At 51.4% G+C, this 63,216-nt stretch overlaps 1 protein-coding gene across 6 annotated transcripts; it reads left to right on the plus strand.

The window, feature by feature from the left end:
* The first annotated feature begins 16,394 nt into the window (after positions 1 to 16,394).
* Positions 16,395 to 55,266, plus strand: Csnk1e (casein kinase 1 epsilon). Of its 6 annotated transcripts, none has more exons than XM_038342292.2 (12): positions 16,395 to 16,477; positions 33,950 to 34,033; positions 42,951 to 43,061; positions 43,242 to 43,390; positions 46,581 to 46,809; positions 47,408 to 47,578; positions 48,146 to 48,294; positions 51,368 to 51,428; positions 52,131 to 52,323; positions 52,416 to 52,555; positions 53,232 to 53,295; positions 54,083 to 55,266. In XM_038342292.2, the coding sequence occupies exons 2-11, from the start codon at positions 33,958 to 33,960 to the stop codon at positions 53,246 to 53,248; spliced, it is 1,296 nt and encodes a 431-aa protein (XP_038198220.1). In that variant the 5' UTR covers positions 16,395 to 16,477; positions 33,950 to 33,957; the 3' UTR covers positions 53,249 to 53,295; positions 54,083 to 55,266. The 6 variants fall into 6 exon arrangements, with proteins under 6 accessions (XP_038198220.1, XP_038198219.1, XP_038198224.1 ...); XM_038342291.1 differs by lacking the exon at positions 16,395 to 16,477 and adding an exon at positions 30,753 to 30,884; XM_038342293.1 differs by lacking the exon at positions 16,395 to 16,477 and adding an exon at positions 31,792 to 32,266.
* Positions 55,267 to 63,216: the final 7,950 nt, after the last annotated feature.

The following is a 63,216-nucleotide window of genomic DNA, read 5'->3' on the forward strand; positions in this document are numbered from 1 at the left end:
GCTGGCCTTGAACTCACAGAGATCCTCCTGCCTCTGCCTCCCAAGTGCTGGGATTAAAGGCGTGCGCCACCATCGCCCAGCTTGCCCAGGTTTTTGTATGTGTCTAGGATCTGAACTCCGGTCTTTTGCTTGCCACTGCCACCTCCTAGCTTAAAAATTTTTATTGTATTATTGATGGATATGGGGTGGGTAATGTGCACGTGAGTGCGTGCCCACAGAGGCCAGAGGGGGGCATCAGGTCCCTGGAGCTGGACTTCCAGGTAGTTGTGAGCCACTTGACATGGGAGCTGGAGACTGAACCTTGGTCCTTTGGAAGAGACGTGTGCTCTTAAGCACTGAGTGGTCTCTCTCTAGCCCCTGTTTTGTTTTGTCCGTGTTTTGTATTTCTGCATGTTTATCTTCCAATAAAATGCTATATTTCCATATTTGCATGCATCACATCTGTAGATAAACTCAAATGAGGACTGGCAGAGGGAGGCCCAAGAGTGTGCAGTGCTTCATCCTAGAGAGTGTGGCTAGGGGAGAAACGGGAAGAGAAGGGAGTCAATTCCCCCCCCCCCCCCAGCTATTTCTTACGTAAGTGTGGATGACTTGGCAATTTTAGGCCTAATTAAATCAAGTAGAGCAAAACAAATTCAATGACATTGTCTGGGGGCAGGAAAGGCAGCTCAGTGGTAGAGTGCTGGCCTCACGTGTGTGAGGCCTTCGGTCTGAACTCCAGCTCTCTAAAACAAGCACACAAACCAAGAGTAAAATGGGGCACTGAGAAGGCCCAGTCAGTCAAGTCCCTGCCAGGCAAGCAAAAGACCGGAGTTCAGATCCTAGACACATACAAAAACCTGGGCAAGCTGGGCGATGGTGGCGCACGCCTTTAATCCCAGCATTTGGGAGGCAGAGGCAGGTGGATCTCTGTGAGTTCGAGGCCAGCCTGGTCTACAAGAGCTAGTTCCAGGAGAGGTTTCAAAGCTACAGAGAAACCCTCTCTCAAAAAACCAAAAAATATTGTATACATAATAAATAAATAAATATTTAAAAAAACTGGGAGAGCCTGTAACCCCCAAAATTGGGCATAGAATGGAAGCAGTTAGATTCCTGAAGCTCAGATAGAGACCCTGGCTAAACAAACACATCAAAATAAAGCAGGGGAGCGACTGAGGGAAAAACAACTGGGTTGACTTTCATTTGCTTTCACATATCACATGCACACACATGAGTGCACACATGCGTGCTTGCACACACACACACACACATACTGCACACCCACACATTAAAAAAATGGAGCCAAATGTGGTAGCCCACACCTTTAATCCCAGCACTTGGGAAGCAAAGGCAGGGGGATCTCTGTGAGTTCAATGTGAATGAAAGCATGTGCTACCAAGCCTGAGAACCCGAGTTTGGTCCCCAGGACCCACACGATTGAAGGAAAGAACTGACCCCCCAAGTCTTCTGACTTTTGACCCCCTCTCCCATGCACTGTGACACATGCATGCCCCCTCAAAACTAAATAAGTAGATAAAAAAGAAAAGTAGAACGTAGAAGTGTTGTCAGAGAGCCCCCTCTCTGGAGATGGATCAGGTGACCTTGTCAAGCCGAGTTACTGAATCTTCAAAATGAGTCTAATGGGCTCTGGTTTCATGGGTCCCTGATACTGTGGGTGAGTGAGGTGTGTAAACACAGAAAAGTGGGAAGAGCGTCTGGACAGCTCAGAGGAGGGTTGAAGACACTGGGGACAGAGAGGCTTCAGAGGAGGTGACATCCCTGCTGGGTCTCAGGTGACCAGGAGAATATGGGATGAAGATGACATATTTGGCTGGGATACAGAGGGTGAGGGGAGTTTGTTCAGGTCAGCCAGGTCGTGGGGAAAAGAGAGGAGGAAACTCTTCCTTCGGGTGACATAAGCGGGGATGAAGGAGAACACAGGCTTTATTTGGAACGAGGGGAGTCATGCAAATATATGCAAAATCATGCAAATGAACCGGGTTGAGTGGCCAGGAAGAAGACCCAGCTGGTGATTTTGTTCCTCAAGTGTAGTCCAGGGCCACCTGTGACAGCATCACCTGGGGGAGCTCCTCCTAGTTGCCTGCCACCCCCAGACCTGCTGGGGCTGCAGCCCGTGTTTAGGGAGTTCTCCAGGTGAGAGTTTATTTCTGCATCCATTTATTAAACACACACATGGAAATTCATTATAATTAGAACACATTAGGCTCTACACACATTACAATATATAATATAAACATTCAAACAGAAAAGTAAGCCTTCCTCCCCTGCATTCTCCTCCTCCGGCCCCAGAGGCAACAACCAGTACTGGTTCCAGAAGGTGTGTCCTTCTGGAAGCTCTGCAGGCTCCCACGTAATCCAGCCTCAGGTTTTTCAAATCCACTGCTTCTTGAGAGTCTTAGCGTGATGCCTGATGTCTCTCTGAAGCCAACCCGTTACCCCTTTCTGTCTTTGGCCACTCATGCAGACGTTCCCAGGGGTTTGCAGAATGCCAGCACTTTTGCTGAGCGCGAGGGAAAGCCACAGTCCTGTCGCCAGGGAGTCCTGGTCACTGGGGAGCCAAGCGTTTGCACAGGCAGTGCTTTCCGGTGGTTAGAACCCTGCAGCCGGGAGGCCTGGGCTCAGCAGGACTCTCTCTGTGGCGGTGGGGTTGTTTCAATGAGATGTGCCCGGGGTCTCCAGCATTTGATTCTTGGTGGAGATGTAGGAGGTGTGGCCATGTCAGAGGAAGCCTGTCACACTGGCATTGAGAGTTTAAAGACAGCTGCCATTCCCACTTTGCGCTATGCTTGTTTTTGCAGTTCAAGGTGTTAGCTCTTGAGCTGGGCAGTGGTAAGCACACGCCTTTAATCCCAGCTCCCGTGGCAGAGGCAAGCAAGTCTCTGTGAGTTTGAAGCCAGCCTGGTCTACATAGTGAACTCCAGAACAGCCAGGGCTATATACAGAGAGACCCTTTCTGATAAAACATAAATAAATAAATAAATAAATAAATAAATAAATAAATAAATAAATAAATAAATGTAAATAAAATAAAAACCCTGCCTTCAAAAAAGAGTCTAGCCAGGTGGTGGTGATGCATGAGGAGGGGGAGGGGGAATGCAGATCTCCAGAGCATCCAACCCAAGGATTGGGAGTGTGGCTCAAAAGGTTAATATAGTATAAACAAATTTAGATATAACTCTTCCAATCTCTCCAAAGAAAAACTGTTTGCTTGCTTGCTTGTTTGCTTTGTTTTTGTGAGACTGGGTTTCTCTGTATAGCCCTGTCTGACTTGGAACTTACTCTGCAGACCAGGCTGACCTCAAACTCAGAGATCCGCCTGCCTCTGCCTCCTGAATGCTGGGATTAAATGCATGAGCCATCACTCTCTGGCTGAGAGAGATTTTTTTTTAGATTAATTTATTTATTATGTATAGTGTTCTGCCTGCATGTATATCTGCATGACAGAAGGGGGCGCCAGATCTCATTACAGATGGCTGTGAGCCACCATGTGGTTGCTGGGAATTGAACTCAGGACCTCTAGAAGATCAGCCAATGTTCTTGACCTCTGAGCCATCTTTCCAGCCCGAGAGAGTTATTTTCTATCATTGTAGAATTGAGTCTCCAAGAGGCGAGGCTGTAAGGTAAAAGAAAAGAATCAGCCAAAGAAACCCACCCTGGTACTGAGACCCGAGCCAGTGAAAGAAATGCTTTAGCTCTGAATCCAGAACCAAAGAAACATGCCCTGACTCTGAAACCAGTACCAAGGAAGCACACTTTGTCCCTAGAATCAGAGTCAGTTAAAGAAATATTTCCTGGCCCCAAAACTAGAGCCCCCCCCCCCAAAAAAACCTTTAAAAGGTCAGTAAAAGAAACACAGCTTAGCTCTGAAATCAGCCAACCATCTCTGCCCCTGACCAACTAAACTAACCAATTCCTCTTCTCCCTGGAAAAAAAAATTTACCCCTAAGAAGCCCTATATAAGCCCTGTGCCTGTTCAGGTTGTGGCTGTTCTTCCACACTGGCAGAGGCAGCCGCTCTCCTGGATTCTTCCCTCCCAATAAGTCTCTTGAATAAGGTTTGGGTGAAGACCTTCTTTCCCGGAGCAGAGATGGGGCAGAGAGGGACAGCAACACTTTCGCTAAGGAAGCCTTCCCATAGCAGAGCGGAGTTGCTACATTCTAGCGCACCAGAGCCAACTTGTAACAACTTCGCAAGGGACAGGTTCCCTGCCAGAGCAGAGCTGTTACATTGGGGAAACCTTTCCCTAGAGCAGGGCTGTAAGCTGCTACACTTACTGTGACCTGTAATTCCCTGGCTCACTCCTGCCAGGACACTCTTCTACCAGAGCTGTAACACTCAGTATTTTCTGGCTCAGGACTGCCAGGATCCCTTTACATCTGAACTATGACACTTCCAGAGGCGACTCCAAGAAGACCAGTGGAGTTGTCTCTGGGACTCTGAATCTGCCCTGACCTCTCCTTAGGCTTCTGTCACAGAGCCCAGCCCCCCAGCAGCAATGCCACAGGGCAGAGGTTGGGAGGGTGAAGCTCACCAGGCCTCAGCACTGTGGCCTGGCCTAACTTGCTCGTTCCTAGGTCTCCAGTTAATGGAGCATGGCAGAAATTGGGATTGTGAGGACTTCAGTCCCCAAGAGACCTGCACTTCTCATCCCTCCTCCCCAGGGCTAGTCCCACAGTCCCGAATGACCTCTTCGAGTCATCTTTTCTTGGTCCCACTGATAGCCCCCGAGTGCTGCAGCTTCTCCAAGCGAGAGCCCCTGCCCTCCGTCTTCCCTATTGCGCTGGCTGGTGCACTTCCCAGCATACCAACTGTAAAAGGAAAACTGGCATCGCTTGGACAACTTCATTCCTGTAGCACTCACCCAGAACGGGCAAGTCTATCCATCACCTGCGTGTCCTACGACTTTTCTTTCCGCAAAAAGAGGAAACGATGGATGTTTCTCCATCATGTAATGGCTCAGAATACACCTGCTAAAATGAACTTGTGCGCTCTCAGGCTAAGACCGAATGGCATCGCGTCCTGCCTGTACTGCCCAAGGTGACCACACGGGGGCAGCAGCCGAGCGCAGGCTGAACGCTCCAGCCGGGCTGGGCCATAAAGGGGCAAAGAGAACGGGGCCAATGAACATCTTGGAACTAAGATCTTTGAGTAGTCTCATGCCAAGAGCCTCAGTTTCCCCATGTATCAAACGAACTAAGCTGTGTGGACGGGTATTTTAGATGTCAATCCCCGAGGATTTGTCCCTATTCACAAAGCCTGGCATGTCCAGAGGGAGAGGAGGAGCTGGGGACAGGATCTTCACAACGAAAGGCTCAGGTCTGGGCCCAAAGAAAACCCAAAACTGAGTCCTGAAAGGGGCAGGGAATCGCCAGCTCTTACCCCTAACATGAGGACAGGCTAGGGCTGACCCTGACTGACAGTGGTCGCTTCATGCCTCCCTCAAGGTCTGAGGACTTAGCATCCTTTACTGGTCATTGTCGATTCTCAGTCCACTCTCTACAGTCCCGGGTGCTCACAGGAAGGGCCGCTGGGGCGGGGAGGGAGGGGGGAGCTCTGGATTCATTCGCACCACCCTACACCGCTGCTGAGGCCTCCTTCTGGTCCAACATCTCAGCTACGGCCTTCACCAGCGCGGTTTGCGCTCTGTTTGCTGTCAGGAGGGACAAAGCTAGGATGGAGTCCGGTAGCCCCTGCGACCCAGCCATCCCAGAACCACAGCGCAGTAGCCATCACAGGCAGAGGAATATCCCGAGGTTCAGAGAGAAAGAGAGGCGGAACTTGACCCTCCCTGACTCCGGGTCTGTCTGCAAAGGGCTGTCGCCTTCACATTTGCACAGGAAAGGAAAGCAAGGGGAAATATTCTCCGAGCCCTGACCTGAAAGACTAACCTCCCAGAGTACTTCAGCTCCACCCACTGAGGGGTGGGGCCGTTTTGCATTCTCTTTACAGTTGAGGCTTAACCACCACTTAGAAAGACTGAGCCTGTCTCTGCTTAGCTTTGGGTATCACCTTGTGCAGGGGCCCCACAAATTGCTTTCTTGTGTGGTCCCCTAGCCCAGAGGATGTCGAGGAGACTGAGCTTATCAAAGGTGACCTAGAGAACACACTGTTCCATACCTCAGTTTCCCTAGCCCTCCCCAGTGGCCCAGGAAGCATAGATGGTTACAGAGCTGGGGCAGCTGGGGCTTCAGGGCAGCCTGTCTGTGAGCAACTTCCTCTGCTGTGTTACCACACCAAGCCCTTCTGTCGCAGGAACCCAGGGCCAGCAGTGGGAGGAGGCTGCAAGCATCCCAGGGCCCCTGGGGTTGAGAAGAGAAAAGTAAAAGCAGGGACAGCCGGGGTGTCTAGGGTGGAGGAGGGGCAGAGATGAGCTGGTGCCTTCAAGGCAAAGACTGGGAACTTCCTCTCCCACCACCCACATCCAACTCAGCTGGGGCCCAGTCTTGTCAAAGAGTGAGAAAGACATGATACTGGCCTCCAGAGGTCACCCTGGCCAAGGAGGATGTCAGCTCCCGAGACGGTGCCAATGAGAGCCTGAGATTCCTCCTGCCCTTGTCATGACCAGCAGGAGCATCAGTACCAACACCTCCACCACCATCACCTCCACCACCATCACCATCACCACCACCATCACCGCCTCCACCATCACCATCATCATCATCATCATCGGCATCACCACCATCATCATTACGAACTGCAAAACAATGGAAAGAATTTCCAACTGTGAGCACAGAGCCGAGGGACACAAAGTTGGTGAATAACTGAGGCCTCAGCCAGAGTTGGTGTCTTAACTGGAAGCCAATGAGGCCTAGAGCTTGTTTGAATACCTGGTCTTACTCCCAGAGGAGGTACCTGTCCCAGAGTATAAGAAATGAACAGGTTGGAGCTGGTTGTATAGCTCAGTAGTAGACAGCTTGCTTAGCATATGCAAGGGCCTGGGTGGGAATCCTAACACAGCCTCACCACCCTTCAAAAAGGTCTGAGATTGTGTGAGGGAGCTGGAGTGGAGAAGTTTCTAGAGACAGAGAGAGGAAGGGAGGGTTGGGGAGGCTGAGAAGGGTGTGAGGAGCTGGTGTTTTACGGGTGCAGTTTCAGTTTAAGGTGATGGAAAGTTCCAGAGACAGATGGTGGTGACGTTTACAGAGCAGTGTGAGTGTGTATGACATCACTAGACCTTAGAAATAGCAAGCTTCACATGGTGTCTGCGTCTCTGCTGTTTTAATAGTTACTTTCATTTAAGAAACTAAAGAAGTAAACAGAAAGCTGTATGTGGTGGCACACACCAGAGACTCTGAGCACTTAGGAGGTGGAGGCAGGAGGATCGGAGTTCAAGGCCAACCTGGGCTAAGAGACCCTGTCTCTCTCTCTCTCTCTCTCTCTCTCTCTCTCTCTCTCTCTCTCTCTCTCTCTCTCGCACGCACGCACGCACACACACACACACACACACACAAGGTTGAACTATGTGTGGTAGCACACGCCTTTAATCACAGCACTGGGAGACAGTGGTAGGTGGATCTTCATGAGTCCCAGGCTAGCCCCATGCATTAGTCTACATAGATTGTTCCAGGTCAGCCATTGCTATTCACAGTGAGATACTGTGGAAAATACACACAACATACAGCAGTTCCCTAAAACCGTGGACAGGGAGAGAGGTTGTCTCCAAAAGGCAATGGCAAGTAATGTGGACATGGAATATGGCAGATGGCAGGGTGAGGGGACAGGGCTGGTGACACAGCAGGACAGCCAACATGCTGCCACATCCTTCCCAGTCCCCTTGCCTGGCACCCAGAGCCCCCACACTGAGTCCCACTGGACAAGACCTTACAGACTGGCAGCACCCCATACACTACTGAATGCAGGAAGTTGGGGTGTCATCCTGTCTGTCTCCCCACAGAGCTGCTATGCACACTTCTAGGGTGAGGCTGCCTGACCCTGAACTAAGGGCTCCTGCACCTGCCTCAAGAATAGGCCCAGCTGAGTGGTGGTGGTGGCGCATGCCTGGTAATCCCAGCACTCAGGAGGCATCTCTGTGAGTTAGAGGACAGCCTGGTCTACAAAGTGAGTTCCAGGACTGCCAGGGCTACACAGAGAAACCTTGAATTTTCGAAGTAGAAGAGGAAGAGGAAGAGAAAGAAGAAGAAGAAAAAGAAGAAGAGGAGGAAGAGGAGGAAGAGGAGGAGGAGGAGAAGGAGGAGGAGGAGGAGGAGGAGGAGGAAAAGTGACTTACCCAGGATCCCCTGCTGCAGTCTAGATAGACCCTTGTTCCCACCACCAGACCCTCTGTCCTCTGGGATTAACTTCAAGCCTTTCAGGTTGACCTTTTTCTTTTCTTTTATTATTTATTTGTTTTTTATTTTTCAAGACAGAATTTCTCTGTAACTTTGGAACCTATCCTAGAACTCACTCTGTTGCCCAGACTGGCCTAAAAACTCACAAAGATTCACCTGCCTCTGCCTTCCGAGTGCTGGGATTAAAGCCGTGTGCCACCACTGCCTGGCTTCACCTTGCTTTTTTCTAAGAACACGTGAACACGGGTGCTTTCCAGCCCAAATTCCAGATCCTACCCAGCACGCATTGAATGCACAGCCAGGATTAGGGGAGTCCAGCGTCCTCTGTTCAGGCCCTATCCCACATTTACTGTGTGACCTCAGGTAAGTGTCTCTCCTTCTCTGGGCTTTGGCTACAACCTTCTAGAAAATGATGTGACCTACTGGGTAGTCATTCCCATAGGATGTGCTTTGTTAGCTGGAGAGGATGAGGACGTCACCCTGATCCAAAGCCTGTGGGTGGGGCATTCGAGGGGACAGGGCCAAGGTAGTCATCCCTGCAGCAGTTGGCTGAGCACACACTCACTCAGCACTTACCCAGCCTGCCCCAGCTGCTGGAATGTCAGGGCATGGCCAGAGCTATGACATCACCGTCTTCATTGCTGTTCTATCATCCCTAAGAAGTTCAAAGCACTTCCTTGTTTGGAGAGAGCCTCCATCTGGGGATGCACTGACTTATCTCTGGTAGAACGGGTGGGCTGTGTAGACCTCAGACTTCTAGACTCTGCTCTTGCCTTTCCCAGGTGGGAGGGAGGAGGGGGCTCCCCGCCCGGATGCCTTCACTGGGCCTTACTTCTGGGCGACCCTCGAGCTGGGATTCTTACCCCCAACTTACAGGTGGGAAAACCGAGGCCTGGATCCCTCATGGGGAGGACATGGTTCACTCCCAGCCCGCCTTGCAGCCTGTGCTTCCCTCCACCTCTCCAAGCCAGAAGTGAATCAAGGACAGAAGAGGTGAGGGGCAGACAGTTGGGTGAGGCGAAGGGACGGCTGTGGCTGTCAGAAGGTCCCTGCCGTTACTGTAAACCAAGCTCATGGGATTGCCAGAAAAAACCTTGTAAAAGAACCAAGCCCTATCCAAGGTCCAAAGCCCAGCTATGTGATCCCAGAGTCTCAATTCTTCCCAATAAACCTGCAGGGAGCCCCCTCTCTGTTCCCAAGTCATTTATCTCCGTGCTGGACAGGCAGTACTGTTTGTGCATTCACTCAGAGTTGCTGACATCCCTCTCCCCAAAAATAGAGTCAAAAGTCTCAGCACTCGGGAGGCAGAGGCAGGCAGATCTCAGTGAGTTCAAGGTCAGCCAGGTCTACAAAGTGAGTTCAAGGTCAGCCAAGACTGTTACACAGGGAAACCCTGTCTTGAAAAACATAAACAAACAAACAAATCCATCCTGATAATTTCACTAAAACTAGAACAAAAAACAAAAAGCAGTTCATTACATTTCCTGGTAAATCCTGGCCCATTCAGAAAACCAGAACACGCTGGCTTCATCTGTGTAAACTCCAGATCACTGGTGAGCCGGGGCGCCATCCCAGCCCTGGGCAGCATGAATTAGACTGACAATGGCCTACTTTGGGCGAATGACCAGAAAATCTAGACTGAACTTCTGCTCGTCCTGCCCATGTCTGGGATTTATTGGGAGCCATCAGCCAGCGTGTGCTCCTGGCTCTAGAAGGCTCCCATGCTACCCCAGTGGGTGAACTGACTTGGCCATACGCGTGGCGTCTGTTTTCTTCAGTCTGAATTTCTCTCCTTCCATCACATGGGTCTGGATGTTAGATTCAGGTCATCAGACTTAGTAGTGAGGCTCCTTTACCTGCTGAGACATCTCACTGGCTCCTAATCTTTATTCTTTAAACCAGTTCCCAACAGGGAGACATTGTTGGGCTCCTACAGTGAGGCTGTGCTCAATGCCTGACACAAACTGATTCCTTGAATCTCTTTCACACTCTTGCGGCTTCCTTTACACCGTGATAGTCCTTTCAAAATGAGGAAACTGAGGCCCAGAACATGAGGGGGCCCTGTCTTTGATGAATCATTTGGTAATTCATGACAGAAGATTGTGTTTGGTTCAACTCCTGGTGAGTACAGACATGGAGGGGGGCATCAGAGATGGAAGATAGCAATCATGAAAGTCTTCCCAGAGGAAAGAGCCCCACAGCTGGGCTTCCAAGTTTGTGTAGAAGTTTGACAGATGGAGTAAAGGCAGAGGAATTGGTCTGCCACCTGAGTAAGGCTTGAGGTGTGATTTGAGCTGTGGCCAAGGATAATTTACCACAAATGTCTGCCCTTGGGCAGGAGGAAGCAGGAGAGACAGGCCCGTGGCATGCTTGGGGTGGGTGGACATTGTTAGGGAGTGAGGAGTGCACAGGTCCCTCATGAGGCCTCAGAGGATGAGGGCAAAGTCTGGGTCTCCTCCCAGGTGTGGGTCCTATCCTGAGAAGTGATGGGCACCAAGCCGGGAGGTGGTGGCACACACCTTTAATCCCAGCACTCGGGAGGCAGAGGCAAGCAGATCTCTGTGAGCTCAAGACCAACTTTATCTACAAGAGCTAGTTCCAGGAGAGGCTCCAAAGCTACAGCATAACCCTGTCTGAAAAAACAAAAACAGGGGCTGGAGAGATGGCTCAGTGGTTAAGAGCACTGACTGCTCTTCCTGAGGACCCAGGTTTAATTCCCAGCACCCACATGGCAGCTCACAACTGTCTGAAAATCCAGTTCCAGGGGACACCTTCACACCAATGCACATAAAATAAAAGTTAAATAAATCATAAAAAAATTAAAAAAACAAAAACAAAAAACAAAGAAATGGCCAGGCACCTTTAATCCCAGCACTGGGGAGGCAGAGGCAGGCGGATCTCTGAGTTCGAGGCTAGCCTGGTCTAGAAGAGCTAGTTCCAGGACAGGCTCTAGAAACTACAGGGAAACCCTGTCTCGAAAAACCAAAAAAAAAAAAAAAAAAAAAAAAAAAAAAACCCAAAGAAATGATGGGCACCAAATAACCACACCCAGGACAGTGCTCAGGAGGCTGAGACAGAAGAACCAGGAGTTCCAGCCCAGCCTGTGCTCTTGTCTAAAACCAAACCAAAACAAGAAACGTTGGAAATAGAACTGGGAGGGTCGGTCAGTAGCTCTAGCTCAGAAAGAGGAAAGGTCCTGGGCCAGAACCTCAACCTGGGCCCTTTTCCCAAAAGAACCCGCAACTCCAGTTGGAAGCACCATCAAAATCTCTGCATGAGTCCAGAAGAAAACAAATGGGGAAAAATTATGCTTTCTTTAATATGTAAAGAATTCCTAGAAAAAATAAGAAAAACAAGCCAGCCATGTAATATAGATATGAATAAGACTAGCAGCCACTGGCTAGTCATAAAAAAAGATGAAAATTTGCCCATCAAAATCCCAGCAAAATTCTTCAAAGACCTCAAAAGAATGGTACTCAACTTCATTTGGGAAAGCAAAAAACAAAGGACAGCCAAAACAATCCTGGGCGATAAAAGAACTTCTGGAGGCATCACAATCCCTGACTTCAAACTCTACTACAGAGCTACAGTACTGAAAACAGCCTGGTACTGGCATAAGAACAGACAGGAGGACCATTGGAACCGAATAGAAGACCCGGATATCAATCCATACGTCTTCGAACACCTGATCTTTGATAAAGAAGCAAAAAATATCAAATGGAAAAAAGAAAGCATATTTAACAAGTGGTGCTGGTATAACTGGATATAAACATGTAGAAAAATGAAAATAGACCCTTATCTATCACCATGCACAAAACTCAAGTCCAAATGGATCAAAGACCTCAACATAGAGCCAGCCACACTGAATTTTTTAGAAGAGAAAGTGGGAAGTACACTTAAATGCATTGGCACAGGGAACCACTTTCTAAATGGAACCCCGGCAGCACAGACACTGAGAGAAATAATTAATAAATGGGAACTCCTAAAACTGAAAAGCTTCTGTAAAGCAAAGGACATGGTCAACAAGACAAAAACGACAGCCTACAGAATGGGAAAAGATATTCACTAACTCCACATCAGACAGAGGTCTGATCTCCAAAATATACAAAGAACTCAAGAAATTGGACACCAAAAGATCATATAATCCAATAAAAAAAAATGGAGTACAGACCTAAACAGAGAACTCTCAACAGAGGAATCTAAAATGGCTGAAAGAGACTTGAGGAAATGTTCAACATCCTTAGTCATCAGAGAAATGCAAAGCAAAACAACTCTGAGATTCCATCTTACACCTGTAAGAATGGCCAAGATCACAAACACTGATGACAACTTATGCTGGAGAGGTTGTGGGGAAAAGGGAACACTTCTGTATTGCTGGTGGGAATGCAAGCTGGTAAAATCCTTTTGGATGTCAGTGTGGCGTTTCCTCAGAAAATTAGGAAACAACCTTCCTCAAGACCCAGTAATACCACTTTTGGGTAGATATCCAAAGGATGCTCAATCGTGCTACAAGGACATGTGCTCAACTATGTTCATAGCAGCTTTGTTTGTCATAGCCAGAACGTGGATACAACCTAACTGCCCCTTGATAGAAGAATGGATAAGAAAAATGTGGTACATTTACACAACGGAGTACTACACAGCAGAAGAAAATAATGACAGCTTGAATTTTGCAGGAAAATGGATGGAGCTAGAAAACATCATTTTGAGTGAGGTAACCCAGATACAGAAAGACAATTATCACATGTACTCACTCATAGGTGGTTTTTAAACATAAAGCAAAGAAAGCCAGCCTACAAACCACAGTCCCAGAGAACTTAGACAACAATGAGGACACTAAGAGAGACTTACATAGATCTAATCTACATGGGAAGTAGAAAGTATAAAAAGACAAGATCTCCTCAGTAAAATGGGAGCATGGGGAGGAGTCCTTGGGGGAGGACTGAATGGGGGAGGGGAGAGGGAGGGGAGCAGAGAAAATGTAGAGCTCAATAAATATCATGTAAAAAAAGAAAAAGAAGGACTGGGGCTGGTGACTATGTGGGGGGTGGGCAGGGGGAGGTGGGGGAGATGAGGGATGAGTTTGGGGTGATGCCCAACCTTTCTATAGATTTAGTAAGTTATCTCTGGCAAAACATGGTAACTTCCTGCAGAAGAATGGGAAGGAGAAACTGGTGGGAATCAGGGAGGACGGGATATTGTTTATTTACTTTCAAATTTGAAATTTATTATAATTATTTTCTTCAGCTGATTGGGTGCTTTGCTTGTATGGATGTCTGCACACATGCATGCAGGGCCCATGGAGGCCAGAAGACGGTATCAAATCCCCTGGGACTAGAGGTTGTGAGCCATCGTGTGGTTGCTGGGAATCAAACCTGGGTCCCCTGCAAGAGTGGCTAGTGCTTTTAAAGTGCTGAGTCATCTCTCCAGCCCTGAAGGGCACTTTGTAGTGGTAGTGGTGGTGGTATATGCATATGTATGCGTGTGCTGTGTGTGTGTGTGTGGTGTGTGTGTGTGACGTGTATGGTGTGTGTGTGGTAAGTATGGTGTGTGTGTGTGGTATGTGTGGTATGTGTGCGTGGCATGTATGGTGTGTGTGGTGTGTATGGTATGTATGGTATCTGTGCGTATATGGTATGTATGTGTAGTGTGTGTGTGGTGTATGTGGTGTGTGCAGTGTGTGCGGTGTGTATGGTATGTATAGTGTGTGTATATAACATGTGTGGTGTGTATGGTGTGTGTCATGTGTGTATGCATGTGTAATGTGTGCAGTATGTGTGGTGTGTGTAGGGCACGTGTGGTATGTATAGCGTGTAATGTGTGTATGGTATGTGGTATGTATGTGTAGTGTGTATGGTGTGTGTGGTGTATGAGGTATGTGTGTATGGCATGTATGTGGTGTGTATGGTGTGTGTGGTATGTACGGTGTGTGTGGCGTGTGTGTGGCGTGTGTGTGGTGTGTATGGCGTGTGTGTGGTGTGTATGGTGTGTGTGTGTACATGTACACTGAAGAGAGATCAGAGGAGTGTGAACGTGGAGTATGAAATGCTGGGGCGTGCTGCTGGCTGTTCTGGTTTTAGCGAAGCAGCTTCTTGTGGAAAATAGTCACTGAAGTGCATCTGTTTCCTTTCTTCACTTTATTTTTTTTGAGATAGGATGACCCCAAACTCAATCCTCCTGCCTCAGCCCTCCAAATGTTGAACTTAACTACCACACAGAGCCTGTCAGTGAAAGCTACTAAAGGATCTGGGATTAGAGTTCCCTATTGGCACGTCAGCCCACGTCAGCCCACGCCTGCCCCCAGCCTGATCCCACTGCAGCAGCTGTCACCCAGGGCCCCTCGAGCTGGGACTGTCCCTGACACACAAGGAGGGTCCCTGAGTGGCCTTGCTGGTCTGGAGACTTCCCAGAAGTCAGTTTAAGATTCCTTGTTGGAGCCGGGCGGTGGTGGCGCACGCCTTTAATCCCAGCACTCGGGAGGCAGAGGCAGGCGGATCTCTGAGTTCGAGGCCAGCCTGGTCTACAAGAGCTAGTTCCAGGACAGGCTCTAGAAACTACAGGGAAACCTTGTCTCGAAAAAACAAACAAACAAAAACAAACAAACAAACAAACAAAAAAGATTCCTTGTTGGTCTTGGGACAGAGTAGCCCTTCTCTGACCCTTTCTAGTCATGTGACCGGAGAATCGGCCTCTCAGACCTTCATTTCTTCCTCCTAACGTAGGAACTATAACTCTTCCTCTCTGGGCCGTGCAAGGGCTGTTTGTTGAGAAGTATGCACAGCTAATGGGAACGTTTTAGGAAGTAAAGGCTGGAAGTTGGCTTGGTGGGAGAGGGCTTTACAAAGCCCTCTGCTCAAGAAGGAAGGCCACCCAGTGAAATGAGCCCATTAGCGGTTGAAGAAAAGTCTCAACAAGCCTCATGGTGCCCCCACCCATAGAGGGCACAGCAAACATTTTCTTCCCAGGGCACAAACTTGTGTTTGTTTTCGACTGTGACTGTATCCGCATCCTGCTTTTCATTCTCTAAATATTCTTTTTTTTTTTTTCTTTTTTTTTGGTTTTTCGAGACAGGGTTTCTCTGCAGCTTTTTTTTTTTTTTTTTTTTTTTTTTTTTTTAAGAGCCTGTCCTGGAACTAGCTCTTGTAGACCAGGCTGGCCTTGAACTCACAGAGATCCGCCTGCCTCTGCCTCCCGAGTGCTGGGATTAAAGGCGTGCGCCACCACCGCCCGGCTTAAATATTCTAACATTTCCTCATATTATTGTAAACTGTTTGCAAACATAGCCTTTGCTGCTTGCGTAATACTCCACTGTGTATGTGTGCTACTCAGCAAGCCCCCACTTGGTTGGTCATTTAGATTAGTTCCAGTTTTTTAACCAGTATAAAGAACCCCACAAGCCGGGCGGTGGTGGCGCACGCCTTTAATCCCATCACTCAGGAGGCAGAGGCAGGTGGATCTCTGAGAGTTCGAGGCCAGCCTGGTCTACAAGAGCTAGTTCCAGGACAGTCTCCAAAGCCACAGAGAAACCCTGTCTCGAAAAATAAAAAAAAAAGAACCCCACAATACAAGTATTCCAGATGATTTTGTTAGGACAGATTTCCAAAAACAGACTTGCTAGTCCAAGGCAAACATTAAAACAACAACAACAACAACTTTGGGGGTAGCTCGTAAATTTCCAAAGACAGTTCTTGTATGGGCTATCTCAACCAAAAGACCTTTACCCAACTAATCCACAGGGTTCCATGATCCCGGATCCCTTAGCAGGGGGAGGTGGGCTGGGGAACAGTCGGTGGGCGGTATGGGGAGTTGGTAAAAAGAAGAAAACATTTTGGAAATCAGATGCCTGCTCCCAGTCCCGGTTCCTCCTCACCCCAGCTAGCTTCAACCTGGAGTCCTGACGGCTCTGAATTAACAAGAGAGTGGGTGGGGGAAGGAGGCAGGGCAGATGGCCCGGAGCCCAGGCACGCAGGGCGTGAGTGTCGACAGAAGTGTCCAGCACCTCACCCAACAAGCACGAGAACCACGAACCCCCAGGGCTGGGAAGCCGGGGCGGGGCTTGGAGGTGACGTCACGCCCCGCCTCCTGCGACTCCCTCCTCCAGGGCTCTGGGCTCGCTGGAGTCCTCACCTGGAGTGACAGGTGTGCGTGTCTTCGAGCCGCGGAGGCTGACCTCCCTGCGTCTGCGTCAGGTAAGCCAGCCCCACCGGAGAAGCTCAGAGGCCCGGCATGGCAAAGCATGGGAAGAGCTGGGTGCGGGTGACTGGAGGTACCGTGCTCCCAAACTCCTTCCCTTTCTCATAGACCTACTTACCTGGACTTGAAAATGAACGTAGGCCTTGGGGGGATTTGAAGCTCGGGAAGTTGAGCCGGAAGGAGCCAGTCTCAAATACTTCACAAATGCATTATTATTGTTTTATATGACGCTGTCCTTAGAAAGAAGTGTGCACGGAGTGACCATTCGTTAAACGGAGAAAACTAGGGACGAAGTCCTCGGTGCTACTGACACAAACTGTACCACCGTGGGATTTACTTTTTTTTTTTTTAATGTGCTCAGGGATATTGGCGTCGTTCTCTAGTACTGCATTTAGTTTCTCTGTCTTGCTTTTCTCTGAACATCGTAGGAGCATCTTCTGGCGTCGCTATTAGTCATGCCCATGTGTGTAATCACACTTTTTAATGGCTGCATAGTGTTACAAGTGAGAGATGGGCAGTGGCGGGGCGCCATTCTGAACCCCAGAGGAAGGAAGTGAGGGGAGATGGAGGTGGTGTAGAAAATCGCTTTTGGGGTGCAGAGGTCAGGAGCCCTTCGCCCTGCAGGGGGATCTTGGAAAAGAGTCTCTTGCCCTGAGGAATTAAGACAGCAAACTACTTTCCTAGGCGTGTGAGGCTCGATGGACTAATATATGCAGAACAGAACTGGGGCTGTTTGTCTGGGGCCTGAACCAAGGGAGGTGCTGAGGAGAGGGAGGACTACCAGAATGGGGAGGGGGTTCTCGGGGCTGGAACAAATGAGCAGGCTCCAGGAGGGACAGTGCTGGTTGGCGCTGTGGAGTGGACCCAGTGTTCCCAGGAGGCAGGGTCAGTGAGCACCAGCCATGTAGTCAGCCTCTTGGTAGGAGGCTAAGGAAGAAGTTCAGAGTGGAAGGAAAGGAAGTAGAGGAGGCAAGAGGGCTTTGTGATCAACTCCGGAGCGGCTGAGGCTAGGTCTCATTCAAGATTCACGTGGGCAGGACGGTACAGGCTTGTGGTCCCATCCCCAGGCAAGTAGAGGTAGGAGGATCAGAAGTTCAAGGTCATCCTCTGTTGTGGTGCGGGCTGTGTAAGCCTGGTCTTTAAAATATCCACGGGGTGTTCTGGAAGGGGCTAAACTCCCTGAGTGCTAGCCTAGTTGAATGTAGTTCTAGGTTTGTTCCCTAGCACCAAGCCAACTGTGTGTAGTAGCACACACCTCTAATCCGAGCACTCCGCCTTGGAGACGGAACTGGATTAGAAATTCAAGGTCATCCTCAGCCTCTGTTAAGTTTGGACCCAGCCTGAGCTACTTGAGATTCTATCTTAAACCCCACCCACCCCCACCCAGGGCTGGAAACCCCACCTACCCCCACCCAGGGCTGGAGAGACGGCTCAGCAGTTAAGAACACTGGCTGCTCTTTCAGAGGACCTGGGATCAATTCCCAGTACCCAAATGGCATCTAACAACTATCTGTAACTCCAGTGCGCTAGGGTATCTGACACCCTCAAACAGATATACACCATGCAGGCAAAACACCAATACATAATAAATCTTTTTTTTTTTTTTTTTTTTTTTTTTTTTTTTTTTTTTTGAGATAGGGTTTTTCTGTAGCTTTGGAGCCTGTGCTGGAATTTGCTCTTGTAGTTCAGGCTGGCCTCGAACTTACAGAGATCCACCTACCTCTGCCTCCCGAGTGCTAAGGTTAATTCCAGGTGGATTTCTGAGTTTGAAACCAGCCTTGTTTACAAAGTGATTCCAGGTCAGTCAGCACTACACAGAGAAACCCTGTCTAGAGAAGAACCAAACATAAATAAATAAACAAATAAAATTCCATATGGGGAGGGGGCGCTAGTGAGATGACCCAAAAGGTAAAAGACTTACTGCTAAGCCTGCAGACCTAAGTGTGGTTCCCAGAATCTACATGGTAGGAGGGGAGATCATTGACCTCTGACCTTCACACAGGCTGCTGAGGAGCATGCACAGGGGACCTCAGAGCTCAACTGGGATAAGAGGTGGGTGGATCAAGAGTGAGTCATCACTGCCCTGGGACCAGCCAAGGCTAACTTAGAGAAAACAGGAGTCTCGCCGGGCAATGGTGGCGCACGCCTTTAATCCCATCACTCGGGAGGCAGAGGCAGGCGGATCTCTGTGAGTTCGAGGCCAGCCTGGTCTACAAGAGCTAGTTCCAGGACAGTCTCTAAAGCCACAGAGAAACCCTGTCTCGAAAAACCAAAAAAAAGAAAAAAAAAAAAGAAAACAGGAGTCTCTGCTGAGTGTCCACTTCCTGCTCTGTGAAGTGGGCCCGATGGCTCACATTCGCTACTTGTCCGTGCATGGGAAGCCAGGCCTTCTGCTTTGAGAGGCCCAGTCAACTTGTGGTCATGCACCCCACCCTGCTTCTCACCTTCTGAGTGGAGGTGGACACAGGGGGGGCTGTGGGTATGTGGGTTAGGGAGGGCTTCACATCCCTCGGGTGGATGCCAGCCCTGTAGCTCCCCTCTGGGGCTCCGAGCTTTCCTGTGTTCTGCTCCTTCTGTTCCCAGCAGATGAGAAGCATACCCTAGGCCTGGGGTAACCTCTAAACTTCAGCAGTCTGCAGTTAGGGTTCACTTTCCCAAACCTGGCCTGATGCCGCAGGGTGCTAGGTAACCAGGCCCCTTACACCTGGGGGACCTACAGGGAGGGGGTGCCCTGCCATGGAGAGTGAAAGCAGCCACCCCCCCCCATTCTCAGACCACAGGTTCCATTTATAGTCACAGTTTTTAACATCTGGCATGCTGATGAGGCCCAGGACTCAGAGTCAAGTCCCTGCCGAGGGCCTGGGACCCATTCACTTCTCCACTGATCTCTGGTCAAGAACCAAGCCTCCAATCTGACTTGGAGGTTCATGTCCGTAATGCCAGCAGCCCTTGAGGTGGAGGCAGGAGGAAGATTTTGAGCTTGAGAGTTCTGTACTTCTCCTAGCTGCACTGCTTGTCCCTGGACGCAAAGGCCAACAAAACAACCGCAAAAGCCCACCGCTGCTCTTGGCGAGTCTCGTTCCTGGTGTCCTTTACAGCAATACCAAGCTGGTTTATTGTTTGAGATGTAGTCCAGGCTTGCCTTGGGCCTGCTGTAGAACTGAGGATGACATTGAATTTTCTGATCCTCTTGGGCTAGAGTACAGGCATGTGCTACCATGCCAGGTTTACGTGGTTCTGGAATTTGAACCCAGAGCTTCCCTGCATGCCCGGCAAGCACCCCACCAAATGAGCTCCATCTTGTCGGTAGTTTAATTTCGTACTGGAAATTGAACCCAGGGACTTGTGTTTGCTAAGCAGGTACCTTAGCACTGAGTACATGCCCTCAGAGCAATGCCATGAAACAGGTACACTGTCATCTTACAGATGGGGAAACTGAGGCACAGAATAGTGGACCAGCCCAGAATAGAGCCAGAATCCAATCCCAGCCCTTCTGGTATCAGCAGGCTCCTGTTTCTATTCTGATTGGCTCTTTCTTCTCAAAGGTGTCTGGCCTAATACTCAGTCAGATTTTCTTTTTGCTTTTTTGGTTTGTTTTTAGTTTTTTGTTTTTCTTTTATTTGGTTTGGTTTGGTTTCTCGAGACAGGGTTTCTCTGTGTAGTTTTGGAGCCTGTCCTGGAACTTGCTTTATAGACCAGGCTGGCCTCGAACTCACAGAGAGAGGCAAGTGCCACTACTGCCCGGCTGGGTTTTCAACTTTTAAAAAAGATTTTTTCAGTGTGTGGTGGTGGCACATACCTTTAATCTCAGCTCTAGGGAGGCAGAGGCAGGCAGATCTCTTTGAGTTCAAAGCCAGTCTGGTCTACAGAGCGGGTTCCAGGGCAGCCAGGACTGTTTATACAGAGAAATCCTTTCTCTAAAAACGAAAAATTACAGCCGGGCGGCGGTGGCGCACGCCTTTAATCCCAGCACTCGGGAGGCAGAGGCAGGCGGATCTCTGTGAGTTCGAGACCAGCCTGGTCTACAAGAGCTAGTTCCAGGACAGGCTCCAAAGCTACAGAGAAACCCTGTCTCGAAAAACCAGAAAAAAAAAAAAAAAAAAAAAAAACGAAAAATTACTATTAAGATTTTTAAAATTCTGTATGTGTAAGTGTTTTGTCTGCATGCATGTTTGTGTACCACATGCATGCCTGATACTGGCAGAGGCCAGAAGAGGGTGTCAGATCTCCTAGAACTGGAGTTAAGGTGCTATGCACTGCCTAATGTGGGTGCTGGGAGCCCAACTCCGGAACTCTACAGGAGCAAATTCTCTTGACCACTTAGCCATCTCTCATGTCCCATTTTTTTCTTTTCTTTTTTTCCAAGACAAGTTTTCTCTGTGTAGCCCTGGCTGTCCTGGAACTCTCTTTGTAGACCAGCTTGGCCCCCAACTCGGAGATCTGCCTACCTCTGCCTCCCAAGTGCTGGGATTGATGGCGTGCACCACCACTGCCCGGCTAGCCCCACAATTTTAAAAAACATTTATGTACTTGTTTGTTTGTTTACTGTGTGTGTGAGCAGGTGCATGCCACAGCATACATGTGGTGCTCAGATGACGTCTTCGCTCATCCCCCTGTGGGTTCCTGGGATGGGACTCAAGCAGTCAGACCTTTTATCTGCTGAGTCATCTCACCAGGCCGTTTCTGAGACAGGAAAGTAAGGTCAGGATGTACTCTTTAAAATCAGCCTCCCAGCATGACCGTGGAGCAGCCAGTGAAGAACCCGTGTCCTCACATAACATGTAGGCACATGTGGCCCACTCATCTAGCCCTGTAAAAGTACTTTGAGCGCTCGTTTTATATTGTTATACTTACATGTTCATAGCATGTAGGTTCTGCCATGTTAGCAAATACGTGATAAATATTATAATAGAACACTCAGGGGCTGCAGAGACAGCTTGGTTGCTGAGTGAGTTCTCAGTTCCAGCCCAGCACTTCTGTGAGAAAGCAGGGGCAGCAGCCATCTCTGCTCCCGGTGCCTGAGGGCTGCTGGTCAGCCAGTCAAGACAAACTGGAGAACTGCAGGTTCTCTGATGGACCCCGTGTAAAAATTAAGGCGGCTTCCAGCCCCCAAAAAAGGTGGTTCTCAGCAGAGACTGGCAGGAATTCAAGGCTAGCCTGGTCTACCTAGGGAGAATAGCCCAGGCTATGTAGGATCCAGTCTCAATAATCATAAGTAAAATGGAAGGCAGTAAGACTGAAGGCGATCACGGAAGACATCAACATCAGCCCTTCGTCTCCACCTGAATGCACATGCGTGTGAACCTGCATACACATGTAAATAAATAGCATCTGGAAGATCAAACCGGAAGTTGGATAAGAACACAAGCTGTAATTTTTCTTTTCTCATTTTCTTTCTATTTTGATCACTAACTCTTGCTGGGTGCAAAGGCTCAACCATGGGCACAGCTAATGTTGTCTTGCTTGTGGTCTGTCTTCCTCCCTCCCTCCCTCCCTCCCTCCCTTCCTCTCTCCCTTCCTTTCTTTCGAGACAGGGTCTCACTATGTAGCCCTGATTGGCTTGAGACCCAGAGATATTCCTGCTTCTACCTTCTGAGAGTTGGGCCTCAAGGTGTGCACCACCAAACTCAAGGGTCATACCTACCTGAGTGGTCACCAACATTCCTGGGGAGTTGGACTTGTGGTGTCTAGAAGGGCAAGGGAACTTTTCAGTGGGGACCTCAGATAGCAGGGGCAGGTTCCCACTGCCAAGTATCAAGGAAGCAGAGATGTACCAGGCTCCAAGATGGGTCTGTAGAAGCACATTGGTCTTTCATAGATTCCTGAATATGAACTCAGCTCTCTGAGCCTTGACTTTCTCCCTATTTACAGTGGGGGTTACCATCTGCCCGTAGGACTGCCATGGAGCTAAACCAAGCACATTAGAAATGCCCAAGGCACTTTGTCCATTCAGCACATGCTAACTCTGGTGCTCCCCAACCCCATCTTCACACAGGTTCAAAGATGTTCCCCTCAGAGTCGGGGGCTGTTGGACCATCTGCACCTGAGGAGAGGGTGAGGGTGGGTCACGGGTGTCAGCTGCCTGGCTTCGCAAGAGTGGGAAATGGCTGAAGTAGAGTGCTCCCTGGGGTTATTTCCCCAGACCCCTCCTCCTCCACCACTCAAATCCTACCTTCCTCCATGCCCCACCAGCTCCCTCCCACTATACTGCCAACTCCCCAGATTCTCTGTAGGTAAGGTTTTAGGGGGCAACTGCCTGTGGGAACATGTCAGAGCTGTATTTGGGCAGTGTTTTGCTTAAGCTTAAGAACAAAAGTGCCGGGCGGTGGTGGCATATGCCTTTAATTCTAGTACTCTGGTGGCAGAGACAAGTGGGTCTCTATGAGTTCAAGGCCAGCCTGATCTATTGAGTGAGTTCCAGGACAGCTAGAGCTGTTATGTAGGGAAACCCCATCTCGAGAAAAAACAAAAACAAAAATACAAAAAGCAAACGTAGCTGGGTATGGTGCTATACCTGCTATCTAGATACTCAGGAGCCCAAGGAGAGGGTCCTTGAGTCCAGGACTTCGAGACTAGGCTGGGCCCTGGTGTGTGGGGGTGGTAATAGGTCAGTGGTGGCATTAGCCTGGTGGTACCGTGGGTGTTATGGAATACCCTGGGGACAGAACAAGAGGCAACTCATGTCTGTAACGTTCTTTCTCAACAAGCCCTGTAGTTGATCTTGAAGTCTGGGTGAAGTCTCTCAGGTCCCTTAAAGGAGCATCAGGAAGTGTTTGTGGACAGGCATGTGACATGGCTAGGACACGAGTCACATGGAGTTGAGGAAGGAGGGTCATCATCTTCACTCCAGCCCTGGATAATAAGTGGTTGTGCGCCCCTGAGAAGGGACTCTTCACTTCCCAGAGCTGGAAGAGCATGTGTTTGGAGACTCTTGTCCCTCACAAACAAGGAGAAGGTTCTGAATGGCTGTTAGAGAAGCTCAGAGGGGAAGGAGGGGGCAGGGGTTGAGCTGAGGGTCTTTGGGCTCTGTGGGAGATTTTAGAGTTTCTCCTTCTTCTTCTTCTTCTTCGTTTGTTTGGTTTTTCAAGACACGGTTTCTCTGCGTAGCCCTGGCTGTCCTGGAATTCACTCTGTAGACCAGGCTGACCTATAACTCAGAGATCCTTCTGCCTCCTGAGTCCTGGGACTAAAGTCGTGTGCCACCACCACCCAGCTAAGATTTTAGAGTTTCTTGTGTTGAGTATTTGTGGCCCCACTAAGAATTGATACCCTGAAGGAGACCCACGGCTGCTGAGTAGGTAGTTGAGGTTTGCCCACCTCTGGTTCAGTAGGGCAGTCCCTGAGGGAGGAGTGAAATGCAGATTGGCCCTGGTGGGCGTGTCTTCCATCTTCACTCTCTGGCTCTCAGGGAGACTCTCTCATTGTGGGGGCATTTGTGAGCATGGGGTGGGAGGTGCCTCTAGAAACTTTTATTGCTTTTAAGTATGTGTGCATATATGTGTGCTTTATGCGCATAAGCACAGGTGCCCTTGAAGGCCAGAGGCTTCGGATCCCCTGGAACTGGAGTGAGCAGCCCCACGTGGTTGCTGGGAACCAAGCTCAGGTCTTCTAGGAGAGCTGGGCCACTCTTAACTGCTGAGCCATCTCTCCAGCCCCAGGGTTTCTATCTTGCAGTTTATGCTCAAGGACATGGAAAACAATCAGCCTGTCTTAAAAGTGTGAAGAAAATAAAGCAGGTTGTCTTTTTTGTTTTGTTTTTATTTTTCAAGATAGGGTTTCTCCAAGTAGCCTTAGCTGTCCTGGAACTCTCTGTGTAGACCAGGCTTGCCTTGAACTCACAGATATTCTCCTGCCTCTGCCTCCCGAGGGCTAAGACTAAAGGCATGTGTCACCGCTGCCAGGCACAGGCTGTCTTTAAAGGACAGAGAAGCCCACTTAAGACCATGTGGTTGGGGCTGGAGACATAGCTCAGCAGTTAAGAACACTTACTGTTCTTGCAGAGGACCTGAGTTTAGTTCCCAGCATGCACATGGTGCTTAAAAACCATCTATAGATGTATACTTACATGCAGGCAAAGCACTCATACACATAAAATAAATAAATCTTAAAAATGTCACCAGGTGGTGGTGGCGCACGCAGTTAATTCCAGCACTCAGGAGACAGAGGCTGGTGGATCTCTGAGTTTGAGGCTAGCCTGGTCTATGGAGTGAGTTTCAGGACAGCCAAGGCTACGCAGAAAAATCCTGTCTCAAAAAAAAAAAAAAAAAAAAAAAAAACATGCCTAATGGGCGCAGGACCAAATTTCCAGGTACTCAAGAGACAAAGAGGGTTGCAAATTCAAGGCCAGCCTGGGCAAACTTTTTGAGACTTTGCCTAAAACAAGAAGTCAAAAGAGGGCTAAGGATAGCTTTGCAAGGCCCTTGGTTCAACTCCACAGTAGCAGCATTAGGTGCTGTGTGGGGAAGGAAAGTTCTTGAAAGGAGGTGAAGAGCTATGGAATACGGGCAGCACTGACAAGTGTGGGGCAGGTCCTTCTAGCCAAAGGCCTTGCAGCGTGAGTGATGAAATGCAGGAGGTATGAGATGGAGCCCCCAGCACTCAGAAGCCAGACCCTGCCGCTCAGAGAGAGGATTTCATCACTAGGCGGAACAGTGAGGGAAGATTCTCAACAGCCGTCCAGCAGCTGTACTATCCAGTTGCAAAACTGGTGGCAGGACTCAGAGTCGAGTGGAGATGTAGCAGAAGAGAGGATGGCTCAGTTTTGAGGAGCAGGTGGCAAGAGGAGAGCCTTTCCCACTGAGCCCAGGCTCACATATCCTCAGAGAATTTGCTAACACAGAACCCTGGATCTGGAACACAGAGACGGTTCCCATCAGCCCCACCCAAGCCAGGGCCAGGAGACTGAGGACCTGTACAGGGTGTCACTCAGCCCCCAGAGAGAGACTTGAACTTCGCAAGATTCCACTCACAGATGGGACTCAAACTAGGCCTCTTGCAGTTCCACTTCCGGGCTCTGAAGGAGGAGCCACTGTCCCAGGGGCCTGACCTGGGTAGCTTGTGGGATTACCCAGCAGCCTGAGTTAAAAGGAAGACACACTCTCGGACTGGAAGAACACAAAAGTAGGTAGGGCCTTGAGGAACATCTGAGGAGAGGGAGCTGCAACCCCACTGAGCAGAAGGGCAGCATCCACAGGCTGGGAGGTCCCTGGAGGAAGTCTTCAAGACAAGGGTGAGCTATACACCTCAGGGGCTGGGGAGACAAGCAGGGAATGCCTGCTGGTTCCTCAGAAACTCAGAGCAAGATGGGCAACAAGTGGGTACAAGAAGGCCTGCAGCCTTCCAATCTGGTCCACCTGTGAAGAAGGGTCTGGTGATGCTCCTTCAGGGGATAGATAAAGGAGGCAGGACATGACCAGGATGTAGCTTACAGCACTAAAGGGAAACCCAGTTCAGAGTCCTGATTTAAGTCAGCCCTCCTGAGAGCAGAAAAAGTAATTACTACTCAGGACTTTTGGGCAAAGTTGTTTTTTTAGAATTTATTTGGTTGGTTGGTAGGTGTTTCTTTGTTTGAGACACAGGGGTTTCTCTGTGTAGCCCTGGCTGTCCTGGCACTCGCTTTGTAGACCAAGCTGGCCTTGAATTCACAGATCCAAAGGCCTCTGCCTCCCAAGTGCTGGGATTAAAGGCCTGTGCCACCACCACCCGGCTACTTTTGTGGATTTTTGATCCTTGTCATCCAGCACTTTACAGAAGAGGTGGGGAGGCTGTAAGGAACTTGCTTGGTAGAAGGTGGAAGATCAACATTTGAAGACAGAGTCTTCGTTTGTTGTTTTGTTTTTTTGTTTTGTTTTTATTTATTTGTTTATTTATTTATACAGTATTCTGTTTGCTTGTATGCCTGCAGGCCAAAAGAGGGCACCAGACCTCATTACAGATGGTTGTGAGCCACCATATGGTTGCTAGGAATTGAACTCAGGACCTTTCGAAGAGCAGGCAGTGCTCTTAACCGCTGAACCCTCTCTCCAGCCCATGTTGTTTTGTTTTTTTTTAAAATACACTTATTTCTGATTATGTGTGGGGCTTGAGGTGGGGGGGGGGGATAGCGTGCATATAAGTGCAGGTACCCGCGGAGGCCAGAAGAGGCACCGGACTACCTGGCTTTGGTTAGGTGATGGTAGCTGTCTGGCATGGCTTTCCACAAGTGCAATGTGAGCTCTTAACTACTGGTTCCTCTCTCCAGGCTCTTGGTTTTGTTGTAGCTGTTTGAGACAGAGTCTCTGTTGTGTAGTCCTCATTAGTCTGGAACTTTCTGTGTAGCTCAGGCTGGCTTCAAACTCACTCCAGCCTCTGCTGCTGAAGCACTAGGCAAGCATGCTTTACTGTGCCCACTCCCAGACCCCAGTCTCTTGAAGTCACAGGATCTTTGCTTTCAGCTGCCCAGCCAGGTTCCTACCTCCCTTAGACATTGGTCTGTAGGGGTAGATGCCAGTGGAGGGGAGTAAAGGGGCCTCTGGGACCCTGCAGTTCTCTAACCAGGAAACCAGAGTTTTAAAGTCTTTATTATTTAGTTTTTTTGAGACAGAGCTTCTTTGTGTAGCTCTGAACAGGACATATATGTGTGTATGTATGTATGTCCTGGAACTCTCTCTGTAGACTAGGCTGGCCTTGAACTCTGAGCTTCCCCTGCCTTTGCCTCCTGAGTACTAGAATCAGAGGCATGGGCCATCACCACCCAAATTAAAATATTTATTTTTAATTTAAAATTCTTTATGTGTATGAGGGCTGGAGAAGTGGCTCTGGTGGCCCTTAACTGCTGAGCTGTCTCCCCCATTCACTTTGGTGTTTTAAATTTACATTTATTTAGTGTGTGTGTGTGTGTGTGTGTGTGTGTGTGTGTGTGTGTGTGTCATGGCGCGATTGTGGAGGACAGACGACACTTTGCTCCTGCTACCACATGGGTCTCAGGAACCAGATGCAGGTTGCCAGGCCCGGCTGCAGGTGCCTGTCCCATTTCCACAACTCTAGAGTTGCTTTGTTACTGGACAGTTTGGAGCATGACCCATAGGAGGGTGCCAAGTCCTTCACAAGCCTGGGTGAGGAAGCTCCGGCAGGCCACTGCCTCCTCCTAGGGTGGGTGTGAGTGTTTCCTGAGTCAGAACTGACAGTGTGGTCTGTTTGCAAGGTGCTGGAACCAGGGCACAGCACTTCATGTTTGGTTAAAGAAGGGAGGGCAGAGACCTCTTCAGCGTCCGTTCAATCACCAGCTGTTTGTTCAATGCCTCCCAGGTGCCAGACACTGTTATATTCACGACATAGCAGAACCCCAAATAGCATTGATTCCCTGCTTTCGTGTACCTTAATCCTCTAAGTGGGAGACCGAGCTGAACAACAACACAGGCAGCGCCCAGAGTTTGCTGCAGCGTGAGTGTCGGTGGGCAGTGGGGTGCAGGAGAGACGGCAATCCCACGGGGTCTAGGGTCCAGGATGGACCTTTATACGTTTGGTCTTAAATTACGTTTGATGATGTGTGGGGTGGGGGTACTACTACATACATGCCACAGAGTCCATGTCAGAGGACAACCCTATGAATTCCGTTCTCTCCTATCTTAACGTGGGCTCTAAGGATCAAACTTGGAGTCCTTGGGCTTTCGGAGGGGCAAGCACTTTTAAGCCACCTCGCCAGGCCAGCAATAGAATCTTAAATTAGGAGACAGGGAAACCCTTTCTTGAAAGGACTGAGCATGGAGCCCCAGGGAAGTGCATGGGTGAGGGTAGGGCTCTCAGGAAATGGTGCCAGGCAGGCAGTTGAATGGCCAGGGCAGAGGCTCACAACAGAGGAACCAAAGTCAAGAATGCTGCAGGCAGGGACATGCAGGGGAAAGTCATTTTTAGGACTATCCTGAACACTTAGTAAGCCAGAATGTCCACAGTCAAGAATCCAGCGCCTCTGTGAGGTCCTGGTCTCATCTGCCTTGTGCTGTATAACCGGGGCTATACCTGAGCCCTGGGCCCAGCGTTCAGGAGTGCCCAGTGGTCCTGCGGGGGTGTGAGATTAAGAGACAGTGCAAATGTCCAGTTTGGAAAGGAGTGGGGAAAGCTGTTGCTCCTGAGAAACAGAACTGTGAGAAGCTGGTGTGTCCCCTGGCGAGCTGGGGCTTGTCTGCTTGCATCTGTGGGTGAGCAGAAGGTGCCAAGGGATGGCCATCAGCCTATACCGTTGGACTTGCAAGTTAAGAGGTGCGGATCTTTGAGAAGCAATGAGAGTAAACTGAAGGTAGGCTCTTGGCTGCGAGAATGAGGCAGGCTTTCTGTTGGGAGCAGACTCCCTTCCTTCCCTTTCCTCTGCCGGCTTTTGCGTCACGGCTGTCTCCCCTTAGAGCTCAGCTGCAGAGCTCTGGGGAGGACTCATAGCTTGGACTTATGGGGGTGTAGGAAGGAAGAGGATCAGGCAGTGACAACTGTGTGGGGGGCATCCTTCCGAGCGGGGCAGATCCGAGAGGGAATCTAGGAGGGTCCAGCTACCCTGTACCCCTGTACCCCTCAGCAGTTCTGGGGTGTTTGTTGGAACTACACCATAGTGGGAGGGTGTGGGCCAGGGAAAGGCTGCAGGTCCTGGAAGGAAGGGCAAGTGGCAGGATTAAGGAGGAAGCTGGGGCAGTGAAGTGCAGACAGAAGCCTTGTTCCAAAGGGCACATGATGTCCAGGAAGGGGAGGAGAGTGGCTTTAAGCAGACCTGGATGGGTTATAGTCTCCAGACAGGCTGACCTGTGCTTCTGAGTGAGCACTAAGGAGCCTCCAATTCCCTTTCTGGAAGCCCTAGAATGAATGTCTGTTGTCCTTACTGGAGAGGGTTAAATGAGCTAGGCGCCTCTCCTGGTGCTAAAGAGCAGGCCCACATTTGGAAACTGGGCCCAGGTTGGAAGGTTTGGGGGTGGTAAAGACAGGAGGATACTGGTGTGCGCTGGGTTCTGTTCAGTCTTGCCAGGGCCCCAGTGCCTGGGCTCTGACCACAGGGGCTGACTGCTGTCCAGACCAGCTGCCTCTGCTGAGGATTTGTGCTCAGAAGGGCCAAGGCTTTGAAAGAAGTCAGGAATGTGGCCTGTAATACAAAATCTGCCAAATGGGAATCAACTGAGAAAAACGACGCCAAGAAGCACCATGCAGACCCAAGTTCAACCCACCATCTGGCTGATCGTCCCTGCCTGGACAAAGGTAGTACAGAGAGCCAGTGCCCAGTTTACCACCACAGATGCCTTCTGGAGGCAGCTCCTTCTCACTCTCCTCTTGGTGTCAGCATCCCCTGGACCACCAGAAGAACATGGCCATCTCGCTGAATTGTGTGGGCCTGGGCACAGTGCTGTGTCCTGTGAAAAGATCTGGTCTGTAGGGCTCCCAGCAGTTTGGGGAGCATCTGATTAAGTCCCTCAGCCTTGGAGAGAAGATGCGGTTATTATGAAGTGACTCTCTTTCGGAGATGTGTTTCCGGGATGGGAGGAGATGGTCAAACGTACTGTGTCCACAGCCACAGTTGTGTGTGTGAGAGAATGTGGGTGTGTCATAATTTGGAGCTTTGCTTGACCCAGTGTAAATATCATTTTAATAGCCTTGCGCTGGGACCTTTCATGGCTGTGCTGGAAGCTGGTGGGAAGCCTTCATTAACTCTCCCGTGACCTGAGGAGGATACAGTCTTTCTTCCTCGTTTACTGTTAAGGAAACCCAGGCCTTGTCTGGGGGATGACATGGCTGAACGAGCACCTCTGGGCTCCCTGACTGGCGTGTGAGTTCTTGGTGAGGGCAGGGGACTCACAGGATGAGACTACTTTGGGATCTGAGGGTCTGCCACAGTGGAGCTGAGCGAAAGAAAGAACAGAGCAAAGAAAGGGGTCGGCCAGAGTTTTCTTTGGCTACCTCCCTGGCCCTTGTCAACGCCCCTCCATGCCTAGCCCCAAAGCTCCTGGCCAGCGTTCTCCGAGCCCCCAAATCACTTTTGCAGTGCCAGGCATGTTGGCCAGTCCTCCCGGGAGCCTGCAGCTTTGGCTGGAGATAGGGCAAGAAGGCTGGAGTATAGGAAATGCGAGTTTTGTGTGCCCTCTCATTCAGGGCGGCAGCGGCAGCGCGCGCTCCCGGGGGTTGCGGGCCCTTTAAATCCTCCGGGGCGGCGGCGGCAGGAGGGGGAATGACATCAGCGGGCGGGCCCGGGGCTCAATGGGAGCCGCGAGGACGCGCGCGCGGCCCGGGAGCGCGCGAGCCGGCGGCGGGGGCGGGCGGCGGGAGGCGGCGGCGGCGGAGCGCGGAGCCTGAGCCCGGCCGGGCGGAGCGCAGCGCAGCGGGCCGGGGAGAGGCTGGCGCGCCCGCGGCCCCGCGAATCCTCTGTCATCCGCCCCGGCGGGCCGCCCCGGCGCGGTGAGCATCGGGGGCCGGGGAAGCGGGGCTCCCTCCGCCTCTTTGTGTTTTCTTTTTGCGCGAGCGCGGGGCGGACACGCGCGTCCGCGCTGGGCTGGGGGCGCCGCCCGTGAGGACAAAGGCGCGGCCCGGGAAGCGGAGGGGACGGGCGCTTTGCAGGCCGCCGGCTGCACCGAGGCGGCCCCGGGCTGGTGCGGTGGGAGACCTGCGGCAGGGGCCTGGCCGAGGTCCCGGGGGCGCGTGGGTTCCGGGCTGGCCACAGTCCCTCATCTGTGCCCTGGGCTCCGGGTCAGCGAGGCCGTTTGCGTGTAGGGTGGGGGCGCCCGGCGGTCCTAAGTGATGGGGTGCGTGGTCACCCAGGCCACCGGCTTTGTTTTCCTTTGTGGCAAGAAGAAGGGAGGGGATTATTTATCGCCTGGATTCTCATTGCAATGTGAGAGCCTTGTGCTGCAAGCCTCTGTGAAGCTGGGTGCCTGGGCGCCTCAGAGCCAGGGCTCCGACTTAGGCCAGCCCCCTCCCCCTACTTTGCCCAGAGTTTTCCCACATATTTTCTTGGCATAACCTCCCCCTGGGAAGGGGTTCTGCAGAGAGAGAAAGGGGAACAGTTCCGATGAATACTGTATTTGGGGACAGGTTTAGGGTATTCCTTCAGTTTTTCTTTTACTGGTTCATTAACCAGGGTCTCGGCCCTGGGGAAGGTGGGTGGTGTGTGTGTGTGTGGAGTGGGGGAGGACTGCTTATGTGCCCGTCTGGTTGTAGTTTGTAATTTTTCTAACCAGCTCAGAAGTCTTGACTCCTCTTGGCCACCCTTTTTTTTTTAAACTTTGTTTACCCACCCCTGCCCATCCCTCCCGTAGGGGAGAGGGAGTGAAGAATTGGAAAGCTATTTTGATTGTTTGAAGAAGCCCCCTTTTAAGTGGAGGAGGACTGGGACAGGCTAGACACTCTCTAGGGCTCTGGGTCTCCAGGGTGGGGAGACCCTGACATTGGTGGGGTCCTGCAGGGTTGGTAGTTTGTAGCCCTCTCCCCATCTGTGTAGACAGCCGTGAGCAGAGAGGGGCTAGGGGGGGTCATGTGCCGTGTATTTATGTAAGACACCCAGACAGAGGGCACTGGTATTTATATAACCTGGCGTGGGTATTTATGTAATATAGGATGCAGTATATTTATGTTCCTTTCCTAACCTGTGGCTTTCCCGGCTGCCATGTGTGGTCTCTGAGTTGGCGTTGGTGGAAACCCGGCTTGGGGGGTGTTTGTGTGTACACACCCAGTCCCCCTCCTTTCCCGTAGGGATCACGAGTGTGAGCCTCTGCTCCCGTCTTCCTTGGCGGGTGCACTTAGGAAAGAAGCTGGACTGCGTGTGGACCCGTGGTGCCGGGCTGGTGGGTTTCCTGCACATGTGCAGTACTTGCTGTTGGCAACCAGGGCAACTCAGCTGGGGCCAGGCCAGCCATGTGGGCAAAGGCCCTTGATGGACAGTTCAGAGTTTGGCTGGCACCCAGTGACAGCCACTTCCTTATGCCTGGTATAAGGGCTGTAGAGGCTCTCTGGAGCTAGTACTAGACTGGGGTGTCTCTCCTGGCTTGGACCTCTTGGCTCTCAGGCTGATTAAGGAGCCCTAGTGAATCTCTCCCAGCTTCCTTCCAGGCCTGGCAGCTGGGGGTAGGCTTGGCACAGGGAATGGGTATCCCCCCATCCCCTCAAGCTAGCTAGCACAGCTACTATCTCACCCTCCAGGTTTATTTCTCAAGCCTGGAGTGAAATAAGTTCTAGGTAAGTGGCTACCAGGTAGGCTAGCCTGACCCGTTTGGTCCTAGGTGAGATTCTACCATTGGCTTGCTGCTGGGTGTTAGCAAGGCCCCTCCAGGCTTAGGTTCCCATCTGGAAAAGGAGTCTCCTTGTTTGCTCACTTTAACTCATTTGTAAACAACCGAGGTTTCAGAGACCCTTTCTCCCCATTACATAGTTTGCCCATCCCTGCCTCCCCATCTTCCGGCAGCCCAAACTGCCCCCAGTCTTTGAGCCTTCCCTTTTGCTGGCCTGGAACTGTACCCAGACCTCTACCAGGCCAGTACAGAGGGGCCTGGCATGGTGGCCCAGTCCCTGTTATCCACAGACTAGAGGCATCCAACTGTCTCAGGAAGGAGAGAGGCTACTCAGATCAGTCCTGCGGGACTAGTGACTTCAGGTCTTGCTGTACTGGGGGGCGCTATCAGGAGACCCTCTCTCCTTGTCTTCAAGGAAGCTTGCCTGAGCACCCACCCAAAGAGATGTGTGCAGAGAGCCTAGAAATTGTTCCCTACATCCCAGGAGGCATTATGAGGGACCCTGGCCTTCCCTTTAGGAGTGGGGATCCCTCTCATGTGGAGCCTACTGGAACAGGCCAGCCTAGTCCTTTGCAAGCCTAGCAGCCCAGGGGCAGAGATTGAGGTGGGTACCCTGTGCCCTCAGGAGTCTCATAGTGCTATAGGGCCCCTTCCCTTCCCTTTTTCTTCCCATCCCTGGAGGTTGGAACTTGGTGGTGGTGGCTGTAGTAGATTTTAGGATGGTTTGCCACCATGGACCCTGTTCCTCCTATTTCTGGGGCCCAGGGCCGCCCTGGGGTTCTTTAGTTGCCTCTGGAGTGCATGCAGATAAGGCACCTGGAGAAGACTTTTGGCCTTTAGCCTGTTTGGGCTGGTGGAGATCCACTGCTGAGCTCAAGACTCAAGACTTGGGTCTCCTGTTACCCCCTTTGTCCTTGGTGTTGCCTCAGGCTTTTGCCCGTGGCAACCAGGTACCCCTGAGGACGCTCACGCTGGAGGGTCCCCTTGGCTTTCTCTTCCTGGGCCTTGGCTCTGATTCCACCTTTTCTGGTCTAAGTGAAGCCTGTTCTAAACCGGCCTCAGCCGTGCCCAGGTGTGTGGGCATGAGGGCTCCCTGACTCCTGGCTGCCCTTGCGCAAAGTGAAGCCAGATTGCTTCCCAGACAGTGGGAGGGAGAATGCCAGCCTCCGGTGGGGGAAGGGTCCAGGCCCTCAGGTGCCCGAGGTCCCGTCTCTGACCTGTTTCTGCTTCTGCACCAAGGGTGAAGCATGGAGCTGCGTGTGGGAAATAAGTACCGCCTGGGCCGAAAGATCGGCAGTGGGTCCTTTGGAGACATCTACTTGGGTAAGTAACCGGGCCTCTCTGCCTGTGGCCCTTGAGACAGCTCTGGGGATGGGATGAGGAGGAGGGGAGAACCTGGGATTTTGTGGTCTGGGGGCAGAACTTTGCTCTGGTCATGTGGCATGGCTTGTAAGCCTCCAGGGTAACCCCAGATCCAGAAGGCGGCTCAGGTGTTCTGGGGATGCCTCTCACAGCTGGACAGACAGGGCTCGGTAGACTGCAATAGCAGGGGAGATATATTTAGTACATCTCCAGCTGCAGCGGACCTGGGTCTCCACTGGGGCGTGGGAAAGCCCTGACTGGATAGGCATCCCCACCCCTCCGGTCCTGACATAGATGGATAAGGCAGCTACTATCATGGACCCCTGGGGAAGCTCCCAGGAGGTACAGGCCCCTCCTCCTTATATGTGGCTTTCTGGAGTGCAGCTTGGGACTGCTTTGGAATGACACGGGGAGAGTCTTATCCCTCTGGACCCTCCCTGTCTTCTGGATGTGCTTCCTTTTGGAAATCTGAATTTGCCCTGATGTCTTTTTAAACAGACTGCTGCCATCTCAGCCTCTAGGGAGGGAGAAATGAGCCCCCATGCCCCTCCAGTGTTGCTTTCCTAGCCCTGCCCTGTGCCATTTTGAGTCTTTTGTTGGCCTGCATGGGAGCGTTTGCTTGGTAACTGCGTAGATAGAGTTGGGGGTCTTGGGGTTGCTGGAATGAGATGGAAGCTTCCTTGGTCATCTTTGATGCTGCGCCTGTGCCCTCAGTAGTAGGACCCAGCTGCTTCTTGTTTCCTGGGCAAAGATAATGGACAAGTCAGAACACAGGGGTCACTAATTAGTTCCTTCTGGGGTTTCTCTTCCACAGTGCTCAGTGTCCCTGTCCCCCTCAAGTATGAATTCTTCCATTCAATAGGCCTCAGAAGCAACGGGCAGGGATGGACAGGCCTTCCTGGCTTGTACCTGCAGGCCCCTTTCTGAACACTGGCACATTCAAGACAGCCCCAGAACTTCTGGTGGCAAAGGGGTAGAAGGGCTGAGTTATCTGCTGGAGATTGCTCAGAAAAACTAGCTGGCGTGGCCTTGACACCACAGCTGTACTGAGTGCAAGGGTAGAAGATAGAATGGGAGGCAGACATACCTGGATGGGTAATTGCCCCAGGACCTCAGTGTTCCCCATCTGTGTCCCCGGGTGATCAGGCACTGTTGTGGAATACAACCGTGAGGTACAGTGTCGTGCCTAGCATCGGGTAGATGAGTATGCCTGTGAACAACTTGGTGTTTCTCTGTGGGGTGTGGTGGGGTATGCCTGAAGACCCAGCTACTCTGGAGGCTGAGGCAGGAAGATTGCTTGAACCCAGGAGATAATGGCCAAGCCTTAGCAGTGTAGTTTGGTAACTATGGCCAATGAATAAGTCACGTGAGATCAAGATGTTTCTGGGCCCTCTCATTCCCTTTGGGAGGAGTGGTGTGAGCCTGTATGTGCTCCCCAACCCTTACCCCAGTGCCCCGTATGTGACCTATCCACAGTGCATATCCAGTGAAGGCTTGAGAGAAGCAGAGAGCAAGGAAATGGGTACATAACCTGTAAAAGCCTCCTTGTGGTAGGATAGGAGAGAGTAGGAATTGGGAACTGGGCAGGCCAGGTTCCTGTTTTCAGTGGTCCTCATTTACTGTGTGACCAGGCATGAGCGTGAGGACCCTGGGTGTGTGTGCGTGCACGCGCACGCACACAGACACGTACAGCTCCTGATACACAATCAGGTACCTGCTGTTAGACAGCACCCTATCCTGACCCTTCTTCTGCAGAAGATACATGGAAGTTTGTGGATGGAGAGGTGCGGCACAAGGTCACTCAGAAAGGCCAGTGTCCCTGCTTCCTGTGGTCTACCTCCCTGGGAGCAGGACTTCCTGTTTATCTGTGGTGTTGCCTCTGTTACACCAATTGCCAGGCCCAGATTTACTCTTGTCTGTCTGCTCTGGAATAAATTGACCCTTGGTCTTTCCCTCTGCCAGCTGTGCACTCTGGTTCCCTGCCAGCCTTGGCTTCCCTGGAGGAGATGGAATCATGAGATAAGTAGGTAGGGCCGCACTGCGTGAACCCTTTGCCTGTGCTGGCCTGGGTCTTTACGCTGCTGCACACCCCTTCGGCTCTGTTGGGAGCCGATGCTTTCTAAGGATCTCAGTCCTCTGGGGGCCTAAGGGGAGGGGAGCTCTCCCTCTGTCCAGCTTTGACTGGGTGCACCTGTGTTGGGGTGTGTGTGGTGAGCACCTCATGTCAGCACCACCCAAGTCCCCTATCTTGCCTGTGTGGCAGCAGTGGTGTCCGAAGTACCTTTATGACTGGCCTTGCTGGCACCCTTCGTTCAGAGTGCTGGCCACATTCTCATCATGGTGTTGGGCCAGGGCCTGACTCCAGATGGCCTCTACAGGTGGGGCCAGGCTAGGCATCCACATCTAGCTTTCCAGGATTGACCTCGAGGAATGAGGTCTTGGGATGAGAGCATTATGGAGAGGTTCTGAGGTCCTAGGCCCTCCTCCATGTCCACGTCCGCCCTTTAGGGTCTAAGGTTAGCTGTGCATCCTGGGGGGCTCTCTAGTCCTGTTAGAAGGTAGGGAGGGACCCCTGTGCCTCAACTCTGCAAGGGATACGGAGCAGGTGGCTATAGGGATGGCCTTTGCTTGAGATTTGCTTGAGACGGGGTCTCATTGTATGGTCCTGACTGGCAGGCCTTGAATTCAGAAATCTGACTGCCTCTGCCTCCCTGGTGGGGGGAGCTTAAACATGTGTCCCGCCATGCCCAGCACCCCGCCTTTTGACATGGGAGTTGGAGTGGCTGCTGCTGTTGTGTGGACGGGCTCTGCACATCCCTCCCCCAGGCTCGGTGTCTGTGTAGGTAGCCATAGTGAGCTACAGGGGCTGCTCACTACTCTCTGTAGCTTCTTCCTAGGTTTCTAGTCCATCTGGAGCCAACCAGGCTCACACTTTCTCTCTGTCCAAGATTGTTTTGGGGACTAACCAGTTCTCCGTTTCGGTGCTGTGTGGAACTGTGGGCCAGGAAGCAGGTCATTTCTCTGGCTTCCAAGCCTTCCCCCTCACCGAGGCACCCATCCCAGCCATCTTGCCTCTGGTTGCCCTGCTGTCTGTAGCGCACTCCCACAGAAGGTGAGCAGAGCTTCAGGACAGCCTGGCTCGGTTGCTGTCAGCAGCTTCAATGAACCAGTGTGCTTGGGAGCTGGAGTAGACGAAGAAGCAGAGGCCCTGGGACAGATTTGAAATCCTGGCTCTGCTCCAGCCAGTTCTGTCTGGCCTAGGCCAGTCACTTAGCCTCTCTGAACCATAGCTCAGTGGTTGGCAGGATTAAGGGAAGTCAGAGAAAAGATTGGCTGCCTCCTGATGGGAATCGGACTGCCAAAGGCAGTGGGGGAGGAAACCGAGGTCTGTGTCTGGGGTTCAGGAGGCTTGGCAGTGGGAGAGGGAACCATCATGTTGGTGGTGGTGGTTAGTGGGGTGGGGGTCAGAAGGCTTTGCCTAACAGCTTAGGTCCCAGTCTGTGACCTGGAAGTTGTATAGTATATGGTCATTCAACCTTTGTGTTGGGTTTTCCTTGTGTCAAATAAAGGTAACAGTAGACCCTGGCAGGGAGGTGTGTGTCAGAGTTCATCAGGGAATGAAAAGCTTCTTCCCCTGCTTCTTGTGTCTGTTGAATTACCAGTGCTGGTAGGGACCATCTCTGCCCCCTGCCAGGGCATGGCCACCCTGCTGTGACCTTCCAGAGCTCCCTTCCCTCCTCAAGTCCCCTTTGTCACTGGTGATTCTTAGTGAGAAGTGACTTTAGTCTCTTGGAGGGCATCTGGCAAATTCTGAAGACATTTCTGGTTATTACAACATGGGGGAGGGGGCAGTGGTGGCATCCAGTGGGTAGAAGTCAAGGGTATTGCCAAACCCCTGACAGCACAGAAAGAGTTGTCTAACCCCGAACGTCAGGACTGTTGAAATTGGGACCTCTTGTCACTGCGCGGTTGGGACCTCCCGCTGGGTGGCCAGGTCTGAGCCCTCACCCCTGTCAACTCTGTCACTCTTTGCAGCTGCCCCTGGTCCCGCTCACCAACTCCCTCAGCTGTCCCTGCCCTAGGAGCTCTCGGCCCTTTCTCTAGAGAAATGCTCCTTCACCCAGAATGCTGTGTTATCCCTGTTCCTCAGCTCCCGCTCCTGTGTGGGCACCTTACCTTGTCCCATCTCTGGCTGGGGTGGGTCGTTCCTCATCAGCCCTCACCATGGAGTGCTTGCCGTGCCTTGGGCCTCTGCTGAGCACCTCTGTGTCCTAGACAGCCCGGCAAGCTGAGTTTGGATAGCAGTTTGCCGGAGGGGCGCCTGAGCTCTGAAGTAGATCTGTGCCCTCTCTCCAGCCCCTCTGTGTTAGAAATAAGGTGGAGGGTGATCGAGGGAAACTCCCAGCACCAGCCTCTGGCTTCCCCTTAGATGCACACATCAGTGCATACACAGACACTAATAATAGTGATGGTGGTGATGTTGACACCAGGTGATGAGGGTGCTAATGAGGTCCCGTGGTCAGCAGGTGACATGTTCGGGACCCGATCCAACAGCTTGACTATGGCAGACAGGCTCTTGGTATATAGCCCAGACTGGCTTCAATCTCCCAGCCTCCTAAGTGCCAGGATTACAAGTGTGCAACATCACACCCACTCACACCCACTACAGTCTCTGCCTTTTGATGCCTATGGCAAGACCACAGGACTCCAGGTCACCCTAGGTCCCTTCTAGTGCTGGAGCTTTGTGGCCCCACAGAAAGCCGTGGGCTCTATGGAATGACTGCCGATGTGGCAAAGGGACTTGATGGGGAGCTTGGAGGAAAATGAAGTGCTTGAGGTCCTCGCAAGCATGAGAACTGAGCAACAGTGACCCCTCTGTGGCCCCTCTTTGCACACAGTGGTGGCGCACGCCTTTAATCCCAGCACCGGTAGGCAGAGGCTGAGAGGGGACTCCTGGGACTTGCTGATTAGCCAACCTGATTGGACAAGCTCCAAGATCAGAGAGAGACCCTGTCTCAAAGACTTTTTTGGTTTTTCGAGATAGGGTTTCTCTGTAGCTTTGGAGCCTGTCCTGGAACTAGCTCTTGTAGACCAGGCTGGTCTCGAACTCACTGAGATCCGCCTGCCTCTGCCTCCCAAGTGCTGGGATTAAAGGCGTGCGCCACCACCGCCCGGCCTCAAAGACTTATTATTTTTATTTTGTGTGTATGGGTGTTTTCCGTGCAGTCTGTTGCAGTGCTGGTGGAGGCCAGAGAGGACATCAGATCCCCTGGAACTGGAGTTAGCAATGATTGTGAGCTGCTATGTGGGTGCTGCGAACAGAATCAGTGTCTTCCGGTAGAGCAGCCAGTGCTCTGAACTGCTGAGACATCTCTTCAGCTCCTCTGTCTACAAAAATAAGTAATGGAGGGACACTCCCAACACCAGCCTCTGGCGTCCACATAGACGTACACATAAATGCACGCACAGACACACAAATAATAATAATAGTGATGATATGATTAAACTTTTAAAAGTAGTTTGCAAACCAGTCCCCAGTTGCTCCCTAGATTTAGTCATCTAATCAGTTTTTCTTTTATGTAGCTCAGAAAATCAAGAATGTATACAAAAACTGGAATAATGCGTTGCGTGAAAGGAAACTGAAGACCACATAATAGCTGCTTTCATTTCATTGAAGGGCTCAGAATAGGCAAGTCCGTGTGCAGAAAGTAGCTAAGTGGTCACTAGGCACCCCGGCAAGGACGTCGGCACAAATACTAAAGGGCGTGGCATTTGAGGCTGTGTTGGATTCTTTCTCAGATTGACGGTGCAGTGGTTGTAACAACCCTGTGGACATCTAAATAGTTCCTCATAACTATTTAGATAGTCAGCGCTCATGACTGCGTCTCAGAGTTTACCTGTCTCATTTCAACAGAAGTACACAAGAAGCAACACACGAGAGGGTGACCGTGAAGTTCCCCGTCCCCCCACCCACTCAGCCATTCTTGTTTTCCTTCGTGTGACTGCAGCCCAGCACAGATGCTTCCCTGTCTGAAAGCACAGACTACGCGGTCTGGGCTTCGCGTGTTCGCTTCCTCTATCTTCGAGACCTCGCTCTGTCCCTTGGAGGGCGCTTCCTCCTCTCCCCATTGTGCTCGCTGTTCTTTATTTAGCCAGTCCTGAAAGACGGACATGTGGGTGGTTTCCAAGCTCTTGGTTGCTGCAGACACTCGACAGTGACAGCTTGGCCAGGCTCTTTACACCATATAAGGATGCTGGTTTATGGGGCTGGAGAGTTGGCTCTGTGGTTGTGTACACCCTGGCTGACACTGGGGAGGCAGAGGTGGGTGCATCTCTGAGTTCCTGGGCAGGCAGGCTACATAGTGAGACCCTGCCTTTCAAAAGAAAAATAATCAAGCGTGCCTCTAATCCTAGCCCTCAAAAGGCACAGGTAGGAGGATCTGAGATTTCAGGGATAGCCTGGTCTACAGAGGGTTCTGGGACAGCCAAGGCTACACAGAGAAACCTTGTCTAGAAAAAAAGAAAAAGAAAAGAAAAAGAGTTCATACGTTCTTGCAGAATACCCGAGTTTGGCTCTCAGTTCCCAGCACTCACGGTCGGTGGCTCACAGCTGCGTGTGATTCCAGCTTCAAGGAAATCTAATATAATACTCTGACCCCTGTGGGCGCCTGTACTCGAGTTCTTATGCCACCCCCCAACACACATACATATAATTTGATTTATTTTATGTATACAATATTCTGTCTGTGCGTATGTCTGCAGGCCAGAAGAGGGCACCAGACCTCATTACAGATGGCTGTGAGCCACCATGTGGTTGCCGGGAATTGAACTCAGGACCTCTAGAAGATCAGGCAATGCTCTTAACCACTGAGCCATCTCTCCAGCCCCCGATTTTTTTATTTTATTTTTTTTTACTTTGAGATTAGTCTTCCTGTATAGCTTTGACTGGCCTGGAACTTGCGATGTCAACCAGGCTGGCCTCAACTCACAGAGATCTGCCTCAGATCAAGAGTACTGGGTTGAAAGTGTGCACCACCACACCTCACCTGGCAAAAATTACAATCTTTAAGAAAATGGAATGTCAGCCAGCCTCCTACAGTAGAGGTCACAGCTGGGCCGTGGAAAGTCACCTTCCAGCTGTGCAGGGAGGAGAGGACCTGTGGCTGCACTTTCTCCATGGGCACTGTCAGTCCCCGTCCTCCATCCCGTTTCCCCTTGGGTCTTTGCTGTCCATTAGCTGTTTGCCTGTGATAATGATTGTCTGTTTTTCTTTCAGCCTTGTTTCTGGTGCTCTGGCCAGTGTGAAGGGGTTCTGAATGTTTTGAAGGAGAGGAAACCTTTGGCGTTTTCCCCTCTTATCTTTGTGTATGTGAGCTTGTGTGCATGGGGGTCGGAGGACAACTTTTTGAAGTAGTTCTTTCCTTCTGTGTAGGTTCTGGGAATTGAACTCAGATCACCTTTTCCTCCTGAGCCAATCTGGCCATATCCTTGAGAACTCTCCTCCACCCCCATACACCTTTCTCTCTCTTTTTGAGAAAATTTTAATATAGGTGTTTGTTTTATTGTCGTTCTTTTGCTTCTGCATTTTAATTTGTTTTGTGTGCATGTGCGGGGCACACGAGTACTGTGGCATACGTGTGGAAGTCAGTTATTTCCATCTGAGGCAGGGGGATCACAGGTTTGGGACTAGCCTGGGTTATGTAGTGAGCTGGGTGGCCCTTCCTGCTAAGTCCCAACTGTTCGTCATTCCCAAGAGCAGCTACTGCCTCTGGCTCCCAGCCTACTGCAGCTGCAGATCTGTTTCCGGCCTCCAGTTGGCCTTTTAACCCCATCCTTCCCCACCTCCTGTCTTCTCCTCCACAGGCCCCTAGTAACTACAGTTCTCTCAAGTTTTACAATGATCCCTCCCTCCCTTCCAAACGTGGTCTCACTCTGTAGCCCAGGCTAGAAATCATTGTGTAGCCCAGGCTGGCCTGAAACGCCTTTGTAAACCAAGCTGACTTTGAACTCAGGAGGTTCTCTTGCTTCAGCCTCCTCAGCGTTGGGATTTTGGATGTGAGCCAACATGTCCAGGTTATTTTGTGACTTCTTGAGCCACAGCTTCTGGCTGAGAGCTAGGCCTTGGAGCATATAATTCCCTAGGTCGAGCTCTTGTTGCCGGCTGTGAAAAGCTAGGAGGGGTGGGGAGAGGCAGTGATACAGACAGGATCCTCGTGCCTAGACTCAGAAGCCAGGAGAACGAGATTTGCTCTCCATTTCTCCGTCTAGCCGCGTGGCCTCGGCTGAGTCTGTTTTCTCATCTGTATAATGGGGTTGAGAACCTTAAGAGAGGAGGTGCCAGGGTCCAGTGTGGGGGCTGTCGTTGATGTAGAGTGAGGGGTTAGGTATTAAGACTGTTCCTTATTGAACAATCTTCTACTCGGGGTTTTTGTGGGGCATCCCTGGCCCCGACAGTCCCCACTGGGCTCCTGACCCCTCCTCTGTAACCCTTCAGCCCAGACACACCCACTGACCTGCCTAGCTCTAGGATCAGGTTCTGTTCCCTGGTGAATTACAAGCCTTTGTGTGTCATCCACTCTGTGACACCCCCACAGGTGTCGGTCTGTCTGGATGCACCTGACCTGTGTCCTCCAAGCAGGCTAGGGTGTGTCACCTCTTTCCCTTCCATATACTTCCCATGTACCGCTCAGGGAGCCTCTAGAGTACCCAGTGGTTCCCCTCCCACACCCTCCCTGGTTCCTCTGTGAGCTGGGTTCTTCTCAGCCTCACTGAGTATTACTGATACCTAGGCAGCCTCAGACCTGAGTCACTGACTGGGTAAGGACTACGTGGCCGCTTGAGATTGACCCTGGTCCTTTGCCTCCTCTCACACGGGCAGGTGCCAACATTGCTTCTGGTGAGGAAGTAGCCATCAAGCTCGAATGCGTGAAAACGAAGCACCCTCAGCTCCACATTGAGAGCAAGTTCTACAAGATGATGCAGGGAGGAGGTGATGCAGGGATGGGGCCAGATGGGGGATGGTGCAGAAGGAGAGGAGGGAGAGGGAGGCTGGGGTGGGAGTAGGGGGGCAGTACAGAAGATGGGAGGGTGGAAGAGGCTGGTCCTGGTGTAGAGCAGGGAGAAGACGATGCAGAGGGACCCTGGTCATGCCTCTTTTCCCTGGACGCAGTGGGCATCCCGTCCATCAAATGGTGTGGGGCCGAGGGTGACTACAATGTGATGGTCATGGAGCTGCTGGGGCCCAGTCTCGAGGACCTCTTCAACTTCTGCTCCCGAAAGTTCAGCCTCAAGACGGTGCTGCTGCTGGCCGACCAGATGGTGAGTCCCCAGTCCTCCCGTTGTCCAGGTGACTCTCCCGCTGTGCCAGCATAGTGGCAAGCCCCTACTCTCTCAGCCGTTGTGTTGGTGGCTCCTCCATACCAGCCCCGCAGCCCACCTCTAGAGGTTGAGCCTGTTCTAGGGACCAGATTGTGGAACCCCGAGGGTGTCTTATGGACAGGTAGAGTCCAGGCTCAACTCCAAACCTGATGTACTAGTTACGTCTCTGTCACTGTGATCAAATGTGTGACCAGTCCGGGTGGCAGCAATGGCACACACCTTTAGTCCCAGCCCTCGGGAGGCAGAGGCCAGCCTGGTCTACAGAACAAGTTCCACGACAGCCAGGGCTACACAGAGAGAAGCCCTGTCTCAAAAAACAAACAAAAACGTGTGACACAAAACAACTTAGTAAAGAAAGAATTGATTTGGATTTAAGGTTCCCGAGGAGTCCATAATGGTAGGGAAGGTAAAGGTGGCAGGAAGACATTTCTCAAGTAAACCCCAAAGCTGCTGAGTCACTCCCCTGGTGTGCCTCGGCTGCTGCCCTGCAGGATTGTTAAGCTCTGTCCCAGGCTTCAACCACCTGGTTTTCCCTCTGCCAGGTTATCATGGAGATTAAGTGGGGTGCTGTGCAGGACGGGGTGGGAGGGGGCAGAGCAGATGCCAGGTCCTGCAGCCCTTGATGGTGCACAGAGGGAAGCCTTGTCAAAAAAGTAAAGCCACTCTCCCTTGTCGATATGCCCACCCCTACCTTAGTTAGCTTACTATTGGAAGCTGGAGAGGGAAGGTTTTATTTGGTTTACATATCCTGATTCAGTCCGCTGAAGAAAGTCAGAACAGAAATTCAAACTGAGCGGGAACCTTGAGGCAGAAGCTGATGCAGAGGCCATGGAGGGTGCTGCTTACTGGTTTGTTCCTTGTGGCTTGCTCAGCCTCCTTTCTTGTAGAACCCAGGACCACCAGCCCAGGGGTGGCACCACCCACTATGGGTTGGTCCCTCCCCCATCTATCACTAATTAAGAAAAGGCCCCACATGCCTACATACAGCCCAATCTTATGGAAGTGTTTTCTCAGTTGAGGCTCCCTCCTCTCTGATGACCTTAGCTTGTGTCAAGCTGGCATAAACTAGCCAGCACAGCCCCTTTCTCTGAGCACCCCTATTTCTGTAAGGGCCCTGCTTAAATTTGTGTTAAGACTGCTTGGTATACGTGTGTGTGGTGCATGTGCGTGCCCTTGTGTGTATGTGCTCATGTATCCATGGGAGTGCTTGCATGTAAAGGGATGGGGTATAAAGTTTGAAACTAGGCATCTTCTTTGGTTGCTTCTTACTTTATTTTTAAGATTTATTTTTAAAATCTGGGCCACACCTTTAATTCCAGCACTTGGGAAGCAGAGTCAGGTGGATTTCTGTTGAGGCCACCCTTCCAAAACAGCCAGGGCCACACAGAGAAACTCTGTCTCAAAAAGCAGAGGTGTCAGCTCTCATGGCCGTTGTGAGCTAACTGATACGGGTGCTGGGAAGAGTGATATGTGCTCTTAACTGCTGAACCATCTTGCCAGACCCATAAAACTTCATTTTGACAAACTGACTTTGTTTCATTTAAAAAAGAAGAAAAAAGATAAAGCCAGAATCTGTGCGTGGTGGCTCATGCCTGTTTTCCCAGCACTTGGGAGAAATACAGTAAGATCAAGGCCGTTGTGGACTACAGTGTGACAACCTATCTTTAAAAAAACAAGCAAACAAAAAACCCAATAAAATTCAAATCCAGAATTGGGGTGTAATAACTTATGTCAGTAATGCCAGTTCTCAGGGCTCTGAGGCTGGAGGTTTGCCAGGGCTTTGGAGCCAGCCTGTGATGCATAGTAAGACTTTCTTGAAGATGAACACCAGAGCTGGGGATGCACCTCAAGGATGGAGCACTCGTCTGGTACTCAAGCGACCCTGCTTTCAATTGACAGTGCATTAAAAAATAAAATTCTAGCTGGTGGCGCATGCCTTTAATCCCAGCATTGGGAGGGCAGAGGCCAGACAGATTTCTGTGAGTTCAAGGCCAGCCTAGACTACAGGCAAGTTCCAGGACAGTCAGGGCTGCAGAGAGAAACCCTGTCTGGAGAAAACAAAATTCACTAAAACTCACACATACATGTAAGCCTGTGCACACATGTGCAAAGAACTATATTAACTTATATTGGCCTTGGGGCCAACAAGATGGCTCCAATGTGAAGATACTTGCTGCCACACCTGATAGCCTGAGTTTGATCCCTGGGGCGTGGTAGAGAGGAGAACTGACTCCCAGGTATTCTCTTACTCCACACACATATCCTGGCATCCATACCCACAAGTAGACAAACATAAATATATAAGAAACCTTAGAATTTTGCCTCTCCCATGGAAGGTACTGATCTTGCTGCAGGCATTAGGTCTTGGTCTTCAGCGACCATGCATTTTTACTACACATGCAGAAAAGAAAGGGCAAATTTTCACAGAGCGAAACCCCAAACCATCCTTGAGGTCTTCAGCTGCCAAGACATGAGACCCGAGTCAGCATAACCTGCCAGAGCTATGTCACATTCCTGCCTGTTCATTTGAGCTCTTAAAAATTCTGTCTCGCTGGGTGGTGGTGGCACATGCCTTTAATCCCAGCACTCAGGAGGCAGAGGCAAGCAGGTCTCTGAGTTCGAGGCCAGCCTGGTCTACAAGAGTTCCAGGACAGGCTCTATAAAGCTACAGGGAAACCCTGTCTTGAAAAACTTAAAAAAAATATCAAAAAGAAAAGTGGGCTGTGTGTCTGCCTGACTTTTGGTGGTGTCTGAAAGCCCACTGACAATCCTGTCGTGCTCCATCTCTCTGACCATGCCCCCATGTCTGGTTGACTGTCTCTAGCTTCAGGCCCTATGAGGGTCAAGCCAGGTCGGGTTCCATGGGACTGGGCTGCCTTTCTGCCCACCCCTTATATTTTTGTTTGTGAGCCTAGCTGAGCCATCTCTTCAGCCCTCTGCTTACCCCTTGATCTTGCTTTCTGTCTCTCAACATGTCTCTCACAGTCCATTCTCATAGCTTGGGGAGGCCTGGCCACCCCTTGAAACCACGCTTCATACGGAGGCTAGATCTCTCCCCCGGGCCAGAGCAAGGGGCCTCGTGTAATATGGCACCTCTGTGTAGAGTAACTGCTCTCTCCACCTCCCCCAGATTAGCCGCATCGAGTACATCCACTCCAAGAACTTCATCCACCGGGACGTGAAGCCGGATAACTTCCTCATGGGCCTGGGGAAGAAAGGCAACTTGGTCTACATCATTGACTTCGGCCTGGCCAAGAAATACCGTGATGCCCGCACCCACCAGCATATTCCCTACCGGGAAAACAAGAACCTGACTGGCACTGCCCGCTATGCTTCCATCAACACCCACCTGGGCATTGGTGAGTGGGCTGGGTCTGAGCAAGCATGCTGTGGCTGCTGGCCAGGATGAGCCTATGCTCCTACCTGGGTCGGTGACCCCAGGGATTCTTCTTGGGAGCCTCACTGAGAAGCTCCCCACCCTGTCTGGCCCGGGTCTGGACTTGTTCCGTATGGACCCTTTCATAAGCAGATCTTGTGTATATTTTGTCTACCTTGGCAGTCCACTCGAGAGGGTGGCAGCGTTTCCTCATTTGTCCCTGTGAGAAATGCAAGCCCAGATGTTTAACATGACTGTTTAAGGGCATGCAGCTTAATGAATTCCAGAGCGGGATTTGACCCCAGCGCTGTCTCAAGCTATAGTGTGTACAAGACAGGCCACGAAAGGGGGTGGTGGTGGGTGCCCACACACAGTCGTTGAGTGAAATAGCACCCGGGCTGGAAAAACTGGCTGGAACAGACACAAGAAAGCTCTGCCTCAGGCAGTCCAGAAGAGGAGGAGAACAGGGCACCAGTTATAACAGAGCATCCGCGAGCCAGCGGGCATGGAGGAGGGGAGGGCAGGGTACACAGTAAGAAGTGCAGCCTGACCTGTGGCCCCTGACCTCTTGGCCTGTGCAGAGCAAAGCCGTCGAGATGACCTGGAGAGCTTGGGCTACGTGCTCATGTACTTCAACCTGGGCTCCCTGCCCTGGCAGGGTCTAAAAGCAGCCACCAAGCGTCAGAAGTATGAACGTATCAGTGAGAAGAAGATGTCAACACCCATTGAGGTCCTCTGCAAAGGCTACCCCTGTGAGTACCGGCGGACATAGCACTTCCTTCTAAGGCATGACGCGGAGGGGTGGGGGAAGGTGGTCACCCATGAGGTTACCCCTGACCTTGCGTGTACGACAGTCTCTTACTAGGCTCTCTCTGCCTAAGAGCTAGCTGGGATACCTGAACCCCTACACTCCACACCCAGCTCTTACATACTGGGTGTCGTCCCCAGCCCCATCTCTTGCCTAACCCTGAAGGTCCACTCTCAGCCCGGATGTCTGAAGAAGTAGAAATTGTCTTCTTTTGGCTTAGGTCGTGATGGGACTGCATCCCACCAGGCTCTTGAACAAAAGTCTTTTGAGTGTAGGGCAGCTGTTGACCTGGCGGCTGTGACCGCAGAGTGCTTGGTCAGACACGTGGCGAGCTGTGCCCACTCCACAGTACCTCTGCTTCAGAATGGGCCGTGCTCTGGTCACCGTCCATCCTGACCCTCTTAGAGTGATGCTGCTGCGGGGTCAGTGGGTGCCTAGGACAGTGGTGGCCGCGGAGGCTCCTAGGAGAACGAGCCTCACGGTGGCCTCTTCTGTCCTCGTGTCCCGCCAGCTGAGTTCTCAACATACCTCAACTTCTGCCGCTCCCTGCGGTTCGACGACAAGCCCGACTACTCCTACCTGCGCCAGCTCTTCCGCAACCTCTTTCACCGGCAGGGCTTCTCCTATGACTACGTCTTCGACTGGAACATGCTCAAATTCGTGAGTCACCGGCAGGCCAAGGCGGGCTTGGGGGACTGGACAGGGCACGCTCTGACTCATAAGGTCAGGGTGACCTGGTGGGGGGCGGGGCTCCCATTAGATGGGAGGTACCAGCTGGACAGTGTGGATGAACTTGCGGGGGTCCCGGAACCCCTCATCTCCAGCCTGCTTGGCCTAAACAGGGTGTGCCGCCATGGGGGGCAGGGCCAAGGGAAGGCACCACCACCCGCCAGGTGGAAAAGAACCTGGTCTGACCTTTGGTCCCTTTTGGGGACCTGTGGTTCGTGGATGGTATTGGACGGACCCCCTGCTGCCCTGATAGCTGTCTGCACTTTCCTGCTACTCTTATGCGCATCCCAAGTGGCGGCCCTTTCCGAGGCCTCCATGGCCAGCCTGGACCCTGTCAGAGTGGCCACTTTGTTCCTGTTTATAGGACCCTGGGTCTTACTAGGTAGTTGTTCTGTCTCGCTCTTTTAAGGGTCACAGGGTGGGTTAGGGAGAAGCATTCACCAGTCATGCCTCAAGCCCTGGAATCCGTGAAATTGTATGTCTTGTTTCACATCTCTTCTGGAAAAAGGGGGCTTCCTCAAGCCAGGCTCAGCCCCGAGACAACGAAGCTCTTGCGTCACCCTGTCCCCGTCCTTGGCCTTGCGCTGGGCCCACGTTCTCACCCACTTACTCGCCCACTTACTGGTAAGGACCTTCCAGGGCCTGGCCTTTCCAAGATTTGCAACTTAGCTAGCAAGCATGAGAGCCTAGCCTCAGCTGTGCTCTCTCTGTCCTCTCCAGGTGCCCGGCGCCCCTGGGCACCCAAGGACCCCCAGATAGGCCGGTGGAGGAGGTGGAGCAACTGCCTCCCCAAAGATACTGGCCTGTGGTCTGGACGCCAGGGCCCCAGTACTGACACCGCCAGGGGTATCTCAGTCCATCTCAGCCAAGCTTGAGGAAACATCCTGCGGGATGGCGGGGGTGATGCTCTGTTCCAGAGAGGTGGCTGTTCAGTGGAGAGGGTGTGACAGAAAAGGCCCTGCGTGGGATTCTCAGGAATGGACCGGCTAGAACAAGCCTGAGGGCTAGAACAAGCCTGAAGAAGAGTCAGTGCCGCTGCCTGGGAGGGGCTTGGTGGCACATCACAGGACCCCACTCCATTTAGACCTCGTCATTGGCCTATGTATTGATTCTGAGATCATTAAACACTTCCCTTCCCTTCGTTCTCGTGTGCCTCTCTTTTCACAGAGTGGCCCTTGGCCCGTTCCATCCAGTGTTAAGATTGAAATAGGCCTTGTGTTCTGGCCACCAAGATGGGCACAGTGATTTTGGGCTCCTCTTCTCTCTGGGCCCCAGTCAGTGACCTGGGCCTGTTTGCTAAGGAAATCTCATAGGCCAAGGACCTTGGGGACAAACCTGTGGCTTTTATCTCTGGGGCTGGAGTGAAAATTGGATAGCGGAGGTCCTTCCAGCTCAGAGCATGTTGGGCAAGGTCATGGGGCTAGCGCTTTTTAACACAGGGTGTTCAAAGCATTGGGTTCCACATACGTGCTACAGAAAATTTAACTGAATCCAGTTTGCGGATGGGCTCGTCCCCTCTCAGTGGATCTTGAAGAGTGGATTTGTGTACCCTAGACCAGTGCCGCCCACTCTAGTGGCCTCTGGCCCTGTAGCGCTGACTTTCTCATCCACTGAAATAATTGGAAATGGACTCTGGCTCCTCAGCCACCCACCAGATAGCACTCAGAAGGCCACAAGTGGCTGCTGCTACATCCAGCGTGACAAATGGGAACATTTGTTATTCCAGGAGGCTCTGCGGACAGTTGTTGTGGGGCTTCCTCACAGTGCCCCTTATGTGACTGGCCAGCTGACAAAAATCTCAGACTTGGCCATATGCACCCTCCCTGCCCCATTGTTGGTCCCTGATCTCTCCCTGGAGTCCTGAGAGGCAGACACTAGAGTTCAGAGCTGGACAGCCTTTGCCTCCAGCGTGTGTGACCAGCTCCATTACCAAGAACATCTACAGGAGATACCAGAAGCTTTCTCAGCCATCATCCAAGACCATGCCTTCTCACCTGCCGTGCAGTAAGCAAGCCATCACCATTACTGGACAGACAGGGCTCCAAGAACAGCGGATTTGAAAGAGCCACTTGACCTTGGAATGACCTTCCATGTGCCACCCCAGGGGACTGGAATTCCAGAGGCTTGGGTCCTGGGATGTCTCTCTGAGAACACAGCCACTGTTATAGCCGGGAGAAGACGCCACAGCCAAGGACAGAGGACTGCACAGTAGAGCCACTGTGTAGAGTCGCTCGTGTGACTTTGCCACTGACTTTGTGTTTCCTTGTGGACAAATAAAGGCCATGAAAACTCTCTGGTGCGCATTTCTTGATGCGTCCATCGCGTTGGGTAGACGGGAGCAGGGTGAGTGAGTGACCATGTCTGGCCTGAGCCTGCTGGAGCTGCTGAGACTCCAACCATCCACCTGGCCGCACCCTGAGGCGAACCTCTTAGCCTCCCTGACCCTCAGTTTCCCTTTTAACAAGAGACTGAAGTCATTGCTGCCACGGGAGGGACTGTTGAGTGCCACAGCCCCTGTTTCTCTCAGGTTGGGCTGAGTTCCAGCTGAACCAGGCAGCCAGTGCACAGTAGGAGCTCTGGCAGTCCTAAGCCCTGGTTTCTGAGTGGAGGACTAGGAAGGGCCAAGGCAGGTCTCTGAACAGTGTCCTTTTGAGGGACAGAATGGGACTTAGTGGCAGGACTGTGTTTAGCCCCAGCTTTGTACTGGCTGTGTAGTACAGCCAGGTCAAGTAAGGACAAAAGATGTCAACACTTCCACTTCAGAGGGGCCCAGACAAGAAGTTAGGAGCTCTAGTAATATGCCTGCTCGGCTTGGCTACCCCAGTAGGATTGAGGGGTTATTCTGAGTCAAGCCACTCCCTTCAGGGGTCCCTGAAGACAGCTCCTTCCCCATGGCCCAGAGCACCAGGGCTTCTTAGTCCCTGTAAAGTCATGGGTTTGCAGAGCCCAGACCTCATGGCCATGAGCAGGCTTCCAGCTCAGCCTGTAGCTCTCTCCTCCACAGATGCGGCCCCCCTCCCGCCAGCCCCCTGCCCTTCCCTGTGGACGGCCTCAGGACCAGCTAGGTAACGCGGCCAGGCACTGCTCCCACGCTGCATTTCTTTCTGGTCCTTTCTCCTTTCTTGTACTCGGGGTAGCACCTTGAAAGACAGGCCCTTGGGGGCTCAAGGCACCTTCTCTAGCTTTGCCTGAGGGCCTTCTTGCTCTGTGGAACATCTTGCCTGGCTTCTTTTGTCCCCTGGGCTTCCAGGTAACAGCATTAATGGAGTCCCTAGGTCTCCTGGCTGTGACTCCATAGTAGGAGTAGCAGATCTAGGAGCCAGGAAAAGGTGGCCTTATGATTGGGCACCAGGGGACCTTGGCTCTGTTGTCATTGGAGTTGTGACTCTGAACCTGCCCTTTCTTCTCTGGCTGTGGTCTGTCTCTCAGCTAGTTGGGCCTCTGAATGCTTTCCCTGCTTGGTTGGGAACACAGGGAGCCAGGTTGAAGGACCAAGAAGTCCCCTTGGTCATCCTGGAGATATTAACCTGGTCAGGCTGAGCTCTCTCTGCTTCTCCTCTGGCACTTCTGTCTTCTATGTGCTGGGTGGCTTGGTTCCTGTGCATTGTGGTAGAGGGTCAGTGTTGGCCTTGGAGTATGGGAAGAAGCAAGGGGAAGGTCTCCACACCTCCTCCCTTGCTCTTGCTCTGTCCTGCTAGGGTTCTGGGTTGCAGTGCAGTGCGGCATCCTCATAGGGTTGACGCGAATCTCCTCTCACGTTCTTATAGGGTGCAGCCCGGAATCCCGAGGACGTAGACCGGGAGCGACGAGAACACGAACGGGAAGAGAGGATGGGGCAGTTGCGGGGATCCGCGACCAGAGCCCTGCCCCCTGGCCCACCTACGGGGGCTACCGCCAACCGACTCCGAAGTGCAGCCGAGCCTGTGGCTTCCACCCCAGCCTCCCGCATCCAACAGGCTGGTCAGTAGGGGCCTTGAGCCTTGGGTGGGCCCGAGAAGGGTTTGGGTACTGCTTATGGCCACACTGAGGGTTGGCTCCTGCCGTCCGTCCAGGCAATACTTCTCCCAGAGCAATCTCACGGGCCGACCGGGAGAGGAAGGTGAGCATGAGACTCCACAGAGGTGCACCTGCCAATGTCTCGTCTTCAGACCTCACCGGGCGGCAAGAGGTCTCCCGGATTTCAGCCTCACAGGTGAGCTACCTCTCACCAAGCCTCTCCGGGATATAGCGGACCTAGGTATTCCTGGTGTTGGTCTGACCTTGTGGTCTCTTCCCTCCCCGTACTCTTGTTGCCCTAGAACTAATTAACCCTCCTTTGTGGAGCAAAGTGAGAAACTGAGGCTCAGAGAAATAACTCAGCCCAGTAAGCAGTAGCACTGACCATGAGGACCCAGTCTGGGTGGGCAGTGGGGGCCTCAGAAACAAGTCGTTTGCGGTTCTCGCCATAAGGAAATCCTCAGTAGTTCCCATTGGCACTGATTACAGCAAGGGATGTGAGAAGGTCCTGTCTGGCGGGCTGCACTTAATGGCCACATTTAGACTCAGAATGTAGGGAAAGGGACTTTGCAAAGGTAGATCTACCCCTTCCTGCCTGTGGGAGAGGAGCCTCTGTGGACCTAGGCCTGGGTTGAACCAGCCTTGGCCTCCAGTTTGGGTGTGGGCTGCAGCCGTCACTTTGCTGCCTCCGATTCCCACCCCACCCCCACCTCCCCTACCTCTGACATCATACAGTCTGCCTTTAGGTTGCAGGCTCTGCTATGATGGATGGAGCTCAAGGTGGGGAGCGATTTGGGAAATCGCTGTAGTTGGTTGCTCAGGGACTTAGTTGACTTGATTCTTCCCGCTTATCTCTTGGGCCCCTCTTGAAGACAAGCGTGCCATTTGACCATCTTGGGAAATGAGGAGAGCCGCCACGGACCAGTGTTTGCTTAGGTGAGTGCTGATGTCTGCTGGGGTCCCTAGTGGGAGGAAAACAAGTAGTACATGAAGGAGAAGTGGCACCGTGGACCTCCCCTTCCTGCCATCCAGGCTGCAGCTTCCTGCAGACAGACTTGAATCTGTACACGCTAACACTGCTGGGAAACCCCTTCTCAGCCCTTGGTTCTTCTTTCCTCCTGGTGACTAGGAGAGACCAGGGTATCGGCCACACATGGGCTTCCAAGGCTCTAGCCTATTTCTGCCCTTTGGCTGTTACATAAGCTAATTTGTGCAAAGCTGAAAAGGGGCCAGGATGCAGAAAGAGTCTTGGTGCTTTTATACCCAGCAAAGGCCGTCTGGCCAACGTGGGTTGGGGTTGGACTGCCTGAGGCTTTGGAGGAAGTAGTAAAATACCCTTTAGCCTGGTTTGGGTGAAAGGGCCACGGGCTTTTCTGGTCCACATTGACTGGGCTCCCTGGAGAAGGGGGATACCAGCAGGCAGTAACTCACCCTTTAAGGGACTGGCTACTGTAAACAGTTCACTCTGCAGAAATTCTCCCACAGCGAGTCTGCTCAGGCCGTGAGGTGGCTGGGATGATGGCTCAGGCTGTGAGGTGGCTGGGATGACCACTCACCCCACCAGGACAGAGGAGCATGGTGGTGCCCCCTTTGGGACTGTGGCACACTGTGTGCTAGGTCTGAAAGCAGACTCTGGGCTCCAAGAGGGACAAGGAGGGGATCTGGTGGCTGGGTAGACTGAGGTAGCCAGGCCGCTGACCTGTCGTCTCCATAACCTTTCTAGTGTCTTCACTGCATCTTCTTAGAAACAAAATGAAGCAAAGGACAGAATGAACCAACCGCTCAAATGAACAGAAAGGAGAAAACAACACACAACCCAGCACAAAGTCGACAATGGATTTTGTTTCTTTGATTTATTTTTCCAATGGCAAAAAGACAAGATGTCCTATCACTGAGGATTCCTGTCCCCCTTGCCTTGCCCGCTGCTCCCAACCCAAAGGCTGCCAACACTCCTCTAATGACATCGGGTCATACTCCAGCCACCTGTTCCCACCACCATCCACCACGTGCCGGGCAGCCGTTGGAGGTGCCTGAAGAATTTGCATCAGGGAGTGGTTTGGCCGGTCAAAGACAAGTCCCTTGAGATTTCATAAGCCTCGGATTCAAGGAGACACACACAGCTGCAGTCCCTTGGCGGTGACAATGGCCAGCTTCGTATTGGGCTTTCCCAGAGTCCCCCTAAGTATCCTGGTCCCCCTCCGTCTACCCCCCCATCACCTCTCTGCAGAGACCTTGAGGGGGCAGTGAGGTGGTGGGCCATGATGCCTTGTGCATGTGTGAGTGTGTGAGTGTGTGTGAGTGTGTGTATGACCTGTATTTTCCAGAGCAGCAGGTGGGCTGCCATGCCTACCTAGCCAAGTTTCTGTTCTCGTCCCCCTGAAGTCAAGGTGGGGTGGACAATGACCTCCACATCCCTCAGGGCATAGAGTCCTTGCCACCACCTGTCCCCGGATGCCAGTGCGTGGCAGCCCCATCTTCCATATCTGATCTTAGGGCAAGTCCACGGAGTCTGCTCCCAGATGGCTTCGGCTCTGACTTACCAGTTAGTCCCCTGGTCCTGACAGTCACCTGTGGTCACCCCTCTTCCCAGGCCTGACTTCTGAGTAGGACCCTGGGTCAGGGTTAAGTGTTGAATTTACCCTTCCTGGTTAACACCTGGTTTTTAACTTTTATTTTATCTTTGTTTGTTTTCTCGGTGTGTGTATTTCCTAATTTATTTACCTCTTTTTCCCTTTTTTTTTAATTAAAGAGCAAAACTTTTTATTACTTTGTAATTTAAAAAACTGAAAAAAATTACTGAAGAACTTTGGGGGGAATTTTGTACTTTTTCCTGTGTAAATATTGGACTTTTTTGAGCTTTATTGTGGTTGTTAATTTGAAGTAATAAAGTAGAAAAGGACAAAGTGATGTAGGCCACCCTTTGTCCACCTCTTTGCTCGTGGGGTTTCTGCCAGGGACAGCACATCAGAGAGAAGCCATCAGCCTCAGGCGGCTATGGCCAGGGTCATTGAGACCTGTTGTCATGTGGTACATCCAGGGGCTTTTGAGAACTCGAGGTCCACAATGGCACTTGGGGTCTTATTAAATGCAGCCTCTGAGCCTGTGGTGGTGGCGGTGGCGGTGGCACACACCATTAATCCCAGCATTCAGGAGGCAGGTGGGATCTCTGCGTTCCAGGCCAGCCTGGTCTACATAGTTCCAGGCCAGCCCAGGCTTTATAGCGAGACCTTGAAGAAAAATAAAAATTTTTTTTAAATGTGTGTGTATACACACACACATGGAATAAATAAAAATCTATTTCCTCATTCTTAGGATGTATCTGGGTGTGTTGTCAGAGCACAGAGCTCAAATGTGGCTTGAAATCATCCATTGTGTGGCTGTCTCATCAGTTTTAATGAGCTAGTGCTCCACCCCCCAATTTGGCTTAATTTATCTGGAGTGAAATGTTTATATATATGAAAGTCACGCTAAACAGCAGCCATAATCAGATCAAGGTGTGTGGTGACTCGTGCTCGATGGGACGAGCCTGGGGTGCAGACGAGTAGACCCTGTCTCCCCAAAACACAAAAGCTAAAACCCAGAGAAGTTACAACAGAGTCAGCCCTGTCTGAGCCACCCTGCTTCTCCCCAACCTTGTGTCCTCTCTCCGGATGTTCGAGGGAAGTGACATTGAGTCCAGAGGACACATCAGCCACACAGTTAATTACGCAGGCCAAATAAACAGCAGGAAGTTTTAACTCAGACTGAGGGCAGCCATGCACCTGTGAGTCATTGCCTCTCATGCAGCAAACATAATAGTGGGGCTCAGAGGTATGCTGGGCAGAGGTGGAGCAGGGTGCCCAGGGATGGATTCCAGAGAACCAGGTGACCCATTCTGTGACCCCAGACGCCATCTTAGATACCTCTTGTGCAAGGTAAGGCTGATGATGTCCACTTCCAAGAACTGTCAGGACTAATTAAGAATGTAGCTGACACAGCTAAGCTCACAGAGGGCACCTGTGCTGAGCCGTGATCCCCCGGCAAGGCAATTGTCCCACGATTCCCATCTTGTGGATGTCATCTACCGAGGCAATGAAACAAATTCCCGCTCCAGTCTCTGAACCTTTATTGTAGCCAGGCACCTGGACATGTTTGTCAAGGGCCAAGACTCAGGTGAGGAAGTGGTTCATCCCACGCTGGAGAGGAAGTGGTCCATCCCACGCTGGAGCACGCTGTGAGCTGGGATGTGTCTCAGTAGTAGCGTTCCACTGACAGCACCAGAGTCCTGGCGTGGCCCCGGGTCAAGCTGGGCCCAAGGAAGAAGGGACAGTATATGGTACAGAGATGTTACAAAGATGCTCGCCCTGGGTCTTGAAATGGGAGTTGTAGTTCGCCAGCGTTGAGTGGGAGAGCATTGTTCCCAGCAGGGAAAACAAGTGGAAAGGAGGCCTAGAGGTTTGGTCTCACTTGACATTCTGGGGTGGGCGTGGGGGTAGGGAGGCAGCGGGAGAAGTTAGGCAAACCATGAGGCTGAGGGTCTCTATGCAGATGATGACCAGAACCCAAGAAGGTTCTACTTCCTGCTACCTGCAAGCAGGTCATCTTTAAAAAAACAAAACAAAACACAAAACAAGTACCTGAAGGCATAGTAGTGTGTACGTGCACATATGTGTGCATGTGTGTAAATGTGTAAGCAGCACGCATGTATGCATGAATTCACACGGAGGCCGAAGGCTGATGTTGAGTGTCTTCTTCTATTGCTGTCATTTATTTTCTGAGAGTCAGACCTCTCTGGATGGCTAGACTGATAGCAGCCTGTGTCCACTTGCCCAGCACTGGTGTTCCAGGTGTGTGCTGCCAGACCTGGCTGAAAATGGGTGCTAGGCATCGAACTCAGGTCTCCGCCTTCAGGCAGCAGGCACTGTTGACAGTCATCTCCAAACTTTCTTCTCTTTAAATTTTTTCAAACTAATGTTTGCATGTATAATGTATACACATGTTTATGCAGGTGTCTAAGAAGACCAGAAAGGGTGTTTGGATCCCTTGGAGCTGACAGTTACAGGCAGTGTGAGCTCCTTCATCTGGTGTCGGTGCTGGGAGCCAAACTCCAGTCTTCTGAAAGAGTAGCAGTGCCCCTAACCACTGGGAGCTATCTCTGCACACCCTCTTCTATTTCTTTTTCTTCCTCTCTCTCTCTCTCTCTCTCTCTCTCTCTCTCTCTCTCTCTCTCTCTCTCTCTCTCTCCCTCCCTCCCTCCCTCCCTCCCTCCCTCCCTCCCTTCCGTCCTCCCTCCCTCCCTCCCTTCCTTCCTTTCTTTTTGAGACAGTGTCTCTCCATCTATTTGTTTTTTGTTTTCTTTTTTTTTTTCTTTTTGGTTTTTCGAGAGGATTTCTCTGTATAACCTCCCTGGCTGTCCTGGAACTCACTCTAAGAGTGTAGACCAGGCTGGCCTCAAACTCACAGAGATCCACCTTCCTCTGCCTCCCGAGTGCTGGGACTAAAGGCGTGCGCCACCACCACTGCCCAGCCTCCTTTTAGAATCTTTAAAAGAAACAATATTTTTTTGCCAGTCGGTGGTGGCACATGCCTTTAATGCCAGCACTTGGGAGGCAGAGGCAGGCAAGTATCTGAATTTGAGGCCAAAGTTGTCTATAGAGCAAGTTCCAAGACAGCCAGGACTATATTATACAGAGAAACCCTGTGCCAAAACCAAATACATACATACATACATATATATATATTTGAGTGTATGTGTCTGTGGGAGTACACCACATATGTGTGCAGGTGCCTTCAAAGGCCAGAAGAAGGTGTCAGATCCCCTGAAGCTGGAGAGGCTACTGAGAACCAAGCTCAGGTCCTCTGGAAGAGCAGAATGCACTCGCTCCAGCTTCATGGCTCCTTTTATGAGAATGAAAGGGTCTCATGCAGCTGTGTGCCCATGCATGATAGGCTCCTGGGACAGGATGGCTTCCCAGTTTAGTACATTGCCTTCCACACAGGTAGGCCATGCTCAGCAAACAGCTCTCATGATGGTGTTAGAGTCATCCTGGAGGCTGCAGGGAAGAACACTGTCCCTTTAAGGAGGCCTCACTGGAGCTCCCTTCCAAGGTGCTGGTTGGCAACAGCTGGGCTTCTCCCTGCCTTTTGGAGAAGGCTTCTCAGGTAATTATACCTCCCGGGCTTCTCATCCAGCACCTTCAAAGCACCTGTGATTCTGGTGAGCCCCACCCTTGCCTTTGAAGTCAGGTTTACCTGGGCAGGCAGAAGGCTTAACAAATGAAGGAAACTCTAGACTTGGGACGCCCAGGCCTCCCATACTAGCCCCTCAGCTCCCTACTTGTCCCCTGCATGTTCAGGGGGATTTCTCCTGTATTAGTTGCTTTTCTTCCTGTTGTGACAAAATGTCAGATATAGTTTAAGGAAGGAAAACCGTATTTGGACCCATCATGATGGGGCATCATGGCACCCGGAGTGGGAAGTTGGACACACTGCACCCAGTCAGGAAGCCAGGAGAGATGAAGGCTGGGGCTCAGCTCGCTGGCTCCCTCTATCTGGCTGGTAGGACAATGCTGCCCCCTTCAGTTAAAGCTTTCTAGAGACACACCTGGAGATGTCTAGCGTCACACCCAGAGGTTCTAAATCCCTTCACACCGACAAGGGTAAGCCATCAGCTTCCTTGTTTCTCACTTTCAGCTGCCAGCGCAGCCCAACCCTGGACCTGCACATCCCTTAGCCTGTCTGTGGGTGCGGACTGCTTTAGCCAGGGTTTTACCCCTCCAGGGTTCTAGGGACAGGTGAAGCTGGGAGACACAGAGAGTTCTCTGGGTCTCCAATGTGGGCTTACCTCGCCGATTCATTCACACATCCCCAGATGTTCCGCCAGGAGCAGCCTTGTTCTGTTTCCTGTTGACCACCTGTGCCCTAAATGTCACCACAAATGTCAGCACTTCAGCAGGAAGGATGGCCTGGGTTTTCTTTTTCTTTTTTTTTTTTTTTTTTTTTTTTTTTTGGTTTTTCGAGACAGGGTTTCTCTGCAGCTTTAGAGCCTGTCCTGGAACTAGCTCTTGTAGACCAGGCTGGTCTCGAACTCACAGAGATCCGCCTGCCTCTGCCTCCTGAGTGCTGGGATTAAAGGCATGCACCACCACCGCCCGGCTGGCTTGGGTTTTCTAATGCTGACTGGTCACCAGCTCAGGTGGTGGGAATGTGTCCTAGATTCATTAGGCTCACTGTGTGCAGGGCCACTCAGGGTGACTGAGTCCTTGTGCCTCGGTTTTCTCATTTGTCAAGTGGGGTCACTGTTGCTTACTAAGCTAACCAGGCTCTGTGAATCTTTAACTCCAGTTCCAGGGGATCTGATGCCCTTTTCTGAGTTTGGATACCAACACTCATAAAAGGCAGCTTATGGCTGCCTATAACTATACAGTTCCTGACCCCTGTGGCCTCTGCAGGCAACTGCACAAACCCACACAGAGACACATGCACACGCATACACATAATTCATAAAATAATTTAAAAATATTTTTTCAGTCAGGTGGTGGTGTGCACGCCTTTAATCTCAGCACTCGGGAGACAGAGGCAGGTGGATCTCTGTGAGTTTGAGGCCAGCCTGGTCTACAGAGTAAGTTCCAGGACAGCCAGGGCTACACAGAGAAACCATGTCTCAAAAACAACAACAACAAATACATACATGTAATTTTTTCTTTGTTTGAGACATATCTCACTGTGTAGCCCTGGCTGGCCTGAAGTCACTGTGCAAACCAGGTTGACCTTGAATTCACACAGACCTGCCCACCTCTGTCTTTGGAGCTCTGAGATTAAAGGTGTGCCCATAAAATATCTCAAGGAAAGAAACTGCCCACATATTTTAAATCACACATGAGTTTGTACAAATGAGATGCCCAGTGTGTGTTTTATGAATAATATTTTCCTTTTGTTAAAAACTATTTATGTGTATGTGTGTCTGTATATGTCTCGTGTACTCAGGTGTGTGGAGGCCAGAAGAGGAGGTCGGGGTCTCTGGAACTGGAGTTATAGGTGGTCTTGGGCTGCCCGACATGGATGCTGGAAACTGAGCTCTAGTCCTTAACCACTGAGCCGTCTCTCCAGTTCTTATCTTTTCCTTCTGTACTGGAGGTTGAACCCAAGATCCCGTGTATGTGAAACAAGTGGAAACCTCACCACTGAGTTAGAGACCCAACCTTTCTTTTACTTTTCGTTTTGAGATAGAATCTCATAAAGTTGCCTAGACTATCCTCAAACTCACTCTGTAACCCACGTCCTCCTTATGCTCACTCTGTAGCCCAGGCTTACCTCAAACTCACTCTGTAGCCCAGGCCCTCATGCTCACTCTGTAGCACAGGCTAACCTCAAACTCACTCTGTAGCCCAGGCTAACCTCAAACTCACTCTGTAGCCCAGGCCCTCCTTATGCTCACTCTGTAGCACAGGCTAACCTCAAACTCACTCTGTAACCCAGGCTCTCCTTATGCTCACTCTGTAGCCCAGGCTAACCTCAAACTCATTCTGTAGCCTAGGCTAACCTCAAACTCACTCTGTAGCCCAGGCTAACCTCAAACTCAATTTCGCGCCAGGTCAGCTCTATTCTTTCCTTCTCTTATCTTCTCTAGTCGCCTCTCTTCCTGTCCTCATGTTTCTTTCCCTGCTTTTTATTGCATTTATTTATTTGTGTGCACACATGTGTAAAAGGACAACTTTCAGGAGTCTGTTCTCTCCTTTTACGCCTGGGTTCCAGGGACTGAACTCAGGTCATCAGGCTTGGGCAGCAAGCAGCTTTCCTTACTGAGCCATCTCACCAGCTCCTCTCTTTAGAGACAGGCCCTCACCCTGCAGACCAGGGTAACCTGTACTCACCATGTAGCCTAGGCTAGCTTCATGCTAGCGACAGTCCTCCTACTTCAAGCTTTAAGTGTTCGGGACACCGGCGGGAGCTGCTGCAGCTCTCCTTTTATTTTCATGTTTTGGAGACAGGGTCTCATGTACCTGAGGCTAGCCTTGAACTTGCTGTGTATCCAAAGCCGGATTTGAATTCCTGATCCTTCTGCCTCTGCTTCTCAAGTGCTGACGTTATCGGCACGCTTTCACATAACCTGACTGTGGCACTGGCCCTGAAAGAGGGCTTCTGGGGCAGCTGAGAAAACAGAGGTTTCCTGGGGCTGAAGGACTCGCCCAAGGTTGCTCTGCCCTCAGTGGCAGAGCGGGGCTTCAAACCAGGTTGTTTGGCCACTGTACAGGCTATGGGCCTCCAAAGAACCACCCCATCCTGATGGCTTTGCCCTACTTCCTGTTTCTCTGCTCTGGGTGAGGTAGCATTTCAGTCCCACAAGGTTCTTCTTTTCTGGGTGACCCTAGAGGAGTGGCCTCAACTTCCTGATCTGCTCCCTCCGCTTCCAGGCAGTTTCTCCCCTCAGCTGTAATCCTGCCTTTCTTCAGGTACTCGCCATCTCCCTTCAGAGTTCCCTGGGTTCAGAAGAACTCACCCTGCCTTACTGTCTCTTGAGGCGTGACCTTTGTCCAGCCTGGCTCATCACACACACACTGGCATTTCCTCTCTTCAATGATTGGCTCAGAGATGGGACCCTTATCACAAGCCGGGCCAATCAGGCAATCCTGGGACAACTGGAATTCTTGGGAAAGAGGTACACTCTCAGTCAGGGGGTGAAAGGCCAGCCGGGAATGCAGCCAACACAGACACAGACACACACACACACACACACACACACACACACACACACACACAGCAGGAGAGTGAGCAAGAGACAGAAAAAGCAAGGCACCCTGTTTGCCCCTGTATTGTAGCTCTCAAGTCCTCCACCTTGAGCCTCAGTGAGCCCATCACATCTGTGTTTAGCGTACTTTGTATTAGATGCCAGTCTGCTGCCACCAGAAGGTTCAGCAGCCACTGCTTTGGACACAGCAGCAAAATACTGGAAGGTGGGGACACTTAGGACAAAGTTACAGGCCTAAGGCCATTCTGCTGGGAAACACTTCTGCCTGCTAAGCCGACGGACTCTCTGGTCACTCGACTTGGTCTCCTACAGTGTACCTGTAGACACAAGGAAAACACAGAGGCTGTGGGAGAGCCGGGCCCCTCATCAGCATGCATGCCAGAGGCCTCTGCTCTTCCCTCCCTACTTCCCTACCAGGAGCCAGGACTGGAAGGAGGCGGAACCTGACACTGGACTTCAGTCTCCTTTCCAGTATTGGGTAGATTTGTCTGTGGCTCTTTACTGAGCCGGGCATGGGAGCTTACGGAGAGGCAGTGACCCTGCATCCCGCCCCACAGAGGGCCTCTGTCTTCGCAGCAGACAGATGATGTGGGATGCACAATGGGAAGAAAACACAGATGGGACAAAGGCATCGCTTCCTGAAATAACTCTTCGCTAAGTTCGGAGATATTACATGCTTTGGAAAACAAATTATGGAAAATTAAAAAAAAAAATCACTACTCACAACTCTGCCACTTGCGCGGATGCTTTGACAGCCCATCTGCTCCAGCTCCTGCTGACCTTTTCCTCTAGCGCCTTTTAAAATAGAGTTCAGGCCAGGCCGCCACACAAACTTCTTCTGACCTTTATCATATGATACGATCCCTAGTAATTTCCTCCGCGGCCAGGCTAACCATGTCGAGAGACTATGTTTTTAGACTGTATAATTACTTTTAACTTTGTATATGTGTGTAGCATGAATAATGAAAACCCAGAGACAGATATTGGGGTTCAAGCTGAAGATCAGAAAAGCAAAGTCAAGTCATAGGAGATGTCTTACTTCAACCAAGGATGAGCGACTGCAGACTGAGCCCTGAGCTCTTTCTCCTCCCGTTTTATATTCCCTTTAGTGCTGGGATTAGAGGTGTGAG

This window comes from Arvicola amphibius, chromosome 9, assembly GCF_903992535.2.
Source record: "Arvicola amphibius chromosome 9, mArvAmp1.2, whole genome shotgun sequence".
NCBI lineage: Eukaryota > Metazoa > Chordata > Mammalia > Rodentia > Cricetidae > Arvicola > Arvicola amphibius.

Coding starts and splice junctions, on each gene's coding strand:
- Csnk1e (XM_038342292.2), top strand. CDS start 33,958: ATGGAGCTGCGTGTGGGAAATAAGTACCGCCTGGGCCGAAAGATCGGC. Junction 46,810..47,407: donor CAACACCCACCTGGGCATTG/GTGAGTGGGCTG, acceptor TGGCCTGTGCAG/AGCAAAGCCGTCGAGATGAC. Junction 48,295..51,367: donor ACTGGAACATGCTCAAATTC/GTGAGTCACCGG, acceptor TCTCCTCCACAG/ATGCGGCCCCCCTCCCGCCA.